At 50.3% G+C, this 70,381-nt stretch overlaps 2 protein-coding genes and 1 long non-coding RNA gene across 4 annotated transcripts; 2 read left to right on the top strand and 1 right to left on the bottom strand.

Moving 5' to 3' along the window:
* The first annotated feature begins 47,051 nt into the window (after window positions 1–47,051).
* Cimip5 (ciliary microtubule inner protein 5) lies at window positions 47,052–54,171 on the top strand. 2 transcript variants are annotated; one of them, XM_006976606.4, is made up of 3 exons: window positions 47,052–47,520; window positions 50,624–50,663; window positions 52,355–52,546. In XM_006976606.4, the coding sequence occupies exons 1-3, from the start codon at window positions 47,240–47,242 to the stop codon at window positions 52,544–52,546; spliced, it is 513 nt and encodes a 170-aa protein (XP_006976668.2). In that variant the 5' UTR covers window positions 47,052–47,239. The 2 variants fall into 2 exon arrangements, with proteins under 2 accessions (XP_006976668.2, XP_015851005.1); XM_015995519.3 differs by lacking the exon at window positions 50,624–50,663 and adding an exon at window positions 53,824–54,171 and having other exon boundaries at window positions 47,124–47,520; window positions 52,355–52,608.
* Window positions 52,603–58,197, bottom strand: LOC121825063 (uncharacterized). The gene is made up of 3 exons (XR_013046932.1): window positions 57,995–58,197; window positions 53,991–54,066; window positions 52,603–53,852 (listed from the first exon to the last, which is right to left on the bottom strand). It is a non-coding gene; the product is annotated as an uncharacterized LOC121825063 (long non-coding RNA).
* Window positions 58,198–59,000: 803 nt separating this feature from the next.
* On the top strand, window positions 59,001–70,127 carry Slc66a3 (solute carrier family 66 member 3). The gene is made up of 7 exons (XM_006976605.4): window positions 59,001–59,598; window positions 61,851–61,933; window positions 62,036–62,105; window positions 64,021–64,078; window positions 66,128–66,248; window positions 67,235–67,276; window positions 68,837–70,127. The coding sequence occupies exons 1-7, from the start codon at window positions 59,456–59,458 to the stop codon at window positions 68,926–68,928; spliced, it is 609 nt and encodes a 202-aa protein (XP_006976667.1). The 5' UTR covers window positions 59,001–59,455; the 3' UTR covers window positions 68,929–70,127.
* Window positions 70,128–70,381: the final 254 nt, after the last annotated feature.

The raw sequence follows: 70,381 nt of genomic DNA, 5'->3' as shown, positions 1-70,381 counted from the left end.
TAGTCTGGGCTACAATAGCGAGACCCTGTCCAGAAGCAAATCACAAAAAGCCAACTGTATTGTTACTTTAAGACATGACCGGGGCAACTTACGGAAGAGAGAGTTTATTTTGGTTTGTAGGGCCAAAGGGATAAGAGTCCACCATGGTGAGGAGGGCTGGCAGTTAGCACCGGACACGGCACCGGGAAACCGAAGCTGAGAGATCCCGTCTTCAATCACAAATACAACCAGAGAGAGCAAACTGAAAGTGACGTGAGATTTAAGGCTCAAAGCCTGTCCCCTAGTGATGGTGTCCCCTAGTGATGATGTCCCCTAGTGATGGTGTTTCCTAGTGATGGTGTTCCCTAGTGATGTCCCCTAGTGATGATGTCCCCTAGTGATGGTGTCCCCTAGTGATGGTGTCCCCTAGTGATGATGTCCCCTAGTGATGTTCCCTAGTGATGGTGTCCCCTAGTGATGGTGTTCCCTAGTGATGGTGTTCCCTAGTGATGGTGTCCCCTAGTGATGTTCCCTAGTGATGGTGTCCCCTAGTGATGATGTCCCCTAGTGATGTTCCCTAGTGATGGTGTCCCCTAGTGATGATGTCCCCTAGTGATGTTCCCTAGTGATGATGTCCCCTAGTGATGGTGTTTCCTAGTGATGGTGTTCCCTAGTGATGTCCCCTAGTGATGGTGTTCCCTAGTGATGGTGTCCCCTAGTGATGGTGTCCCCTAGTGATGGTGTTCCCTAGTGATGGTGTCCCCTAGTGATGGTGTCCCCTAGTGATGGTGTCCCCTAGTGATGGTGTCCCCTAGTGATGGTGTCCCCTAGTGATGGTGTCCCCTAGTGATGGTGTCCCCTCATGATGATGTCCCCTAGTGATGGTGTTCCCTAGTGAAGTCCCCTAGTGATGATGTTCCCCTAGTGATGGTGTCCCCTAGTGATGGTGTCCCCTAGTGATGGTGTCCCCTAGTGATGATGTCCCCTAGTGATGGTGTCCCCTAGTGATGGTGTCCCCTAGTGATGGTGTCCCCTAGTGATGGTGTCCCCTCATGATGATGTCCCCTAGTGATGGTGTCCCCTCGTGATGATGTCCCCTAGTGATGATGTCCTCCTCTGGCAAGGCTGCACTGCCTAAACCTCCCCAAACAGCATCACCAACTTGGGGCCAAGTGTTCAAATAGCTGAGCCTGTGGGAACATTTCCCACTCAAACCACCACACAAACAACAAGAATGCAATAGCTCAAAGTCCAGAAGCAACAGAGAAAATGAACGGAAGAGTAATTCAAGTGCATAAAAAAGTTAAAGCTTTTACACATGAAAAAAAAAAAACTAAAAAATCAGCTGGCTCAGGCCCGTGATCCTCGTACCCTGGAGGCAGAGGAAGGAGGAACAGGAGTTCAAAGTTAGCCTCATCTATAGAAAGTTCAAAGCCAGCCTGGGTTTCTTGAGACCGTGTCTAAAGTAAATAAGTAAACACACACAAACAAATAAATAAATCTGAGGGATAGGTTCTTCCACAAAGGCAAGAGAGACACCCAACATCATCATTATTGCGCTGTCACAGTAGGAGACTGGAAGAGACTCAAACCCTGATTGAATGAAATGGGTGGCCCATATGCATATCCCACAGACCGCTGCCCAGCTGCGACACGCAATAGCATGACCTCTGCACCCTACCTGTGGCCAATTGCAGGAGTTGCTGTTAATAAGCAAGGTAACGATTAAGAGAGGAAAGTGTGTGTGTGTTTAATCATGCATATGCGTGCACGTGTCTGTGACTCTGTGTGCATTGATGTGTGTGTGTGTGTGTGTGTTTGTGTGTGTGTGTGTGTGTGTGTGACCAAGCCCGATCCCTTGGAGCTTGAGTCACAGATGTTTGTAAGTCACGTGGTATGAGTGCTGGCATCCAAACTCCAGTCCACAGGGTTTAACAGCAAGCATTCGTGATCACAGCCATCCCTCCAGCCTCCTGTACTTACATTGTTTTTTCAAACTCAAGGATAAGTAATAAAATATTGACTATTGTTACTTACAGGAGAACTGTGGAGGCGAGAACAAGGTATATATTTGTATAAATATTTTACATACTTTAAAGTAACCGAAGACTTCAAAGAGCATTCCTCTCCAATCGAAAGCAAAATGAAACCCACAAATCTCACTGTGTCCCGGGGTGTGGCTTCTCCTGAGGCCAGGCAGTAATCCACCTGGCTTTAAAGAGCAGTCCTTGGGTCTTAGCCACCCACCTAGCGGGGTGGAACCTCTGAACAAAGGAGCCAGCTGCTCCTCTGAACAAAAAAGTCTGAACCTTTGGCTTTCCATACCGTTGGCGGTAAGTACACGGCGTTATTAGGGAACCACTGTGCGGGGTTCTGCAGGATAAGGGATGATTGTGATTAAGATGGAGTTGGTGAGACTGGAATTCTTCTGAACAGACTGAGGAGGGGCAGGTGTGAGATCCACGAGCTCAACAAAAACCGTGCGGGTCTGTAATTTGCCAGCTCTCCCCACTGAACGCCCCTGAAAATAATGACTAATCCTGAACTAATGATTATCCCAACACAAAACTGTGGTCCTAAGTACTAATTCCCATCTAAGTGAGTCAGGGCCCCTCAGAGAATGCTTCCCAGTCAGGAAGCAAAAGGGAGCCTGGAGCATCTCGCCATGCCAGAGGTCAGGAAGCTATCAGGGAAACTTGGGGCCAGGGGGCAGAAGAGCTGTGGAGCGAGCCTGAAGAGACGCCTATTGGCCAATGATGAGCTTGAACATCCACATGATTCCTAATTTCAAAGGCTTAAAGCACATCAGATAGGTTTGAGTCAGTAGATTATAATGGTGCTAAGAGGAAACAAAAACCAAAACATTAGAAGCTGTCCTCCACCTACACAGTGGTCAATCACTCCAGCAGTCTGTCCCCTAAAGCTGAGCTTTTAGGGGAAGGCTGGGAAGGTAAGTGTGGTGAATGATAATCAGTCTCAGTTCTTAGCTCAAAGCAGCCATCTGTCTACCACGCAGGTAAGTGAGGACATACCCCTGGAGTGCCTTGTACACCACCTGCAGAGCCGGGGTAGACAGAGGGACCTGGTCCTATGAAGAGAAGAATCTGATCCTTAGCATAGAGACAGAAAAGTAAAAGCAAGCCTGTGGGCAGCTAAGAGCACTGGCTGCTCTTTGAAGGGGACCCAAGTTCGATTCCCAGTACCCACAGAATGGCTTACAACCACCTGTCACCCCAGCTCCAGGGAACTTGTTATCTCCAGCCTCTGAGGGCACAAGCACTCATGTGTACACAACCCACATGTATGTACACTTTGGTTTTTATTTTTATTATTGATTGATTGGTTGGTTGATTGATTTTTCAAGACAAGTTTTCTCTGTGTAGCCCTGGCTGTCCTAGAACTCTCTTTGTAGACCAGGCTGGCCTGGAACTCAGAAATTCGCTTGCCTCTGCCTTCCAAGTGCTAGAATTAAAGGTGTGTGCTACCACCATCCATCTTGGTTTTTGATTTTTAACTAACCTCCTAGGAAGGAGAGAATATGACCTCTGGAATTGTCACCCATTATAAGACTCAAATAACCAGTCTATAACCAAAACCATCACAAGACATACAGAGAAATAAGAGTATGACATATTCAAAGGACACAGATAAATAGAAACGGCCTCTGAAAAAGACCTGATGGCCCCATGATGGGAGAGAGCATGGGAAGAGTGTAGGAGCTGGAGGGTGGGAGGAATGCTTGGGAAAGCTATGGACACCCATGACCACCACACTCACAAGCTCACAGCAGCTGCGGTTTCCTGTACAAGACCCACACAAGATCGAGCTCATCAAAACTCCAGTAGACAGGGGAGTGGCTCACGAGGCCCTCCTCCCCCAAGGAGCTAGTGGCTGTTGATGGCTGCTAGCGCCATTTTCCCTCAACTGGTAAGTTACCCAAACTCCAATAACTAGCCCTAAACGCATACACATAGACAAGCAGCCATCATTCAACTCAGTGGGTCAGTTAAAAAAAAAAAAGGCATGGAAAATAGCAGGGGGTGTGTGGAGAAGAGGAAGGATTAGAGAGTTGAAAATGAACAAGCACGTGACACATACGTATGGAATTGCCAAGGAATAAGTATTTTTTTTTATTTTATTACTAGGAGGCCATTTCTTGGACTGCAACACCAGAAGGTCTGGCTTTGGGACTCAGTTCTGCTATTTAAATTTCATTTATTTATTATTTACAGTGTTCTGTCTGCATGTATCCCTGCAGGCCAGAAGAGGGCGCCAGATCTCATTACAGATGGTCGTGAGCCACCATGAGGTTGCTGGGAATTGAACTCAGGACCTCTGGAAGAGCAGCCAGTGTTCTTAACTTCTGAGCCATCTCTCCAGCCCCGGAATAAGAATTTTTTAAGTTATTATTTCGCACAGGGAAAAATAGTTTAAAAATGTTTCCAGGGCTGGAGACGCGACTCTGAGGGTGAGGATGGCAGCTGCCACACATGATGGCCGGAGGAGGGGGCTCATGAGCCTTAGCCTTTCACCGTTCAGTGGGATTGTAAGATACTCCTCTGGAATGCCTTGTCCAGGGACATTTATCTACATATCTACAAGCACTCCATCAAACGCGTATTTAATCCTGTACATTCCTCTCCCTCATCTTTTGAGATCAGCTTCGTCTCCTTGAGTCTCTTAGCATGGTAAATTACACTAATTTATTCCAAATGTCCAGTCAGCTTTACATTCCTGGGATAAGTCTCATGTAACCATTATTCTATTAATGTATCACTGGATTCGATTTGCTAAAATCTTGTTGGTGGTTTTGTTATGTTGGTAATGGAGGGTGTTCATTGTCAGTGTTATATTATTTAATGACATTTAATGTTATATCATTTAAAGCTGGCTCCATAAAACAAGTGGAAGATGTTCCTTCCTTATACATGTCTGTAAGAGATAAATAGAATTGACTTCATGACACTTCAAATGTTGGCTAGAATTTGTCCATAAAACCATCTGATCTTTTAACTATAACTTTACCTATAAAATAAGTTTCTTTAATAAATGTAGGTTCTTAGAGTATATGAAAATAGCATATTTCTTCTCGATTTTTTTTCAAATTTATCTATTTTATGTGTATGGGGGTTTTGCCTGCATGTATGTCTTTGCATCGTGTGTGTGTGTGTGTGTGTGTATGTGTGTGTGTGTGTGTGTGTGTGTGTGTAGTGCCCACAGAGACCAGAAGAGGGCACTGGATCCCTTGGAGCTGGAGTTACAGATGTTATTCGACACCATATGGGTTCTGGAAATCCATCCCAGGTCCTCTGGAAGAGCAGCCAGTGTTCTTAGCCACTGAGTCATCTCTATGGACCTCTCGAGTGACTTTTGACAGACTTTGTCTTCCAGAAAACTGGTCAATGTTGTGTAAGTTGTCAAACCCACTGCATAGACTTGATATTGGAATCCCTGAATGTCTATAGGGTCTGTAGTTATGACCTTTTTCTCCATTACTGGTTTTAGAATTTTGCATATTTTAAAAGATTTCCTTAACTGACAAAAATAAAGCATTTATGGTATTCAGTGCTTTGCCGTGTGGAATTGTCTAAAACCACTAAAACCAGGCGAGTAACATATTTATTGCTCCATGTGCTTTTCCTCTTTCTCAAGGAACACATTGAGAACATATATCCTAAGCGAGCTCATTGACTCTAATTGCTACGTGGAACTGTACATCTCTTTTGTTTTCAGCTTGGTGGGCGTGGCTAGAGGCTTACCAGTCTTACCCATCCTTCCAACGTCAGGCGTCACTGGTTATGTGCCACCATTTTCCATCTTTGCTTTCATTGATTTGTCCTGGCTTGTCCTGGTGTCTTTACTTGTTCTATCCATCTGCTTGGATTTACTCTGCTCTTTCCCTAATCCCTGAGGCTTAGACTGTTGCTTCAAGCCAATTTCTCTTTTCTAATACAAGCCTACAATGCTGTAAAATGCTCTTTATGCCTTATGCCTCACTTTAACCTCAGCCCAGAAACTTAGTTTTAGCTTCCTTTCCCAACCTGCCTGTTAAGTTTTAACTTTTCAGGCTGTGGAGAATACGGGGTGAGGTGAAGATCAGCCTAGGAAGTTTAGTAAGATGATGTCTCACAATAAAAGGTATAAAGAGGAATGGACTGTAGGTCAGTGGTGGAAGGTCTCCTAGCATGTGCAACGTCTCAGTTCATCCCCAGCACTGCAGGAAAAAAATACCAATAGCAACTAAGAGGTGGCCATGTCACCAGAGGAAGGAACTCCATTATCAAGTATTATCCCCTCTGTCCTGTCCTTCCCGAGGGACCGGCAGCCATTCACACAGGTAACCGCACACCGCGCAAAGGACAATGAGCAGACATCCCCAGGGCTCTGGACGTGGGATCTGTGTTGGCTCTGGTCATCAGCAGTGCCTCTGCTGGAGCGGGGTGTGTTGTAGTTTGAATGTGAAATGTCCCTCACAGGCTCATATGTTTGGACATGTGGTCTCCAGCTGGTGGCGCTGTTTGAGAACGTGGTATGATGTATAGGACATGGAGCCGCTGGAGGAAGCTGGTCACTGTATGGGACTTGGGGTTTTTTCATCCCATGCCACATGCCACTGCCCACTTCTCTCTCTCTCTCTCTCTCTCTCTCTCTCTCTCTCTCTCTCTCTCTCTCTCTCTCTCTCTCCCCTCCTATGAGTACACTGTGACCACCTACGTCACCTCTCGCCACACCATCCCTGCTAAGACGGGCTGTGTCCCCTGAAACTTCAAGCCAAAGCAATCCCTTTGTTCTCTAAGTCACTCTTGGTCAGGCACTTTGGTCACAGCTAAGAGATGACACATCACTAACACAGGACCCCGAGTCCTGACAAGCCAGTGCTCAGTCCTCCCGGGGCCCCAAGTTCGCCCGCTGTTTCTCTGTGTGTACAGTTGGATCTGACAGCTGCTACCTCTGCCTTCCGAGCGCTGGGATTAAAGCGAGTGCCAGCACAGCCCCGGCCAGCAACATCCTAAGGTTTGGAAATGGATGGTAACAATGTGTATCAGTGAACAGTCATGTTTGTGTCCAGAAGGGGGGGGGGTAAGCTTTTTTTTTTTTTTTTTTTTTTTTGGTATTGCACCAAAAGCCTGGAGGCAGTTTTCAGGGATGAGTGTGACAGAAGACGGAGACCGTGGAGTCTGGTTCTGTGGCACTGCTGATGCCAAGTGCCACTCCGCTGTTCAGTCCCGCCCCCTCACTTCCCCCGAGCAGGAAGAACACAGGAGATGCAGAGCAGGAAAGGCGCTGGTCCCCCACGCGCGCGGATGTGGCAGGTCCCTTTGTGTTTCTTGGGCTCACGCGTATGGCTGTCCTGCCTGCTCTGATCAGGGCCAGCTCTCCCTCTCCCTCCACCAGGGGCAGTGCAGATAAAACCCCACGTGGCCCCTAAGAATGAATGGGTGTCGGTGGCCAGGGAGATGGTTCTGCTGGCTCGACCCAGCACCCAAGGGCAGGGTTTAGTTTGGGGGGGGGGGCAGGGAGTCCTGCCCTGTCTCTAAGTACCCCTGCCCAGTCTGACGTCTGCAGCCCAGAGCCACAGTGTGGCCACTCTGTCTACATCTCCTGAGACCCACAATTTGAGTCTTCTACTGGAGATATGGCAAGTGGTCTCGCTCCCTCCTGTGTCCTCCACCCAGGGACCCACCTGTGAGGCCACAAAAGGCTGCCTCCTTGCTTAGTGGGTACTGGGGCTTTCGGGGGAGGCAGGAACCTTGGTTTTGCTTTTATCTCTGGCCCCTAGTCTCCCCCCCCACCCACCTAAACACTCACAGATTCAGCCCATGCACCTCTCAAGAACCCTCAACTCATGTTCAACATCCACAGCCCAACCAAAGAACACCGTGGTATCCTGACATACACAGGACCCCCACGCCCCTCTGGATATAGCCACATGCAGACAGAAGATGCTTTGAAAGCCTGTAACATGAGTAGTGTCTCTAAGAAAACAAGAGCAGCTCTGGACTGGGGGCGACAGCTCAACTGATAAAATGTGCATCCAATGAACACAAAGGCCCGAGTTCAAGCCCCAGAACCCACTCAAAGAAGCCAGGCGTGGTGGCACACGCTTTTGGTCCCGGCACAGAGGAGGTAGAAATAGGGGCTCACTGGCCAGCTGGTCTAGCCTAATATGTGCACCCCAAGCCAGTGAGAGATCTGATCTCAGGGTAACAGTGCACAATATCTGAGGATTAATACCTAAAGTTGACCTCCAGCTTTTATATGCATGCACACACATGTGCGCATGTGCATGCACACACACACACACACACACACACATACACACCACGGTCTCACTATGCCCCCTCATCGTGGGGGCCCTTCCCACACCCACTCAGGGACTTGTCAATTCAGACATAGTCTCTGCCGTTCTTTGAGGGTGGAAGAACCCACCCAGGAGGCAGGGGGAAAGGATCAGTAACCAACAACCAAGCACATCCACTGCTCCCGGAACCTCAGTTCCCTCATTTGTCAAGACAAGGAGTCTTTGGTCCTTCTGAGGGTCAGTGTTGAGTGACAGCCCGGACCCGACTGAAGTGGCCAGCGCCAGGACCAGTCACCTGTCACTCAGCATGAAAAGCTGAAGTTCTCAGATGGAAGCGAGAACTCAGCGGTGATTCTCAGCCCTGCATGTCACTGGGGATCTTGATTAGCTGAGCCTTTGCCGGCCCCGCTGTCCCCATGGCAACAGACTTAGGTGCTCCTCTGTATGTATGTAGCAGCAGCCTTTGCCGAATCGCGTCAGCGTCGTCTTGTGTCTTGCCTGGCACGTCTCCAACACAGGGCCAGCTTGCTCTTGCTTCCCGCCCCTCGTCTTGCCCAGAGCCTTGTCCTGCCAGTCTCCCGGCATCCCCTGGGCTGGCAGAGATGGGGTCAAAGTGGACAGAGAGCAATGAAACCCTCCTGCCCAGAGACGCTCCTGTACCAGAGACCTCAGCTTCCACCAGCCCTGAGGTTACAGCCAACGGTGGCTGCCTGGTGTCTCTAAACCCAGCTTGGTAGAATGTACATGCCATGAAATACCACACCATTAGAAAAAAAAGAACACAATTTTAATAGATGATGGACCTTGGAACTACAACTGTTTGTGAAACAAGTACTTGACAGATGCCAAGGGCTTCCAAGGACGTGACATAGGGAAGTCAGTGGAGTCTGTAGAGGCAGAAGGAAAATGGCGGATCCCAGCCGGAGGAATTACTGTGGATTGAGCGTAGAGTTAATGTTGGAAATGGTGGAGAGTTCTCGCGTCCAGGCTGTTATGTGACACCGAGAATGTCCTTAGTGTCACTGAAGTTGATACTCATGAGGGATTACAATGATAAATATTACTATCTTTTCCTGGGGAGACATCACCCCAGTCACTGATAATGAGCAAAAAAAAATTATTCTACCCAGATCCAGCTGGGTAGGTGAATGGGTTTGTTGGGCTCACTTATAGGACTGTGGGTGTCTTAGTGCTCTGATGCTGTGAAGAGACATCATGACCATGGCAACTCTTGGTAAGGAAAACATTTAGTTGGGGACTGGCTTACAGTTTCAGAGGTTCAGTCCATGATCATCATGGCGGGGAGCATGGCGGCAAGCAGGCAGACATGGTGCTGGAGAAGGAGCTGAGAGTTTTACATCTGGATTGGCAGGCAGCAGGGAGGGAGAGTGACATTGGGCCTGGTTTGAGCTTCTGAAATCTCAAAGCCTGCCCCCAGTGACAGACTTCACTCAAGACCACCTCTACTCCAACAAGGCCACACCTCCTCATAGCGCCACTCCCTAGGAGCCTATAGAGGCCATTTTCATTCAAACCACCACCATGGGTGACCCTGAACAGGTTCATTACCGAAAACTTGCACCCCAGCACGAACAGTGACCTCCCTAAAGCTGCAGAAATGGAGCACCCCCACTTTACATAGCCTTCTACTTTCTATATAATCTAGCACCCTGCCAAACCCTGGGCAGCCTGGGCAGACATGGATGCAGGTGGGGTTGTGGGCAGGGAGAGCAAGTGACTGGAATCTCAGGCCACCTGATGACAGTCCCTTAGTCCTTCCACCAGGGACCATTAATGGGCCCGATCTTGCAAGGGTCTCCCACAGGCAATCATAGCTCCTCTAACGTCAAGACGGCCAGAACTGTGTCATACCTAAAGACAACATCCCACAACAATCACCTTATATTTTTATTGTAGTTTTGTGCGTGCCTATGTGTATGCATGTGTGGGGTGCACACATGCCACAACATGCACATGGAAGTCGGACGACAGCATGGGGCGTCAGTTCTCTCCTTCCAGCACGTGGGTCCCAGCGATCAGACTCGGGTTCTCAGGATGGGCAGCAACACCTTTATCTGCTGAGCCATCTCACCAGCCTGTAGTCTCTCTCTGTTTTAATCCCTAAATAAAACAACAGCCCATAGCCTAGGCGGCCACATAAGAAGCAACGACGGCTGATCACATTCCACCAGAAATGAAAAGATCTCGGGGGGGGGGGGGGGGGAGGCTTTGAGGACACTCGGAGAAGCCACCCCACTGGGATCTGCTGTCTACCAACCCTGACCTCAGGGGGTCCCCGGCTCCCCTGATGGAGCCGTCTTCAGCTGAGCAGGCAGATGAACGGCCCCAGCCTGCTCCTCCGCCACTAGTAGAGAAAGATGACTGTTATTAAGAAGGAAGGCATGGTCCATTTGTCATCTTGGACATCTGCGGTACAGTGTGTCTTGGTGACCACAGAGCTCCCTCCCCATAGGAGGTGACAGGCCACTTAGAAAGCCACCATGGGACCTCTCACTGTCATCCAGTTTACATGGAGCAAGCACAGCTTGGGGCAGTGAAGCCATGCCATTTTAACACTTAATGACTTGGCTTCCTCCTTGACAAGACAGCTGTGGCGGATGCAATCTGTCACCTCATTAGGCAATCAATACTGGCGGGGGGGGGGGGGGGGACACAGCTCAGCAGCTTCCTACGGACTGGCTGGCTGCACAGCAGGCAGAACACACAGCGGAACTCCTCCCTGTTCCCTGCAGTCACACAGAGCCATATGGCCCTGTTGCACTGGCCACTATACCATCTCTGACGCAGAGATACACCAGACATGCCCACGGACTGCCATCCCCAACTCCATCCTGTAGATGTGGAGATACCCAGTTGATGGAGTGTTTGCTCACCGTGTGTCTCAATCCGGGTTGCCATTATGATGAAACACCATGACCAAAAGCAACTGGCGGGTGTCATTGGGCTCACACTTCCACAGTACAGTCCATCATCAAAGGAAGTCAGGACAGGAACTCAAGCAGGGCAGGACCCTGGAGGCAGGAGCTGATGCAGAGGCCATGGAGGGGTGCTGCTTACTGGCTTGCTCCCCATGGCTTGCTCAGCCTGCTTTCTTATAGAATCCAGGACCACCAGCCCAGGGATGGCACCACCCACCATGTGAAGCAATACAGTTTTAACAATCTTTAATTAAGCAATCAATCTCTAATTAACAAAATGCCCTACCAGCTTTCCTACAGCTGGATCATATGGAGACATTTTCTCCATTGGGGTCCCCTCCTCTCAGATGACTCTGGCTTATGTCAAGTTGAGATAAAACTAACCAGCACACCTTATAAGCATGAGTTGCTGTGTTTGATCCTTCAAACCTCCATTTAAAAGAAAAAGAAAAAAAAAAAAGCCGGGCATAGTGGCATGTGCTTATAATCCCAGCACTAGGGAGGCAGGGTTAAGCAGATCTCGGAGGTTTACCTACTTGAACCCACTTGGCAGTCTCCAGGCCAGTGAAAGACCCTGTCTCAAAAAACAAAGTGAATGGCACCTGAGGAATGACATGCAAGACTGACCTCTGGCATACACACATCTGTAAACTTGCACACCTGAGCATACACACACATACACACACACACACACACACACACACACACACACACACACACACACACACGACCTTTAGCATCTTTCCTAAAGATAACTTATGAAATGCCTCTGACAGGTGCTCTAAAGGTCCGGCCTGCTCTGATTCCTGAAGACCTGCTGGGTCCTCTCCTCCCTCTGCCCCAGGATCCCTCCCTTCATCAGGGCACACCTCACCCTCGCCTCCTGTGCCCTTGCCTTGGCCTCTTCTCGCAGAGCTGGCCATCCACCTCTGCCCTCCCTGCAGCCCAGCAATGGTACCAAGCAGAGCAGTAAGCGTGGATTTCTCCAGCGGGCTCCATGGTATCCGGAGCCAGCTCTCCAACTCAATGAAACCCAAAGACGTGACCTAGACACTTCTACATCAAACCGACCACCAAAATCAGCCACTGCAGACAGACCCAAATGATGACACCTTCTGAGGAAACTCAGACATTGTCTAATCGAGAATCCTCTTGTTCCGTATAGTCTATGCCTGCCCATTTAATTGAAGCCATCCTGCAGATCTGAGGAGCATACACAATGCCGGCAGTACAAACAGACGTGGCCCACAGATGTGCAAACGAAACCTCCCAGGCAGAAGGACAGTTCATTCCCTTCCTCTTCCCCTGTGAAAAGATAAGCTTGATCTCCTTGTAACTTGTTTATTTATTCATTTATTTCTTGAGACAATGTCTCATCTAGCCCAAGCTGGCCTCAAACCCACTAGACAGACAGCTATGGATGAACTTTAAGTATCTGAACCCTTTGCCTCCATCTCCTGAGTTCTGTGCCACTCCGCCCAGTTTTATAAAGTACTGGGGAGCGAACCCAGGGCCTGGGGCATTCTGGCAATCACTCTGCCGGCTGAGCTACATCCCCAGCCGGTACCTTCTCTGGTTGCATTCTTTATTTCCCTGTGTGTGCATGGTTCTGGGTTCTCCCTCTCACTGTTCTTACCTCTCACCAGTTCCCTGATTGTTTGACGAGTTCAGTAAGATCTCTGACATATGTTCACTCTATATTTCCGTGACAGTTCCCATCACACACGCTTTAGAACACACACCAGGAAGTTTTGACTCGGTTGCTGAAAGCTCTGACTCAAACGGTTCCAGGGGGAGCAGGATGTATTACCCAGCATTATCAATCAGCTCAAAGGAGGCTGCTCTGGGCACCTAAGGCATGGAGAGCCAAGATTCTGCCTGTACCCTGTCCCTTGCTCGGCCTGGCTCTCAGTGTGGGCGTGGCCTGGGTCACAGTGTGGGCGTGGCTTCTCCCTGGAGATTAGGTGGCTGCTGCAGCCTGACAGTTTAAATAAGGATAAAGTCAAGGGCAAGAAAAGCCTGCCTTCTCAGGTGTCTCAGTTCCTTTTTATTGCCGTGATAAGACATCTCGGCCAAGGCAACATGTTTCATTTGGGGGCTTACAGTTTCACAGCGTTAGAGTTCATGACCATCATGGCGGGAAGCATGGTGACAGGCAGGCATGGTGCTGGTGCTTATGTCTTGATTTGTAAGCCCGAAGCAATGAGAACTAACTGGGAACAGCATGGGCTTTTGAAACCTCAAAACCCACCCCCTGGTGACACACTTCCTTCAACAAAGCCACACCTCTTAATCCTTCCCAAACAGTTCCATGAACTGAAGACCAAGCATTCCAATATATGAATGAGCCTATAGGGCTATCTCATGCAAACCCCCCCCCACACACACACACCAGGCATCTCTCTTTATGAACAACATCTCCCTCGCCCCTCCTTGACCATTGCCATGAGGGGTCTGACTCCAAACTCACTACTCTTAGGGGCTGACCCTGGAATAGCAGATTCAGTAAGGCACATGGCTGTGCCACAAAGGGGGTCAGCCTGCACAAACCCTGCATTGGTCGGAGAGTACAGTTAGTAATCACCCACAATGCGGAAATAGCTCTTCTTTGGCCCTTCACCTTCAAACACAGCCCCTGCACCAGGTCAGGAGCCCTCCTGTCTCAGATCTCTCCTCCCTTTGCCATGGGGCATAGGCCCTTCCTATGACCTGGTAACACACAGAGCCACCCTCTACACACACCAGTCTACGCATACAGCTTTAGAGGCTCCCGAGAGAGGCCTGTGGGTACTGAGGAGGAGGAGAAGGAGGCAAGAGTGGCGGTGCTGATTTTGGGGAACACCTGCTCTTTTGTACCCATCTCATGTCTGTGGGCCGGAACGTCCCTTCCCCTGCCCGACACCCGGTCCCAGGCAGGCTGCCTCCTGCATTCTCACACCTCTTTCATCTAGGCATCCCCACAGCAGGGGGAAGAGGTCTGGCAGATGTGGGACTTTCCAGATGGGAGGCTGGTGCGCAGCTACTGATAACAAGCAAGGCATCATCTCTCCCCTGCTTCGACACATACACAAACCAGCAGGGCATGGGCCAGCGTGGGAGCAGGATGGAGAGAGTAACTTCAAAGCACACATGGCAAAGCAGTGCAGCCAGTGACGTCTGGTGGGAGGCTCCTGGGTGGAGGACAGACTGGCATCTTACCGACTAAGGCAAACTTGATTCACAGAGCAGAGTCCAGGGGCTCCGGGTCAGGCAGCTCTCGGAAGAGCCCAGCTCCATGTTGAGTGAGTTGCAAACCCATCCACACACTTGAAGGCTGGTTTTCCACAGAAGCCGAGAGCCAGACATCAACCTCTGCCAACAGCTTTCCGGTCAAGCGTCTCTGGTCTGGACTGTGTCTCTTGTACTGACTCTGCGTCTACAGGAGCTCCAGGGACAGAAGGAAAGGCACAAGGGGAGAAGGACGACCCAGCCCATTCCTCCCGGGAGGAGGGAGAGCAGGAGGTGGAACTCTCCAGAAGCTGCATTCTCCTTTCCAGACTCTGCAAGGCCGGGAAGCTGCTTGTGTAGCATGCGTCAGTCAGTAACCTCTGACTTCAGCTCTCCCAAACCAATCATCTGCAGAAAGTTGGACACATTCAAGAACTCCTCCTCCCCCTCCCCCTCCCTCTCCCCCTCCTCCCTCTCCTCCCCTCCTCCTCATCATCACCACCATCATCAGCCTTCTTAAATAGCTCCAGCATGCATACATACTCTATATTGTCAATCTTCAACCGCTTTAAAACAATTATGCATGGGGGTTTGCCTACAATGTGTGTCTGGGTATCTCACGAGAGCCTGATGCCTACGGAGGACAGGAAAGGGCATCAGATCCTCTGCATCTTCCTGAAGTAATAACACACTTCGAAATGTGTGTATGTATGGATACATGTGTACACATGCACAGATATACATATGGAAGCCAGAGGTTAATCCCAGGGGTCATCCCCAATCGTCCTCCATCCTATTCCTTGAGACAGGGTCTCTCACTGATTCAACTACCTGGACAGCAGACCCCCGTGAGCTTCCTGTCTCTGCCCTGCTCCCAAGCACTGGCTGTTGCATCCATTTTGTTTGTTTGTTTGTTTTGGTTTTTCAAGACAGGGTTTCTCTGTGTAGTTTTGGTGCCTGTCCTGGATCTCACTCTGTAGACCAGGCTGGCCTTGAACTCACAGAGATCCACCTGGCTCTGCCTCCTGAGTGCTTGGGATTAAAGGCGTGCACCACCACTGCCTGGCATCTGTTTCCTTCTTAACCAAAATATTAGCTATATTACTTAGCAAGATGGCTCCATCAAGCCAGGAATGGTGGCACACATCATTAATCCCAGTACTTGTTAGGCAGAGTCAAGTGAATCTCTGGGTTCAAGGCCAGCCTGCTCTACAAAATGAGTTCCGGGACACCCAGGGCTACACAGAAAAACTCTATCTTGAAAAACCTAAGAGGAGGAGAAGGAGGAGGAGGAGGAGGAAACAGACTCAGAAGTCTGTAAAGTAATCGCCTGAGAGTCTACAGCTGGTGACTGGCAATGAGATCAGGCTCCTCCATCACCTCCAGGCTGCCATTCCCTCAAAATCTCCCATCACCAGGCCTTATAGTGCACCTGTGACTCAAGAGAATGGGCAAGAAGGTCAGTCGACACTGTAAATTTGAGGCCAGTCTAGGCCATGGGATAGACTCCCTTCCACCCTAGTTTCGCTTCTAATACTTCGATAAAAAAAATACCCTGATAAGAATTGCATCTCAGAGAAATGGTTTATTTTCATTTAAAATTCTAGGTTACAGTCCATCACCACAGTGACGTCATAGCAAGAGGAGCTTGAAGCAGCTGGTCACATCACACCCACTGTCAAGAACAGAGAGAAATGAATGGATGATGCTAATTCACTTGCATGTGCTCAGCCCAATGTCTCCACTCTTTGCACAGCTCTGGAACCCCCGTGGGCAGGGTCCATTCACCTCAACTAACTTAATTAAGTTCATCCCCTATGGACACGCCCGCAGGCCAATGCAAGGGGACAATCCCTCGCTGAGACTCTCTTCCCCACTCTAGGTTGTATCAAACTGACAAAGAAGATGAGCATCAGAGGCTAGAGCATTGGCTCCATGGGTAAAGGCATGCATTGCCTTTCCAGAAGACTTGAGTTCAGTTCCCAGCACCCATGTATGGAGTTCTGTACCTCCAGGGGATCGAACACCCTCTTCTGAGGGGACACACACAGAGACACACACATAGACACATGGACACATAAGTAAAAATAAAGCTGACTATCACACCTTCTCAAAAAACAAACGGAACTTCCCATCACCCTCCCTGGACTTTCTCTGACCCTGTCCACATTTCAAAGGACAAATCTGAGTATTTACAGAAGTGCAGAGCACCATCCAGAATAAAGCACTGCCCTGACTCACCCTCACTAGTTAGCAGTTCCCAGGATTCCTGAGACATCACATTTTCTGATGGAAAAGCACAAGCAGCCTTTGGATTATCATTCTTCTGCCTGACTCAAATTTCACTTAATTGGTCGCTGCTGCGACAAGCAGTGCTCTTGTGTACCTGCCTGGACACCGCCCACGTGCACATTCCTTGCTTCTCTCACTGCTGGGACCCAAATTCCCCACAAGAGGCAACTTAAGGAAGTGGGAGGGGCTTGTTTGGGCTCACAGTCTGAAGGGAGACAGTTCATCATGGTGCAGAAAGTATGGAGGCAGGGGCGTGGGGGGGCTGGTCACATGACATCTGTAGTCAGGAAGCAGAGAGCAGGCAGGACATGGGGCTAGGCTGAGAAACCTCGAGAGCCAGCCCCAGTGATCCACTCCTTCCAGCCAGGTCCCACTTCAAGTCACACTGTTCGCTGGAGATCAAGTAAGTGTCCCCTCCCCTTCTCTCCCCCTCCCCCTCTCCCCCTCTCCCACTCTCCTTTTTGTGCATGAAATGTGATCAGATGCTTTCTGACTTCCAGGCTGGAACCAAAGTAAAATTTATTTTCATAGGATCTTTTATTGCATCAGTGGAAAAGTAACTAATACAGGTGTCCATCAAAACATAATGGCCACATGTTAAGAAGGGAGAGAGGTACATTTTCGGAAGAGCTGTGAATCTGGGTTTTCTGTGGCTGACCATTGAGATGTCACAGGTGTAGCTGGAGACGGCTGTGTCTTGTCTGCTGGTGTCCACACTTACTATGATCAATGTCGGGGGGCTCTTGGATGGTCTTGGCTAAGCATGCACTCTCAGATGGAAGTTGGAGCATGCTTTAATCCCAAAGCATTTCCCCCAAGGAATCCCAGCTCTGCTGAGTCACGCCTAGCCTGAGAACATTGTCTAAATGCAATTTCAAACTCATTTTCTCAAGATACTCTTCAGCTCTCCTAGTGAAGCCACAAAAATCTTAACCTTGATTGCAGTTAGCCTGCTCAAAACGTGGAACTTCGTACAGAAGAAAGTGCTCAGTGACTAAGAGGAAGGGGAAGAATATTAAGTGTGAATTAAGGCTATGGCCTGCTCTGTGCAACTTACATAAAGTATTCAAAGGATGGGAAGCGTTGCATTGAAAGATTTCTATTTTTTCCCCAATTGCTCTAAAGAAGCTATAGATTCTGTGATCTTTGAGGATTACATTTATTTCGTTTACTTACTTGTATGTGTGTGTGTGTGTGTGTGTGTGTGTGTGTGTGTGTGTGTGTTCATACATGTGTGTGGCGGTGCAGGTGTGCCACACCACAGGTGTGCTGTTCACAGGATACCTCTATGGAGTCAGGTCTCTGCTTCCACATTCATGTGGATCCTGGGGGCTCAGTTCCGGCTGCCAGTCTTACAGGAGTCTTTACCTATTGGGCCATCTCACCAACCTTTTCTTAGCTGTTTCAAAGCTTCTCACACTGGTACCTCAGGCTAGCCTACAGCTTACTTGATGTAATCCAGGCTAGCCTCGAGCTCATTTGATTTCCCCCACAGCCTTAGACAGCCCAGGGCTGGAATTACAGGCATGAGTCACCATGCTAGGCTCCATAATCCTCAAGTCTGTACCTCTCCACATCATGTGCCCCCAAAATGGGATGCGTAGAAGCAGCTGCGAGGCCGATGCTCCCACCAGGGTTAATTTGTTTCTCTTGGGTTGTCTCTCCAGCTCTCCTCTGGATCATTAAAACCGACTGACCTCACCCAGCACATCTCTCATCATTACCCCAGCACAATCTCTTTTTAAACAAACTGTCCAGACAAGGAAGAAACCCTCAGACGGGTAATGAAGGAAATTAAAAACATGTATTTTTTTTTCAGTAATAGACTTCCACATCTGCGGGAGGATAAAGCAATCACTATAATATGTTCAACATTCCCAGGGCATCATTTCAACCATTAGCACAAAAATGAATCCAATTTTCAAACACTCTCCCCGGAGCTGGGCGGGAGGGGGGGGTGCTGCTGCCCAACCCCCCCACCACCACCACCACCAGCATCTCCGGCACAGCTGAGCATGCTGCAGAGAGTGAGATGCTGTTTTTAGGGAAGCAAGATAGAATTATTCTGCAATAACCGGTTTGAACGGACCATCCTCCATAACCTATGCCAGGACTTCTCGCTGAGGGAAAAAATGCAATGCTGTCCTTGACAACTAAGCCAGAGAGCATCTTCACATTAGAAATCACCAGAAAGCAAAATTTCAACATGACTCCTTTCCTACCTCTCCCCAGATAAAATTAGTAATTGTCTGGCCCAATTAAAACAAACTAGATAACCCTGTAAATTCCATCTCGTTCAATATCACAGACAAGGATTCGTCTTGCCTGGCTGGTAGATAGCCTGCTTTTTGACAGTCTTATGGTGTGTGTTTGTATGTCTGTCTGTGGAATACCCGTGTGTGTGTCCATGTGAGTGTGAGTATACATGCATGCATGAGTGTTTGTGTGTGTGCACACACATGTTCAAGTGTGGAGGTCAGAGGTTGATGCCTCAGATACATTTCTCTATCATTCTCCACCTTATTTTTTGGGACTGGGTCTTGCCCTGACCCCAGAGCTCACCAATTCACCTAGACTAGTTGGCCAGCAAACCTGAAACATCTTCCTGCCTCTGTCTCCCCAGTGTGGGGATTACGAGTTGCATCTCCATGCCCGGTATTTTATGTGGATGCTCAGATCTTCGTGTTGACCTGGGAAGCACTTTCCTGGCTGAACCCTTACCAGTCTTTTTGAATTTTAGTTCCCTGACCACAAAGGTCTACATCATGCTAATCCATGTTACATTTATTCATAAATTCATGTGTCCTGGTACATGTTTGTCTCTTAATATGTTGGAAAATTAAAATGTGAAATTCCTGCTAGGAAGATGTTATGCATAGCTTGGTGCATGCAAATTAAGCCTTATTAGTATGCCAATCAACTTTTCTGGTATCAGTGATGCTCAGTCTCAATTTTCAACTTGATGGGACTTAGAATCACCTAGGAGACACACCTCTGGATGTGTCTGTGAGCATGCTTCCAAAGAGACTCAACAGAGAAAGGATGGCCTGCCCTAAGCGTGGGTACCACCATCCCACAGGCTGAGGGCCCAGACTGAACAGCTGGTTAAAAGGTGGAGGGGGTTGGAGAGATGGCTCAGGGGGTATGAGCACTGGCTCCTCTTCCAGAGGCCCTGCGTTTGATTCCCAGCACCCACATGACAGCTCAGAACAGTTTGCAACTGCAACCTCCTGAGGCACGAGGCATGCATATGGCACACAGACATATGTGCAGGCAAAATACCCATACTCATAAAAAATAAGCGAATTTTTTAAATAGGAAGCCTTGGAAACACCACCTGTCTTCATTTCTGGCTGCTAGATGTTCAACCAAGATGGGAGAAAGTAGCCTCCCACTGCCATCCCTTCCCTGCGGTGATGGACTGTGGTCCTTTCCAGCTCCTCTCCAGTTCTTCCAGTTGAGTATCACATCCCAGCCATGAGGAAAGTAACTAACACAGGACACTGGTACCAAGAAGTGGGATCGTTGCCATGGGAAACCTGCCCATGTGAGTTTAAGCTTTTGAAACTAGTTTGCAGAAGGAATGGGGAAGAGTTTAGAGCTCCAGGCCAGAGAAACCCTAGACTCTCATAAACAGAGCTTGGCAAGTCACTCTCAAACCACAAACATTGCATCATCACAGGGCCAATGATTCTACCCTCCAAAATTAAACTTAGGTCTGAGAAGGGCAAGGTAGCACATGCCTGTCATCCCAAGACTTGGGAAGGGCAAGCAAGAGGATCAGAAGTTCAAGGTCATCCTCCACAGCACAATGAGTAATGACCGTTCATTAGCTGGGGCGGGGGTGGGGTGGGGGTGTCTTCTGCTCTGAAGTTAAACAGTGGTGCCAATCACGGTCTTTGTGAATCTCCCACCAGCCACTGAGTCAGACACTTCAAATGGGTAGGTCTGTGGCTCATATTATTATGGCTCCTTTTCCCCTGGAAGCCAGTGTTAGTGCCCTCCATCAGCTCCATGCCTATGTGCATAGACTGGGAATCTCCCACAGTGAGTGTAGCCCAGAAAAAAAAGGAGAATTCAGATGTGACGGACCACAAGCTGCAGGCAAACAAGGACCAGCATCTCCAAGCCCTGTCTGGGAGAAAGGATGAAGAGCAGGGAGGGGACAGCACCCGGTAGCAATCCCAGCAGGTGGCAATGTGTCTCAGGAGTCCCAGAGAGTAGGACAGAGAGAGCGCACAGCACCCACCCAGCAGCGCCCAGGGAAACTGCCAAGCATGTCCAGGTAGTGTACCATACACTGTGCAATGAGAAATCTCCTGCCCGCCCCCCCCCCAAAAAAAATCCACAGTTCAACTGCATCCTGCTTGGGATGAGCTCAGAAGAGCCCACTCCGAAAAGGAAGCCTGCAGTGGAGGACCGATCCACAACCAGTCATCCTGGGAATTTTTTTATCTTTTTCATTAGCCTAGGGTTTTTTAGTCCACTCACCGCTTCCTGGTTTAGTCATCTGAATCAATTAGCAGTTGGTAATGGTGTGCTGAGTGCCAGACACCACATTGCCTCATCCATCCACTCAATATTCCTCTCCCTAGGGTCCAATAAGGAGGCCCTTCCACGGGCTGGGGTACACAGGAATTCCAAGAAGGCAAATACAGGCCCCAAAGTATGTAGGTCACTGTCTAGGGTTTCCTCTTTCCCTCAGGAGTGATGTTTCAATTTCCCTCTCCCATCACAAATAAAGACGGGGGAAAAAAACAGGTATATTTTGTCCTTGTCATAGCCAATCTGGTCCCTGAGTGAGGACTGCCAGCCCCCTCCAGAATGCATGGGTGGGTTGGATTAGCTGTCAAATCAGGGATGAAGTCAACCCTTAGGGACTCCCACCGAGGACCAATTGGCCATGCTGGAGTCTGTGGCCAAGCTTCTCTGGCTTTGTGCTCTAAGCTATGGTTCCAAAAGCCCCCCAGATGGCACAGAGGGAGACTCAGTCCCCAGAGCACACGCACCTTACTTCCTGTACCAAGCAAACCTCTAGGCATGAGCACCAGCAGCCCAGAGTGGCAGCCTCTCGGCAGAGTCTCAGCCAAGGAACAGGATGCATGCAGGAAGCTTGATGGTGAGGACAGTTTGTTCCTGAGTGACAGGACATCAGGATGTGGGGCTGGGAACAGGTCCCGGCTCCAGGAGTCGGGACTTTAGATTTTTCCTAGCATGGCATCCATCAGCTGGTCATCTCTGGGTGTTACCCTGGCTTTGGCAGATCCTGGCACCATCTGGGACTCAGCCACAGCCACTTCATGAAGAGCACAAGCAGGGTGCTGCTGGCCTGTAATCCCAGCACTTGGGAGGTAGAGTCAGGAAGGGTTAAGTTCCAGGAAATCTTCAGCAACATGGAGAGTTCAAGGCCAGCCTGGGCTATGTGAGACTCGGTTTCAAACAAAAATTTTAAAGCCCATTTCTCTTTAAAGAGAAAAATGAAACTGACCTGGGAGTTCCAGGATGAATACCCAGGTCCAAGCCTCACACAAATACCCTGGCTCTCTCTGACGTAAGCATCTCTAACACTTCTGTGTCTCGGGGTTCTGTCCTGCAGAGAGTTCTTCTATCCTGGGTGGGGGAAGCTGTCTGTCTGCAGAACACAGGGCTGGTTGTTGAGGTTTTGGGGTACTCTGCATGCCTGCCTGTTGCACAGGGGTCTCAGGACCTCTCTTCCCATGTGGTTTCTGTTGAAGATGGTCTTGGATAGCAAAGATGGGATTCTTCAGATATTTCTAAGCTCTTACTGTGAGCAACCTTCTTAGCTGAAATGGGACAGACTACCTCATGCTTGTGTGTTCAACACTGCATCCCCCAGACGCTGACTGTGGCCACCCTGCCTGGGATGAGGCCATGGTAGTCCCTGTTTTAAGACTCTGGTGGCCACTGAGGGATGAGAACACTGGCCTTACTCCCTCACTCATGGGGTTCTGGAGCTGAACAAGCTGAATATGGCTCCATGTGGGGACTGCTCCCAATGTGACTATTACTACCAAGCACTTACTGATGTCTGGGAACACAGAAGTCAGGAGACAGGATGTGGCTCCATGTGGCTCCATGCTGGGGATCCTCCAGATTGCCTGTCCGCTCACCTCAAATCCCTCTGTTGGATTAGCCACAGAGATAGAGTCCCAAGGCCCCTTGAGTTGAGGAGTTTGGGACCATATGGCCTATTCTCTTTCGGCAATGCCAATTTCTCCCATTCAGTAATCAAGAAGGCACAAAATACACGGGCAGGCTAGCCATGGCTAGTCAGAGCAGGGCAGTGTTTGGGGATTGTTCCCAGCGTGGAGCTTAAGGAGACAGCAGATAAAACAGGCTTCTAAATGTGAATTTCAAAGACGGAGAGTGAAATGCACTTACTAACCTCTCTGGAAACAAGACTCATGCCTGCACTAATTATTTATTGAGTGGATAGGTTCACCCAGCCCATGGGTGCCAGGGGACGATGCCAGCCTCTCTTACAATTGGGAGAGATCATTTGGTTCTGGGAAGTAGGCAACGCCCTAGGCTATCATCCAATGGCACCGCAGCTCCCTTTGAACCCTACCTACACCAAGGATCTTAAGACTCTCTGCCTGTCCCTCGGTCCCTCACAGGTTAAAGCCTCGAGAACTGTTCCCTAGCAGCGACTTAACGTTGAGGCAGAGGTCTAGAATTAAAACGCCTCTCGCTTTCTTTAGCCACATGGGAACGCTAATTATAGCATTCAGCCTCCAATGCATATTTATTTTGTTCATCGCTAGCCTCGGCTTGTAATGAAGAGTTGTTACGTCCAAGTTATTCCAGTGTGTTCTGGGGCTGTCGCTGATGAGGGCAGGTGGCTGGGGAAATGAAAGGTATTCTCTGTTTCTATAATTATGTCATCATGTTACAGTTAATGTGCAGAGCCAGGAACCATGGAACTCACACAGAACATAGTCCAGACCCTAGGGGGAAGGTCCTTGTACAAAAGTATATGGTGTAGTATATAGCACAGAAGGGGAGCAGCCCTAGCCAGATGGTGACCCCAGGTAAGCCACTTCACTTGTGGCTGGGTGGGGGCGCGGTGACTCATGATACCTCTTTTTTTGGGGGGGGAGTGGGGTGTTGAGACAGGGTTTCTCCATGTAGTTTTGGTGCCTGTCCTGGATCTCGCTCTGTAGACCAGGCTGGCCTCGAACTCACAGTGATCCGCCTGGCTCTGCCTCCCGAGTGCTGGGATTCAAGGCGTGCGCCGGCGCCGGCGCTGCCGCCGCCGCCGCCGCCGCCACCACCACCACCACCTGGCTCATGGCACCTCATTTGTGAGCTGTTATCAGCCCTTCCAGCTTGGCAGTACTTGCCAAGTGAATGAAGTGTGCAGGGTAGATGAGTGAATGAAGACACCTGGGTCCACTTCTGAGTTGTCTTTCCTAACAGCCTGGGGCTTACGGTAATGACATACCGTACTAGCAGGGTGCTCACATCCCGGGTGGAGAGGCCAAGGACTTGAATCTCTCTGCCTTCATCGGAGGTCCAGCTGCAGGGCCTGAGGCAAGCCGGCCTCTGTCGGCCTCCCTGTCAAATGCCGTGTGATAAAGCCCGCTGTCGGCGGCCACCGTGGGATCAGAGATGTAACTGGCAAAGACCGTGTATTTGGGGTTTCTCCAACACCCTCCCCATTCCGCATCCATCCAATCAGACACAGGGTCTTCTCACAGCCGTGAACACCAGCACTGGCGTTGGCCCTTTCTGCTACTTCAAGGCACACAGAGACCGGCTTGCCACTGACTTGACATATCGGCTTTAGTTCTTCTCCAGAAATATCTACTGCTCCTCAACTGATACTTGGTCAGGAATGGCAATAGCTCCGTTGGTCCAGTGCCCCATAATGGCAACCTTGGACTGAGCCTTCTCTCATCCTGCCCCTTCTCTCCACATGCTCAGTGACAGCCCTCCTTTACCGGGCTCTGGGGGAAAATCCAGAAAACCCTCATTTAAGGTGAAGGAGAACCTCTCCAGGTACCAGGAAAGTCCAGAACGACTCAAAATCATGTGTCTCTCTTTTTGCAAGGGACAGATGTCCCCCTCCGTGATGGTCCTGAAGCCAGTGGTCCTCACAGGACACCATCCCACTTGCAGATACAGTGCTTGGCATTCACTGTTCTCTGCCGCCCTTGAGAAGAGTCCCCGGGGCTCAGGGGGATGGGATAGACCTTCCCACGTACCTCCTGGAAGCTCAAAGGACTTGAGTCTTTATCTTTCCACATCCTCCCTCTAACCGTAATCTCGCTCACACGTGGGGTTCTTCCAAAGGATGCCTCGTGCTGCTCTGACACCAGCATCTGTAGGCAAAAATGACTACAGGAATGAAGAATGTTCTGGCCTGATGCCCAGATTCCATCTCCACCTGAGTTTTACACCCAAATTATCTGGCTTGTCACACTCATGACAGTTAACAGCATCGGGGATGTGCTCGCCTGCCTGTCCATAGCCATGGCAAAACAACCAAGGGGAACAAATTAAAAGAGGAAGGGTTCAGAGTGGCTGCGGTTTCAGGGGTGTCGATCAGCGGTCACTTGGCTCTGTTGCTTCTATGGAGAGGTAGATGGTAGACCATCATGCCAGGAATGGGGGACGGAACGAAATCCCAGAAGGCAGGGGGAGGATGGGAAGGACTCGGGGACAAGACACACCCTCTAAGGGCATGTCCCCAAGGACCCACTTTCTCCAACCCTGCCCCAGGTCTCTCTGTAGCCCATGAAGTATGAACTCATGAATGGACTGATTGCAGGACTCAGAGCCCTCCTGATTCTATCACCTCTCAATAGCGCCATCTACTGGGTAGGAAGCCCTTCACAGAAGAGCTTTTGCGAGGGGAGACTTGAAGGCGGTAACTAAAGTCATTTGGTGTGTCACAAAAATATCTAGAACAGTGTTTCTCGATGTGCTTCCCAAGGCTAGAATTCTCTAGGAGAGCATCAAAATGTGCTTTCGTTTGAGGCTGGAAATACCAGCGCATACAGACAGCCTCTGGGTTACCCAGTGACCTAAGGCGGCTCTCATTTTCATACCTGTGCTTCCTAGATGAACTCCCTGGTACCAAGGGTAAATCAACAGACAGCAGGCTGTGTCCTCAAGGAATTCCTGGCCTTGGGGATACAGAAATAATGATGGAAGATCGTAAAGTCATCACTGGTGGTAGGCTGGGTGAAATCCAGCCTTAAAGGGGGGAGCTTAGGAGAGATACTCTCTACAGCAGAAGAAAGCCATGAACCTTCTGGTCATATGTGTGGTGAGGAAAGGGGAGGAGAGAGGCAGGTGGTGCATGCAGGGAGCTATGGCAACCACCTCCTTCCAAGTCCACAGAGCTTAGAAAGTTGGAAGCAGAGGCGAGAGCCTGTCCTGATTCTTATTTCAGACTCTTGGAAAGGCCCACATGCCCTTCCCACCTCTGGTTCCCGTACCCCATACCCTGGCTCTCCATCACCACTGGGACCCTGGCATTCAGGAAACATGGTGGGTTGGTGATTGCTCCTTGGAAGAAAATGATGGGCTCCTCAGGACATGGAGGTACCCCTAGGTAGAGCCAGGAGTGAGGACCAGTGGTGAGCTTAACATGGGTCCCATTAAAGAAAGACATTTTCAGCCATGTGTGGTGGTATATGCCTTTAATCCCAGCACTCGGGAGGCAGAGGCAGGCGGATCTCTGTGAGTTCGAGGCCAGCCTGGACTACCAAGTGAGTTCCAGGACAGGCACCAAAACTACACAGAGAAAACCCTGTCTCAAAAAACCATAAAAAAAAAAAAAGAAAGAAAGAAAGAAAGAAGAGAGAGAGAGAGAGAGAGAGAGAGAGAGAGAGAGAGAGAGAGAGAGAGACCATTTTCCAAGAACACTATCCACAAGGCCTTTGGAGTCAGGGACCAATAGAAGTACCATCTGGACCTCAGCGCATCTACATGGCAGCCAAGACACCAGGCAAAATGGATGGCTGAACTCACAAACTCCGGATACCTGAGACAAGAAAAACAGAACAGCCTCAACCGCTAGCATCTAGGACCGCCAAGGGCGTGGGGACTAGGGTCCTTCCCCTGTCACTCACCATTTATGCCAGAGAATGGGTGACACTGACTTTATACAAGTGTCGTCAAGAGACTGTGCCATCCAGGATAGGTGTGGCAATGGGCGCCTCTAATTCCAACACCCAAAAGGCAGAGTTAGGTGGGTGTCTATGAGTTTGAGGCCAGTCTTATTTTCCATAGAGAGTTCCAGAACAGCCGGGGTTACATAGGCCCTTTTGGTTGGGGGGAGATCCATCCAAAGAGACATCGGGAGGACCGAGACTCAATGAAGAAATTTAAGTGACATGCAGGAACAATGTGAAAGTTATGGCCTCAGACCATGCACAGATACTCAACTGGGATGAAGAATCCAAGAGATGGGCACCATAGGTCAGTTATGCCCTCTCCCTACATTAAAATTCATCTCTGACTCCAGAGTCTGTAGAAGAAAGGAACAAAAAAAAACATGCTCTCTGAGGTCCTTTGCATGGGTTAAAAAAAAAAAACCCTCTAGGGACCAAGGATGGGACATGTCTGTGAGCAGGAGATGCTGAGGAGGGCGGATCAGATGAAGGAGCGAGGGTGTGATTGGTTAATGTGGACTGTCAACTCGACAGGGTCTACAATGTCCTAGCAGCAAGCCTCTGGCTATCTCTGTCAAGGATTGTCTACACTGAGTTCACTGAAGTGGGAAGATCCAGACTAACTGGGGAGCATTCCATGCCACTGAGTCCAGATAAACACAAATATTCATATTTGTCTCCTTCCTGACTGCGGATGCAATGTGACCAGCCATTCCACACTCTTGGCCTCATGGCTTCCCCACCATGATGGACTGTAACTCTTCCAAAGGTGAACTAAATTAAACCCACCACCATTTCTTTCTTTCTTTCTTTCTTTCTTTCTTTCTTTTTTTCTTTCTTTCTTTCTTTCTTTCTTTCTTTCTTTCTTTCTTTCTTTCTTTCTTTCTTTCTTTCTTTCTGTCTCTCTCTCTCTCTCTCTCTCTCTCTCTCTCTCTCTCTCTCTCTCTCCCTCCCTCCCTCCCTTCCCCCCCTCCCTCCACATTGGTTTCCTCAGGTGTTCTGTTAGCACAACAAGAAAAGAAACTAGCCGGGTGGGCAGTGGTGGCACAGGTCTTTAATCCCAGCAGTCAGGAGGCAGAGCCAGGTGGATCTCTGTGAGTTCGAGGCCAGCCTGGGCTACCAAGTGAGTTCCAGGACAGGCGCAAAGCTACACAGAGAAACCCTGTCTCAAAAAAAAAAAAAAAAAGAAAAGAAAAAAAAAAGAAAAGAAAAGAAAAGAAAAGAAAAGAAAAGAAAAAAGAAAAGAAAAGAAACGAAACTAATGCATGAGCTAAGCTATGAGATACCTTGCTCGGCTCACTGAGAGAGAGGGCAAGCAATTTGCCTCTTCCCCAACCCCCCAGGTCTATGCTGAGCAAATGTGGAGCATACTGGGTGGCCATGGTTAGGACAGGCTGAGGCTGACTCGTCTCCTGCCATCTATACTAAGACCCGGCCCTTCATCTCTCCAGGGTATGTGAGAAGGACACCCTTGCCCACTAGGATGAACCCAGGCTGCATTGACTCAGGACAGTTGAAGGCAAGGTTATGGAAGCCCAGAGGTCAGGCCTGAGGGTGACCCACACAGCAGCTCGTGGGAAATTCACAACTTCAGTGGAGGATCTTGCCAAAGAGCGAAGGACGACCCAAGTGTCCGAGAGGATGTTTGGCTAAGAATGGAGAACCGTTAAACACAACTGAAATACAGGGTGAAAATAGTAACAGTCAGCCCCCCCACACACTACTCGGCACCCCGCTGAATATTCATTTTTCCTTCGACTCAGCCGAGATGTTAGGAGTCAGGTTAAGTACAGCTGCTGCTCTCCTAGGGGATCTGGGTTCAATTCCCAGCATCCACAACAAGCAGCTCACAATGATCAGCAACTCCAGCTCCAGGGAACCAGATGCCCTCTTCTGGCCTCCACAGGCACCTACACTCACATGCATAGACACCTGTGAAGACACACAGACAGACAGACAGACAGACAGACACACACACACACACACACACACACCTGCATATAATTAAAAATAATAAAAATAAAATGTTGAGGGAGAGGAGAGGGGGCAACCACAACCAAGATATCCACAGTCAACTGGGACATTCCCAGCCCTGGAGAGCACAGGCTGGGGCAGAGGCCACCTTGTGGTGATATTTTATTTGTACTGAAATGTGATTTTATTTGTATGTTAATAAATGAAGTTGCCTGGGGGTCAGAGCTAATAGCAAGCCATAGCAGAGGCCGGGCAGTGGTGGTGCACGCCTTTAATCCCAGCTCTTGGGAGGCAGAGCTAGGTGGATCTCTGTGTGTTCAAGGATACAGCCAGCATGGAGACACATGCCTTTAATCTCAATACCAACCATAGAAGACCTGGAGGTCTGTATAGATGGGCAGTGATGAGGAGGTCATGTGGTTGGGTTTACAACCAATGAGAAGGCAGAATAGAAAGTCTATAAAAAAAAGACAGATACACAGGAAGGAGGTCTCTTGCTGAGGAGGACAGCAGCAGCAGTGAAGGGTAAGGTTTTTAGCTCTTAGCTTTTGCTCTGACCTCTTGGGCTTTTTAACTTTGCAATTGGTTCTGTGTTTCTTATTTAACAAGATGGTTACATCTATACCACCTTGCCATGTCTAGGTCATCCTGTACCTGGCATGGGATACGGGGTCCCAGCAGACACCAGTGTGTGGTCCTACAATGACCCATTTTAATTCAGTGAATGCCTCACATCCCTTCTGACACAAACCATCTGACTCTCCAGTGTCATCTGATTGTATCTAAAGGACCCACAAGTAAGTGGCTATGTGTCAATGAGTTTTGACAGGAGATTTTCACTCAGATGACCTAGAGCCATATACTTCTTCCACGGTGTCTCTTCAAGCCCATGGGAAGCTGCACCTCTGGAAAGCAATAGCCACTCCTGCAGAAACAAGACCTAAGTGTTGGTGTCTGCTACAGCTTCTTTCACCTTCACAGATACCAGGTCAAGACTTGAACACAGAGGGCTGAAGAGATGGCTCAGTGGTTAAGAGCACCGGCTGCTCTTCCAGAGGACCTGGGTTCAATTCCCAGCACCCACATGTCAGATAACCATCCATAACCCCAATTCCAGGGGATCTTGCACCCTCTTCTGGTCTCTGTGGGCACTGCACACATGTGGTGCACATACATACACATACACAAATGCTCATACACATAAAAACTAAGCTAAAAGACTTGAATACATCTTTTTACAGGGATATAATCTAACCTCTAACTATCCCCTTTCCTGGGTGAGCCCCCATCCAATGACACTGTGTTAGTCTTCTCTTTCCTGTGACAAAGTCCTAAAGGAAATGAGGACTGGGCAAGTGAGACAGTTCTCCAGGTAAAGTGACTGCTGTGCAAACCTAGAGACCCAGGTTCAACCCCCAGAACCCTCACAGGTCAATGTGAGAGAGAGGACTGCCTCAAACCAAGGTGGTGGGCAGGAGAACGCTGCAGCATCAGCGAAGGAAGAAGCTTCCAGAAGAGCACACGGCAGCTGCTCTTGGTGACTTGCAATGGACAGGAAGTTCTGTGCAGCTGGGGCAAAGGGAAGACAGAGTGTGGCACGTTGGTCTCTTTTCTGAGAAACATTTAAACAATCACGTTTACTTGGCTGGTAGTTATGGAGGGCACGAAGGTCAGGGTGGGGAACGTAGCTTCTTGTCACCTCTATAATGTAGCGAGAGGCGAGAGAACACACAAGAGAACAGGACCGAGGCAGACTCACTCTATGACAAGTCCACTCTCAGAATAATGCTGCCAATCGATTCGTGAGGACACAGGCCTGCTGACTGAACCCCCTATTCCAGCTCCCGTCAGTCCTTCTCACCGGGGACGGTGCTGGGACATGAAGCATGGGGGATACCCAGCAGGTAGAGATGCACTAAAAAAGCCACACAAGAGGGTACCGACTCTCTGGTACAGCAGGAGAGCTGCACCCTTTGGGGAACGCGGGACAGAGGACACTGCTTGCCATCCTCAAAGTGGCATGGAGCGCACTCTCAGCCCTGGGAACCCAGAGACCAAGGAGATGGACATCCAAAGCAGGCTCATGGGTGCAGACAGCATCCAGGACCACCCGCCATCTGGGCACAGCAGGCACGGCACTGAGAGAGCCCCAGGAAGCTGCTATAAGAACCACAAGGCCTTCAAGAGACATTCCCAGGCCTGGCTTGACTTTCCAGTCTCTGTACAAACTCCACACCAAGGAGCTAGCCTAGGAAAAGTAAAGCCAATTTCCTACCCAACGCCAGCTACAGACAGTCAGTCACGTCACTCACACTTGGAATTCGGCACCAGAGCCTCTCACAGCTGTCTGCATTCCCAACCAAAACATGAGAAGAAATATTTGTGTGTTTTGGTGTCTGTAATGCCAGCACTTGTGACTGTCATCTGAGCTCCCTGGCAAACGAACCCAGGGGAGGGAAGGGACTGGATGGGTGTGGGGTGAGGCAGGGGGGTTGGGGGAACGTCTCTGCAACCTCCCCGGCCAGCAGTGACAATCCATGGGAGGCAAGAAGATGAGTTGGTTCAATATGACCAAGTAGCCGGTGTTGGTTCAAACTTGGGAAGTCTGACCCCGGAGTAGTTTATTTTCGGCATATTTAAGCACAGCGTGATTGGGTGAAAACTTATTCTGGTGATAATTACCTCAGTCCTGCGTGCACAATAAAGCATACATAAACCTCTTCCAGAGACAAAGTAAGCTAAATAAAGATTGGACGTGACTACAGCGAAACTCTTTGCAAAGTACATATGACACCTTCCACAAAAATGGGTCCTATATAGATTGACAAAAATAAGCTTATGATGACGGTCTGGGGGAGGGTCCAGTGTGGTCTCCAGCCACACAGACACCACACAGGTCACCAGGCTAGAACGCACATCCGCTCCCAGCCTTCTGGGGAGATAACAGGGGTCGCATTCCTTCCCTTGAGGAAATCACATGCTGTGTGCTAACATTCTAGGTTCCCCGAGTGCTGATCTGTGGGCACACGGACCTCCGTGCCCCCATAGCAAGGGCAGCCCTCCTGGTTTTCCATAGCAGCAGCCACTTCATTAGTCAGTCCAGCTGTCCCTGCCCTCAGCGCTCAGTGTCATAAAATCACTCTTAGGCTAAACCTGAAAAGTGGGGAAGAGCCTTAACTCTGAGACTGCAGTGGGGACCATCAGGAGCCATCCTTGGCTACCTCTAAGGAGACCTCACATGGAGACGAGTCAAATCTCTGGCTGACCTTGGCCCGTCATTGGTAGCCTTGAGTGTTTCCCGTTTTCATTGCAGGAATGATAATAACTCAGAATGATAAGGCCCCTGGGGTGCCATCTAGCCCATCCCTTTTCTTTATTTTATGGATGACAAAGTTAAACCACGTGGGACAGGTACTCTTCTGCATGAATCAACAAATAAATAAAATACTCTGGAAAGATGGATGCCTGAGGCTGGAGCGAGGGCTCAGTGGTTAAGACCGTGTACTGCTCTGGCAGAGGACCCGAGTTCTGCTCCCAGCACCCACAGCAGGTGGCCCACAACCACCTGTAACTCCAGGTCTAGAGAATCCAACGGCCTCTTCTGGACTCCAGGAGCAAACTGCATCCACATGTGTACATACACACAGACACATCATAGAAAAATAATCAAAAATAAACCTTTTTTTAGGGTCGGGAGAGGTGGCTCAGCAGTTAAGAGCACTGGCTGTTCTTTCAGAGGACCCAGGTTCAATTCCCAGCACCCACACGGCAGCTCACAATTGCCTGTAACTCCAGTTCCAGGGGACCTGACACCCTCACACAGATATACGTGCAGGTAAAACACCAATGTACATAAAATAAAAATAAATCATTTTAAAAAAAGTAAACCTTTTTTAAAAGTTTGATGTTGCATGCATGAATATCAAATAAATTATAATTAAAATCTACAAGTTACAAGACTATTTGGAGACTTCTGTCCCCTCCCTTATAGGCCATAGGCCAATGTTTGATTCTGTGGGTGGCTGAGGAGTTAAAACGCTTTCAGGACCCCCTACCCCCACCCTGGATACTCCGCCTGACTCTACATAACTCCACACAGAAGGCTTATTTTTGGAATTAGATCATTTCTTTACCTTCGGCAGCTGATCGGGGTGCGCTGCTGATATTGCTTCTGGGAGCTATAAATTGTCCAGTCAGGTCTCACATCCCAGGAACTGAAACCCCTTAACAAGAGAAGGGTGAGACCTTCCGGGATACTTCCTGTCATTTGACATTCTCAGAGCCACACAACTCCGGGTGTGAGGGAAACCACGCGGCCCTGCTGCAGGCCAAGGCAAGACCGCAGGAGAGCTGGAGAGGTGGCTGCCGGGTTGAGAGCCTGGAGAAGACCAGAGTTCAGTTCCCAGAACCCAGGCCAGGCAGCTCACAATCCCTGTAACCCCAGCCCAGGGAGAGACAACACCTCTGGTCCCCGAGGGCACCTACCGTTCCATGCACACACCCTCCCACACAAGCGCGTGCACGCACACACACTCCGCCCACACATATAATTAAAAATAAAAATAGGTCTTTAAAAAGAGGAACACAGAAGACGTGCAGCTATCTGGAAAGGCTAGTTAAATATGAAGACAGGGGATGTTGCTCTTATTCCCAAGAGGGGGGAAAAGGTAAATTCTAGAAACAAACTGCCCAGACTTGACCCATTTCGGGGGGGAAATGCCAGCATGGAACGTTTGTTTTTGTTGTTGTTTAAGACTGTTTTTTCTTATGTCTATGGATATTTTGCTTGCCTGTATGTCTGTGCATCCTGTGCATGGCTGGTGCCCCTGGAGGCCAGAGGAGGGTGTGGGATCCCCTGAGACTAAAGTTACAGATGCTGGTGAGCCACCATAGTTCCAGGCTAGCCAGAGCTACAAAGAGAGACTTTGTCTCGAAACAAAAGTACATTTAAAAAGCTTCTGTAAAGGTTAGGAGTTACACTAATTTTTCCTACATGATAAAAAAGATTTTAAAAAGTGATAATAATATGGATGGAGAGATGGCTCAGCCATTCCTTGGCCAGTATTTGCCTTGTTTTGGTTACTTCAAGGGTTGATAGCTGTTTTTCCTCAGACATGTTGGTTCTACAAACCGGTAGACAATCTGTCCATCAGGAGGGGTCCCTACATACTCCACCAATCAGCCTTGTTCGGAGAGCTGCTCTTGAAGAAGACCCACACTCCATTCCCAGCACACGTAACAGGCAACTCACAACCGACCACCTGTAACTCCACTTCCGGGACCCAACACCTTCTAGACTGTCAGCACCTGCACTCACACAGGATTTTTTTTTTTAATCTTCTTAAATAACAGTAAATGACGCCCCAGGCTTTGACAGCCATGGTGGTTTGAATGTAAAACGTCCCCCACCCCGCCACGGGCTCACGGGCTTAGACACTGGGACCCCAGTTGGCAGTGCTATTTGGGGAGGTCGTGGGACTTTTTGAGGTGGAGCCTGGGGACCGGCTGTGAGGTTTAGAGCCTAGCTTGCTTCCCATGCTTGTTGACCACGACCAAAACCACAGTGTGACCAGCTGCTTCATTCACCCACGCCTTCTCCATGCTGGACTGTGGCTCTCCGAACTGTAAGCCCAGAATACACCCTTTCTCCCTAAACTGCTTCTTGTCAGCCAAGAAAGTAACTAACACCACAGCTAAGATCCGTGGGGAGCTGAGAAAGTCGCCATTAGCCTCGCTGCCGGCCAACAGACAGCAAGGTTTCCCGTGGAACATGCAGAGGACAGTGTAACTGGTGAAGCAGACTCCCACAGAAGCCTACACTGGAACCACAGACGTGACGGAAACCCCTCTTGAGATTCGCTCGCTCCTGGCCACCTCTGGCCTGAAGGTCCTGGGGAGGTACCTTCTTCCCAGTAGCAGGGACCAAGTGTCCCCACTGCTAGGGGTTGCTGTGTGCCTGGGGCCATCTGTTAGGGGCTGCTGTGTGCCTGGGGCCATCTGCTAGGGCTGCTGTGTGCCTGGGACCATCTGCTGGGGGCTGCTGTGTGCCTGGGACCATCTGCTGGGGGCTGCTGTGTGCCTGGGGCCATCTGTTAGGGGCTGCTGTGTGCCTGGGGCCATCATCTGCTAGGGCCTGCTGTGTGCCTGGGGCCATCATCTGCTAGGGCCTGCTGTGTGCCTGGGACCACCTGCTAGGGGCTGCTGTGTGCCTGGGGCCATCATCTGCTAGGGCCTGCTGTGTGCCTGGGGCCATCATCTGCTAGGGCCTGCTGTGTGCCTGGGGCCATCTGTTAGGGGCTGCTGTGTGCCTGGGGCCATCTGTTAGGGGCTGCTGTGTGCCTGGGACCATCTGTTAGGGGCTGCTGTGTGCCTGGGGCCATCTGTTAGGGGCTGCTGTGTGCCTGGGGCCATCTGATAGGGGTCGTATTTCCATTCTCACCACAGACTGAGCGAGGGTTAGGGTCCTGTGAGATGCCACACACTGTACGAAGAATATCACACATAATCTAACATGGTTCATTTTGGCCACAAACCTTTTGGGGGTAACTGCTAGTGTCCACTTCTTCTTGAGGAACTAGGCTCTACAAGGACCAGATCCACTCCATGGTGACGCTGGGGCCCCCGGGGCTGCCCACACTCCTGCAGAACCTAGGAATAGTGCTTGTCTGGCCTGAAAAACTTCTGTGTTTTGGGTGTTCATGCCTGATCTCCCCGCCACCCCCACACTGCTTGTTCTTAGACACTGGACTTTTCTCTGTGGAGCTCATTACTAAGGGAATTCAAGCCCCCAACCACAGAATGCACAAAGAATATTCCCAGGAGAATGGCTGGGATTCCCCTAAATACAAACACGTGCTCGTTCATTCCCACTGAGCAAAACAACTGTCGGGGACTCATAATTAAAAGATGATTAGCAGAAAATTCTAGGGCAAAGCTCTTCCCTCCGCTGAGCACCTGCACCCTAAGAGCAGGGCTGGTTTTGTTTGTGGAGTCTCAGGGGATCCCATCCTGATTGACAAGATTCCCCACCAGTTTGTAGAACCAACAAATATCTGAAGAAGCCGCAATCAACGCCCCTCACAGTCATCAAAACAAGGCAAATGCCAGCAACGTAATGAGCATGACTGTGAGTGTTCCATCAGTAGGTGAAGGATTTCCTCATCCAACGCGGGCGTGCGGCCCCCAGACTCTCTTGTATCCCCGGCCATTTGTTCCCGAACCCACTTCCTCCTCCAAATCAGTGTCTTGGTTAGAGTTACCATTGCTGGGAGGAAACACCATGAGCAAACATTCTTATCTCCCGAGAAGCTCCTTACAGAACAGTCCACTGAGCTCTCAACACTCTGTGGCTTTTCTAGCTCAAATTTCCAAGGCTCTTCCCCCATCCTCACAAAAACAACATGGTCAAGTCTGTCACAGCAAAACCCCAGTAGCCTGGTACCAACTTGTCATAGTTAGCATTACTATTACTATTATCATGACCATAACTACTTGGGGAGGAAAGAGTTTATTTTACTCACAGTTTCATATCACAGCTCATCATCAAAAGCAGCGAGGGCAGGAACTCAAGCAGGGCAGGAACCTGGAGGCAGGAGCTGATGCAGAGGCCATGGAGGGGTGCTGCTTACTGGCTTGCTCCCCACAGCTTGCCCAGCCTGCTTTCTTATAGAACCCAGGACCACCAGCCCGGGGATGATCCTACCCACCATGGGCTGGGCCCTTCCCCATCAATCACTAATTAAGAAAATGGCCTACAGCTGGACTTGTGGAGACATTTTTCTCAACTGAGGTTCCCTCCTTTCAGATGACTCTAGCTTGTGTCAAGTTGACATAACACTAGCCAGCCCAGCAAGGCTTCCTGCCTCCTGTGGTTAGGAAAGAAGAGAAACTCCACCTTCTGAAAGAGAGCAAAGGGTGAGAGAAGAGACATCGGCCCTTGAACCCCAAGCAGCACAACTTTCTAGCCAAGGCTGTAGACTTGGTGCTTCTGCTGAGCCCTTTTTCTCCATCTATAAACTGGGGTGCGACAGCGTGTACCCCACAGGTTCACAGTGAAGTCCAGCTGAGCTGACACATAAAATCCCCCCGGCCTCAGCGTGCAGGCTGGAAAGGGCCTTGACCTGCACAGACCTTCGACTCCAGCCTCCCTGTCCCCTGAACCTTGAGAAAGTGAGCTTGTGTTCCCAAAACTACGGCAACTCTGAAAACCAAGTACGCCCCCTTTTCTGAGCTCCTCCCCCTCCAGTTCCCCGTCACCATCCTTGATGGTGACATCGTTCACGGTGGCTTTGGGGCACTGGCTCCTCTTGATTCTGGAAGAGCAGGGCTTAGCAGTTCACTGGGAGATGACCATGGCAGAGCGCTACCCCAGACCTGCCAGAGGACAGGATGTTTTCCCAGCACGGAGGATTCCCTGGGCTCAGGATGGTGGGGTGTGTGTGGGGGGGCGGGCAATAAGGAACTGGCTCAGGCGATCCTGGAGACTGAGAAACCCTCGCCCCAGATCCAAGGCCAGCAAAGCCTGAGAAGGTCGGTGTGCAGCTCTAGTCTGAGTCATGACAGGCTCAGTGTGGATGTGAACTGCACGTCAGAGTGGGACGGCCCCATCTCCTCCTGTCCTACGGGAGGACCCAGGCAGGACCCTTGAATTATGCCCCGCCCCCCTGGCTAGCTCTCCCAGGGGTTAGCTCATCTTAGGATGGGAGCAAACTGGAATGGCGCGGTCCTGAGAATTGGGCAGGGCCTCATTCATTCCCTTGGGCCTGGAGCCAAAGTCACACCTTCTCATCAGCAATCCCATGAGCCACCGGGAACCAGAATGTGAACTAGAAGGAATCCTGCCCGCACCCAATGCAGGCACCCACAGCCCTCACCCGGGCATTAGGCCTCTAAGTATCAATTCAGGTGTTAAAATCTTGACACCCCTCCATCTCAACCTGATGAAGAGCTGCCACCCAGCCCGGCCCCTCAAGCCCTCCTCACCCAGCACATGACGTTCTGACGTCCTTCCCTTCCGGGTAGTAGCTGGGCCTACCTGTTGGCAAATGTTTGGGATGCCTACGGATGCCCTGACAGCGAGGGCAATCTGTGACTCCCTCTTCCCCAAGGTTCACCGCTGGCTCCATGCCCCCAGTCCTTCCCAGACACCTTCTCTGAACATTAAACCTGTTTGTTGTCTTGGATCAGAAACGGCCACAGTGGAATGAGAGAAAACAGTTAATTGCTCAAGGCCCCGTGGAGGATACAAAGCCACCGGGCGCCCCCTGCTGCCCAAGGGATGAATTGCAACCACTGCCCACTCAGTCATTCCCACTACCGCTCTGATGGTCAGAACCGTAATTTTGGGGAAATTAAAGAATAAAGGAAATGATGATGACGATCATCATTTTGATGACGATCGAGGTTTTTTTCCAATGCTTGAAAAGCCCTCAGTTCTTACTAATAATCAAAGTAAAACTGCGGGTGCTCTTCCTTATCCGAGACAGGGACGAAGAGGTGTGGATCCTGGCGACATCTTCCTTGCCTGGGGTACCGAGATAGCGTGTGGTCTTCTGACTCCCAATGTCGACCCCCAAAGGCCTATGTAACCAGATGAACTTCACAAAGCAGTTAGCACAGTTTAGTGAGAAACACTAATGAACACTTCGAACCTAGAGTATACTAAAACTGTTTTTGTTTTGTTTGTTTTGGTTTTTTGAGACAGGGTTTCTCTGTGTAGCACTGGCTGTGCTGGAATTCGCTCTGTAGCCCAGGCTGGACTCTAACTCACAGAGATTCTCCTGCCTCTGCCTCCCGAGTGCTGGGATTAAAGGGGTGCGCCGCCACCGACCGACAACCCTGAACTTCCGATCCTCAGTCTCCACCTCCCACATGCTAAGTTTGCTGAATTGCGCAACCATACATAGTTTATACAATGAGGAAAGACCCTGGGCGTCATCCATGCTAGGCTTCATCCACAGCTCTACCAACCGAGCTATAGGCCCAGCCTGCACCTGTTATTTTAACGTCATAGCTGTCAGGAAATTTTTTTAACCCTCTCCCAGAGGTTTAATTGGAATAAAATTGTACAATGTCCACTTGCTAAATATGATCTGGGAGGCTCCTGGGGGACGTGAAGAGCAGGGGAGTGTCAGCCAGCCGTACCCCAACCCTGCAGCCTGAAAGAAGCGGAGGCCTTCTTGAGTCAGTGAGAGTGGGTAGGTGAGCTCTTCTTAGGCCCGTCACTCACCTGCACCTTGGACAAGTCACTCGCCATGATGGTTCTGCCTCCTCCTTGAAAGATGAAGCTGACCACGTGTCAAATGCCGGGGCACCGTGGGAGCTGGTGACTGGACGGTTTGGGTTTAGTTTGTTTTGATTTTGAGATGGTCTCCATCGATAGTCCAGGCTGGCTTAGAATCCATAATCCTCCTTCCTCAGCCTCCGAGGGCCTGGGATGAAATCTGGACCAAGGCAGACTAAGGGATGGTCAGATTTATAACGGATCTCAGAAGAAGTCTGACCCGGAAAGCAGGACAGCGCGTGGGATTCTATCCAGCAGGCGGGTGAATGGATTCATAATCCGGGAGAGGTTTGCAGGGGCTCTGTCTGCCATCTAGCAGTCCTTCACAACAGGCCTGACGGTTGTCGCCAAACCTAGGCTGACCCAGCTTTGTGGACTCACAATACCATGCTCTCTCTTCTGCCCATGAGGACCATTTTTCAGAGGTTAATTAAGATTCTCATAAAGAGTTTACCCTTAACTCACATAGAGAAAAAGACATCACAGTAGTTGGGTGAGAGGACTCATGCATGGGGGAGGGGTGTGCTGAGGCAGGGGGATCATGAATTGGGAGGCCACCCTGAGGAATATAGCAAAAGCCTATCTCCAAAAAAGAATAACATTAAAACTTGATTAAAATGTGTTGATCCAAATCAATTGCACTGGGAAGGAAAAACACAAGAGCATATTTTGAATTATTAAATAATGTATGTTTTGAAAAAATATTTGCATGCCTCACAGAAGCAATGAAGGAAGTGAGAGTCTTCCCACAATCCCAGTCCCCAGGGACACTCTCCAGATAAAGGCGGTCATAGATAAAGGCGGCCATCACTCCCTGTACGTTCAACACACATGTAACAGAAACAAACACACATGTAACACAGACAGAGACACGGGAGCTGAAGAGGACCATTTTAATAAGTGAATGGAGTGGGTGGGTTGATTTTCTTTTTTACAATGTTTTTATGTGCATGCGTGAGTGTCTAAATGAGTTTATGCATACCACATGTGTGTACAGGTACCCAAGAGGACCAAAAGAAGGTTCGGATACCCTGGAACTGGAGCTACAGGGTATGTGGGTTGCCTGATGTAAGTCTTGGGGACCAAACCTGAATCCTCTACAAGAACAGCAAATGTTCCTGACTGCTGAGCTGCCTCTCTGGCCCCTACTTCCTTTTCTGGGTTACTAATACAAATAATGTTGCATAGAATGGTCGAACTAGCTGCACATCTGAATGAGTTTTTCTACAGAATAAATGCTTGAAAATACTAACAGAGACGGCACCACTTGCCTGTGGTGGTTTTAAAGCATGTCTACAACTTACTTCACACTTGTCCCATCACAGGTAGATTATTATCAGTATTATCAACTCTTCCTTGAATATTACGGTAGTTTGAATGAAAATGATCCCCATACACACATAGGGAGTGGAACTATTAGGAGGTGTGGCCTTATTGGAGGATGTGTGTCACTGGGGGGTGGGCTTTGACATTTCAGAAGCTCAAGCCAGGCCCAGTGGCTCACAGTCTCTTCCTGCTGCCTACAGATGCAGATGCAGAACCTCTCAGCTCCTTCTCCAGCACCATGTCTGCCTGCACACTGCCATGTCCCACCATGATGATAAAGGATGGAACCTCTGAAACTGTAAGCCAGCTCAACTAAATGTCTTCCTTTATGAGAGTAGCCGTGGTCATGGCGTCTCTTCACAGAAACAGAAACCCTACCTGAGACAATTATGGTCAAGAGTACTGGCTTCCAAGGTATACAAGATGGTAGAAATGACCCAAGATGGCTTCTGTAGTTTAGTTAGAAAGGGTATATGTCTTCACCTTGGCTCTTTCCTCCTCAAGTGCTTGATGTCTTAATTATCAACTTGACAGGTTCTGGGGTCACCCGGGAGAGACTCTTCTGGCAGTGTTTGTGAGGGCATTTCCCGAGAGGTTCTAGAGGGCAATGAAGAAGACACTGGTGCACTGAGCACAGTTTCCAGCAGCATGCTTAGTGCTGGCCTCCTCAGAACTCCATGACTTCCCTTCAATCACTGCGCTTGGGAGGCACAGGCAGGGGATCCCTGTGAGTGCAAGGCCAGCCTGGTCTACAGAGGGAGCTCCAGGACAGCCAGGACTGTTACACAGAGAAAACCTGTCTCAAAACAAACAAACAACTCCCTGATTCATCATTTACGATGACATGGATGGAACTGGAAGACATCCTGCTCAATGAGAGACGCCAGGCACAAAAGACTAACACTACAGGAGTTCACTTGTTTGTGACATCTGAACTGATGAAGTTCAGAAAGGAGAGAGCAGCAGGCAAGAGTTGCCAGGGGCTCAGGATGGGGAAAGCTGGGTGACGTCAATCGAAGGTACCAAAGTTATTAGGCAAAAAGAATTATTGTTTATATGATCTATTACATAACGTGGGAAATAGCAAAATGTAGACTGTACATTTCAGAGTTGCAAACGGAGTAATTTCCAATGGTCTCACCACCAAAAAACAATGTGCTTGAAGCTCTGCTCTGATTCCTCATACCGACTGTGACATGTGTGTGCCTACACCCCAAATAAATAAATAATAAAGAAATGTAGACTTAACAAAGAGCACCATTTGAGAAGACAGACATGTTAATGTGTTCCCCATCCATGTAGAAGGCTCCAAGCCAGCTCTGGCCTGGCCCCAGCCCAGGCTCCCAGGAAGCTGTGGGTGTTTGCTCAGAGCTAATAAGTGTACATCTGGGAACTCTTCCAATAGACTTTAAAAACAGCTAGAACTCCCAAGCTGGGTTTGTTCTGTGTGTCTTAGAGGAGACCCTAGCGAGCCTTCTTCACCTGGCCTTTGACTCACTAACATGACCTCAGGATGAACTTTCCACAGCTGGCGCTGGGTGTCTCAGGGTAAGTGGCCTCCCGACTCTGCAGATCTCACCATGTCTAGAGCTAATCACAGAAGACACGGTGCCCTTGGGTTCCATGGAGCCACAGTCAGCCACCAGGAAGCCAGGAACACAGAGCAATTCCATTCAAAAAGCCATCATGTTGGGGGCTGGAGAGATGGCTCAGAGGTTAAGAGCACTGACTGCTCTTCCAGAGGTCCTGAGTTCAATTCCCAGCAACGACATGGTGGCTCACAACCATCTGTAATGAGATCTGGCGCCCTCTTCTGACCTGCAGACATACATGCTGTATACATAATAAATAAATAAATCTTTAAAAAAAAGCAATTATGTTGAAAGTAAAGGAATTTGGCAGTAAAATAGCTAGTGTCTCACTTCACACCTCAGTGATCAGCTCAGAGAAGAACCCATTAGCTGGCTGAAAAGTGTATTCCTTGCCAGGCGGTGGTGTGGCACACGCCTTTAATCCCAGCACCCGGGAGGCAGAGGCAGGTGGATCTCTGTGAGTTCGAGGCCAGCCTGGTCTACAAAGCGAGTTCCAGGAAAGGCACAAAGCTACACAAAGAAACCCTGTCTCAAAGGGGAAAAAAAGTGTATTCCTTGGCTTTAAACGTTAACTTTGAACAACAACTTCCATGAAAATATTCAGCCTCCACACTCACTAGCAACCTGGCCTGTCATGAGAGCTGGTGTAAATGTCTGACTTTAGTGTGAACTGTTGCACTTCCTGTGTCTAGAGAACATGGACCAGGGCTGCAGCATCTGAGCAAACTCACTGCCCTAACTGCTGAGTGCCATGGCCTACATCAGCCCGATAAGGACCTCCCTCATCACACAGAGAGGACCTTCTGAAGGGCAACAGCTTCCATTCTCTCCAAGAAAGAAAAAAAATCCTCTGCCTCTGAGTTAGAGGCCAGCCTGGACTACAGAAGGAGTTCCAGGATAGCCAGAGCTATGCAGAGAAACCTTGTCTCCAAAGAAGAGAGAGAGAAAGAGAGAGAGAGAGAGAGAGAGAGAGAGAGAGAGAGAGAGGGAGGGAGGGAGGGAGGGAGGGAGGGAGGGAGGGAGGGAGGGAGGGAGGAAGGAAGGAAGGAAGGAAGGAAGGAAGGAAGGAAGGAAGGAAGGAAGGAAGGAAGGAAGGAAGGAAGGAAGGAAGAAAGAAGCTCCCGGGCTGCAAGGAAGTCAAAGCTGCTGTGGGAACATGCGGTTCCCAGATGCACTCTGACATCTAACATGGTGAGGACCCATCCTCACAACACTACGTAAGGACACAGCTGCCACCCCAGACTCAAGAGCATCCACGAAAACCTGTGCAGTTACCGGAGGAAAGACAAACGGCAGGAGGAAGTGTCACAACTCATCACTCCACTTTTTTTTTTAAAGATCTATTTTTTTTTTTTTTTTTTTGGTTTTTCGAGACAGGGTTTCTCTTTGTAGCTTTGCGCCTTTCCTGGAGCTCACTTGGTAGCCCAGGCTGGCCTCGAACTCACAGAGATCCACCTGGCTCTGCCTCCCGAGTGCTGGGATTAAAGGCGTGCGCCACCACCGCCCGGCCTAAGATCTATTTATTTATTATTATGTATACAGTGTTCTGTTTGCGTGTATGCCTGCAGGCCAGAAGAGGGAATTGAACTCAGGGCCTCTGGAAAAAACAGCCAGTGATCTTAACCTCTGAGCCATCTCTCCAGCCCCCTCATCACTCCACTTAAACCCATGTGTAAGAGTCACAGCTCTGAGAGGAAAGGGACCCTGGTGGTCCAGAGCCAAGAAATACCACAAAGCCACACTGCACAACAAAACAAACCTCACACAAGGTTTATTGGGAAAACACAGGGTAGGGTGGGGGTGGGGGGGCTGCCTCTGCTCAGGAGAAAAGCAGCAGAGGACTGAGTGGGAGGCAGGTTTACACAGGGCTTCGTGGGGGCAGATTTTTTTCCAGGGTGGAGATTTCCAGGGTAGGAATTGGTGAGATTTCAAGTCGTGAGCTTGAGGTGAGCTCAGCGACTGGTTGGATTTTGAGCTCAGGGACTGGTGGGATTTCAAGCCCCAGAACCGAGCTCAGGCTTTGTACCCTACACCATGCTTTCCAGAACACCACATTCACCTCAACCTCTTCCTCATACCAACACCAAAAGACAATGTGTAAGATCCTTCCTGAAAGGAAAAGTATCAGCCCAGGCCCCCCAAGACCATGTTCTCAGCACAAAGGAGATTTATTTGCCCCAAAGGAACAGAGGGCAGGAATAAGGGACAGAGACAGGAGACAGAGGACGAGGGCAAACAGGAAGGGAACAAGGGACGGGGGAGGGATATTTGTCCTGGTGGGACAAAGGACTGCCTCTGGATAGAGAGGAGACAGACGTGGCTCGTAGGGAAATGGCAGTTTATAAGGGGAAATCCAGTGTTAGGATGAGGTGTCTAATTTTAATTGAGCGTGTTAATTAGGTGAGCCAAAGGAGAGCTTTTGATTGCTGGACTTCAATAGTCTGATAGCTGATGTTGGTAGTCAGCCCCAGGAGGAAGTAGCCAAATAGAGAATCTAAGAGATTTTAGCAAGGCAGAAGGTATCGGGGAGAAGGACAAGGCCTGCCAGAGCCATGCGTGCCTGGCCCCGGCTGGAGTCCTTCACTTCCTGCCCTGGCCCACTGGGTCTTCTCTACATTTATCTCAGCCAGAGCCCACCCTGGCTTCAGCACCACCCCTCCTAGGGGTCACAGCGATGACAGCCTCACTGGTCTCTTGTCCCTGTCCTGACGGTTCTAACTCCGCATTCACTTTGATGCTTATAATTCACCAGCACCCCCTCTGTGCAGAATAAACTCCAAAACAATCCCTATATCTGGCAGCATCCGCATCCGACCTCCAGGTCCGGGCTGTGCCTCCTCCCATCTCTTCCCCAGTCTGGTCATGGGCAAAATTCTTCTCATCTGTGAAGACCAAACCTTTGCTGCCTCCTCCATAATGAACTTTTCCTGGGGAGATGCAACACACTCGTCTTAGGGTTTCCAGTGCTGTGAAGAGACACCATGACCACGGCTACTCTCCTAAAGGAAAACGTTTAATTGGGGTGGCTTACAGTTTCAGAGGTTCAGTCCTTTATCATCATGGCGGGACATGGCAGCGTGCAGGCAGACGTGGTGCTGGAGAAGGAGCTGAGAGTCCTACATCTTACAGGCAACAGGAAGTGGATTGTGACACTGGGCACAGCTTGAGCATAGGAGATCTCAAAGCTCACCCCCACCACCACAAACTTCCTCCAACAAAGCCACACTTAATCCAACAAGACCACACCTGCTAATAGTGCCACTCCCTACGAGTTTATGGGGGCCGATGACGTTCAAACGACCACAACACATCTATTCACCCCAGACTGGGAGCCCAGAACAGACCAAAGTATGGATACCATTAAAAGCCTAACTAGGTGAACCACTGAGTTTTATTGGGGTTACTTAAGGGACTATGGGTGACAGGTCACTTACAGAGAGAGTGACTTAAAGACAGCTGCATCACCAAAGCCCACCCTGGCACAGATGACAGCTCGCAAACTCTGGGAACCTGCAGCCGACCGCACAGCCTGCAGTCAGCTCAACAGGTTGGAGAGTGTGTTTTCCAGGTGGCTCGGTTGGTCTGAGCCTCCTTCAGGCGGCTCTGGTGGCCTCTGGGTCCTTCCAGGCCACTTGACTGGTCTCAGGGGTCTCCTCTGCAGCTTGGCTCCTCTGAGAACAGATCCTCTCAGCACCCGCTACTGTTTACTGTTGGGAAAGGTGGAGCCTAGTGAATCTGGTCGGTTTCAGGGACTTCCTGAAGCTATTTTGAGTTGTTTACTTTCTGTCTGAAGGAGCTTGCCTACCTGGAAGGAAGCTGCTACACTACATGAGAGCTGAAGCTAGGAGGGTCATCCAGGCTCAGCCACCTCTTAGCTGGGCCCCAGGCACCAAAGCATCCCTCCCCTTCGGCACCTCTGTCTACACTTGGTCGTTTCTGTTCTCTCCAGGCGGTACAAGAAAGGAGCACCTTGCCTAGCAGGAGTCAGGCACGGAGTATCAGGGAAGGAATGAGGGGGTCTATCAACAAACCCTTCCAGGAAGCACCACGGCGGTGTGGAAGAAGTGCACCATGCCTGGACCAGAAGTGATGGGAGTGTCTGAGTGTGGCTGAGTTGGAAAAAAGGCTACTGGTGCCACTGAGGGAGCTGGGGTAAGAGGAAAAATTGGAAGTGGGATCCACACCAGGACTCCTACCCTTAAGTCCTCAGTGTTCCTTTTATGACAAGCTCAACTCAAGGCCACCTGGACCATCGCTGTTGGATTCTTACCTGCAGGCTGGGCTTTGGAAAGCCTTCCTTCTGGACTGGAGTGTGACTCGGTGGTAGAGCATATGCCTACAAATGCTGCCCCGGGGTGGTTGGCCAGATCAATGACAGGGATCCGTGGGCTCTCTGGGCTTTCAGAAGGATCATACACTGCTGTCCTGGCTAGTTTTATGTCAATTTGACACAAGCTAGAGTCATCCGAAAGGAGGGAACCTCTACTGAGAAAAATGCCTCCATAAGATGCAGCTGTAAGGCATTTTCTAATTAGTGATTGATGGGGAGGGTCCAGCCCATTGTGGGTGGTGCCAGCCCTGTGCTTGCTGGTCCTGGGTTCTATAAGAAAGCAGGCTGAGCAAGCCGCTCTCCATGGCCTCTGCATCAGCTCCTGTCTACAAGTTTTGCGTTCCTGTCCTGACTTCCTTCAGTGATAGACTATGATGTGGAAGTGTAAGCCAAATAGACCCTTTCCTCCTCAAGTTACTCTGGATATGGTGTTTAATCGCTGCAACAGAAATCCTAACTAAGACAATCGATAAAAATGTCTGTCTTCACTTCCTGCCCCTCGCCTCACCTCCCTTTGTCTGTCAGTCAAGGGGCCGCCTCCCCGGGAGCCTGCGGTGTCCACCAGGAGGCAGCACGGGATCGTGCTCCGGCTCACCTGCCCACGCAGCTCTCCGGAGCACTGGGGACCCAGCGACACGGTCCCGCCCTCCGGCCCAGGGGAGGAGCTGGGCAAAGCACAGGACAGTCAACACCCCACCGAGGGGCTCAGATGTCTTCAGCAAGCACTCAGCGGGGTCCGCCCCTTCCCGTGTGCATTCGCCTGTTCCCTGGGCGACAGTCAACAACAGGCAGGACCGGAAAACACAGCTGAGCGCAGATGCTGCCCCAGCCTGGAGAGTCACTCTGAGCTCGGGATCCGGTCGGGGACCTTATGCAGGCTTTCCTGGGTCTCCATCAGTCTCTCTCTTTTCTCCCTTTCGCTCTCTCCAGTGCCCCCATGGACAGCCAACACGCTGGGTTCCCCAAAACCACATCATCCGGGTACCGATTGCCCCCTACCAGGCCTCTTGCCTCAGTTTCCAGGGCCGGAGATGGCCCCACAGCAAGCAGAGGTCTTGCTGGTGGCTGCCAGGGTCCCGCAGCCCTGGGTGTGCAGCAGGACCAGCTGTGGAGGGAGCTGGTGGAAGCCGAGGAGCGAGGCCAGCGGCGTTGGTGAGTGTCCTGCCCCTGCCTCCCTTCTCCCCTAGGCTTCCCACACACCCCATCTGCCTTGGAGTCTGGGAAGGTGCTGGGCAAAGGGAGAATCAGGCCCAGACTGGGTCTGAAGCAGCCATATGACCCCAGGGCCTCAGTCCCAGCAGGGGGCTGGGACTATAGACAGAGAGAGGGCTCTGGTCCCACCTCCCACCTCACAGCAATCTCTCCAGCTGGACATGGCAGGCTAAATGGGAGGGGATGCTGGCCTGGGGGTCGGGGTGGGGGGCCTCCTTCATGCCTTCATTCAAGGAAGGATACCCAGGAGCCTTTGTGGGCTGCCAGGGGAAGCTGGGTAGGTTTGGCCAGGGTTCGAGGGGGCCTCGCTTCCAGGACTCCAAGAGAAGCAGGTAAGCTACGCAAGGACAGTCCCTGAGCTGTATGCCCAGTGTGAGTTTGGAGTTTGGAAGACAAAACGGAAGTGTGCGGACTGGCTGGAGCACAGAGGGAAGATGGGCCGAGAACGACCGCCCGGGCAGCTGTGCAAGTCTAGACGGGGGTTTTCCAGAGGCGCGCGCTGTCCTGAGCTTGGCACATGGTCGCTCTCCGGTTTCTCTTCTCCCCTCTTTTAGTCTGGCCGGCAAACTCAAGGCCTTGTATGGGCCGCAGGCACTCTGCCACAGAATTCGTCCACATAAGCAAATGTCAGAATTGCCTTCTTCTTCGGGGCAGAGCAATATTCTGTTGCGTGGATATACCACATTTCTTTAAAATCCATTTCACCTCTCATGGTTTCCACATTTTGACTGTTGTTACGTGCGTCCCAGCGAACACGGGAGAGCAGATTTCTCTTCAAGATCTGACTTCCCACCTTTCAGATAAATATTCAGAAGTGGAATCAGAAAGCAGCTCTGTTTTTGTCTATAGGGACTACCACACTGTTTTTCAGTGTGCCAGGAATCCGGTTTCTCCACAGCCTGCTGATGCTCATTGGTTGTTTTTGGTGCCTCCCCGCACCCCCCATTGGGTGGTCAGAAGTACAAGCCTGGGCTGGCAACTGGCAGTAGTATTGGAGGTAGCACGCCCAAACTGTACAATCTGCCGCTGTCTCTAGGGAGATAGAAACGGGGTTGGAATGTGTTCAACTGTGCCTGACGTTATAGAGTTAGAGAATTGCTTCTAGGCTACCCCGGGTTTCCCTGACATCACCTGTCTTCTGCATTGGTTGTGGGGTGAGAACAGAGGAGAAGCACAGATACAGGCCGTTCACCTCCCCCAAACCCTCAACATGGCCCCCAAACAGGAAGTGGGGTAAAAAAAAAAAAAAAGTCTGCATGGAACAGGCAACTTGGAAAAAAAAAAACACTCCCCACCCCTCTGAACCCCAAAATGGCTTCATTAAAATATATGTAGACTTAGCTGGGCAGTGCGATGCACACCTTTAATCCCAGAACTCGGGGGGCAGAGGCAGGCAGATCTCTGAGTTCAAAGACAGCCTGGTCTACAGAGCACATTCCAGGACAGCCAGGGCCACACAGAGAAACCCTGTCTTGAAAAACCAAAAATGAATAAAAAAAAAAAAGAAAAGAAAAACAAAAATAAATAAATAAAAGACAAAAGTAAACTTGATACTACAGAGATGCCTCAATGGTTAGGATCACTTGTTCTTTTTTTTTTCTTTTTTTTTTCACTTGTTCTTCTTGCAGAAGACCCAGGTTCAGTTCCGAGCACCCCTACCTAGCGTCTCGGAACTGCCTGTAACTCCAGTTCTAAGGAATCTGGCGCCCTCCTCTGGCCTCTGTAGGTACTACACACACGTTGCACATACAGACAGGTGAACACATTACACATAAATTCTTTACAAACTTTTAATGTGTAAAATTGAGGCCTAACATAGTGTTTTAGTTACCTCTCTATTGTGTGATAAAACACCATGACTGGGGCTGGAGAGATGGCTCAGAGGTGAAGAGCACTGACTGCTCTTCCAGAGGACCTGAGTTCATTTCCCAGCACCCACATGGTGACTCACAACCACCTGTAGTGAGATCTGGCGCCCTCTTCTGGCCTGCAAGGACATGTGCGGGCAAAACATTGTATACACATTAAATCAATCTTTAAAAACAAAACAAAACGCCATGACTAAGGCAGCTTATAAAATAGTGTTTGATTTGGGGCTCTTGGTTCCAGAGGGCTAGAGTCTATGGCCATCATGACAGAGAGCATGGCAACAGGCAGGCAGACATGGCATTGGAGCGGTAACTGAGAGATCACATCCGTTTTCAAAAGCCAACTGGGAATGGCATGGGCTTTTTAAGCCTCAAAGCCTGACCCACCAACACACCTCCTCCAAACAGTTCTACCAACTAGGAATCAGGTATTCAAATACATAAACCTGTAGGGCCATCCTCATTCAGACCATCACAAATGGTGATGGCTCAAGGCTCTAATCCCAGCGTTGGCAAGGTAGAGACAGCAGGATCAGAAGTTCAAGGTTGCCAAGGGTGGCAGTGTACAGCTTGAATCCCAGCACTCAGAGGCAAAGGCAGGCAGATATCGGTGAGTTCAAAGCCAGCCTGGTCTACATAGAAAGTTCACTGGGTGGTGGTGGCACATGCCTTTATCCCAGCAATTGGGGGGCAGAGGCAGGCAGATCTCTGTGAGTTCGAGGCCAGCCTGGTCTACAGACGAGATCCAGGAAAGGCGTAAAGCTACACAGAGAAACCCTGTCTCGAAAAACCAAAAAAGAAAAGAAAAAAAAAAAAAAAAGACAGTTCCAGGCCAAGGCAAGGTCATCCTCAGCTACATAATGAGTTCTAAACTAACCTGGACTAAAACAGACAAGTGAATAAATAAAGAAACTGTAAACTTGAAGTGTTAAACATGTTTGCAGGAAGAATAATTTGTGGGAATTACAAAAACAAGAGAGAAAAAAGCTACCGGTCACTCTGTGGGCTGCTCCATAAATACAATGTGGGCACTTGGCATTTATCATGGTTTCATAGCATTTGCACTCCTCCAGGGCGATATAAAGACTTAAAGATAATGTGAAAGTCAATCTTCAGAATATTCCAGAAAAAAAAAAAAAAACAACTCACTCACATTCCTGTGTTTTCCTTTCCAGGGCTGAGAACTGGGGTTTCCTGAAAGACTACGACCCTTTGGTAAGGCAGCACCCGCCCTCCAGCAGACTGCTTGCAGCATAATTATCTAGTCTTTCTTCATTTAACTGAATTTATTGAGTACCTGCTCTTTGCTCTGTGCCGGAGTGAGGAATAGAACAAGTACGGTTTAAGTAACTCAAGGTCTAATGGAAAAGAAAATATTTATATAGAACATTAAGAAAATATTTACTCAGCTATATTCATAGCAGCACTATTTGTAATAGCCAGAACCTGGAAACAACCTAGATGCCTGTCAATGGAAGAATGGATGAAAAAAATGTGGTACATATACACAATGGAGTACTACTCAGCAGAGAAAAACAATTTGCAGGCAAATGGAACTAGAAAAAAATCATCCTGAGTGAGGTAACCCAAACCCAGAAAGACAGTTATGGTATGTACTCACTCATAAGTGGATTCTAGATATAAAATAAAGAACAATCAGACCACAACCCATAGAACCATGGAGGCTATATATATAGCATGGAGGTCCCTAGACGACTGTGGCTTATAATAAATTTCGGTTTTACTCAATTATTGAAAAAAAATAGCCAAATGAATGGAAACACATGAACTGTGAACCAAAGGCTAAGGGGCCCCCAGCTGGATCAGGCCCTCTGAATAGGTGAGACAGTTGATTGGCTTGATCTGTTTGGGAGGCAACTAGGCAGTGGGACCAAGTCCTGTGCTCATTCCATGAGTTGGCTGTTTGAAACCTGGAGCTTATGCAGGGACGCTTGGCTCAATCTGGGAGGAGGGGACTGGACCTGCCTGGACTGAGTCTACCAGGTTGATCGCAGTCCTCCGGGGAGGCTTTGCCCTGGAGGAGGTGGGAATGGGGGGTAGGCTGAGGGTAAGGGGAGGGGATGGGAGGGGGGAGAACAGGGGAACCCATGGCTGATATGTAGAACTGAATGGTATTGTAAAATAAAATAAAAGGGAAAAAAAAGAGGTAAAATTAAAAAAAAAAAGAATATTTATATAGAACATTTAGAAAACAATTACCCAGTTTGTTGATTTTATTAAAGATATCACACACACACACACACACACACTCACACACTTTTTTGGTATGTCTGTGTGAGCGTATTTCTATGTGTATGTTTGTATATGCAGTTATAGGAGAGAAAGGGGAAGCTGGAGGGATGATTGTTCATGATGTGGGTGCTGAGAACTGGACGCTTGATGTTCAGAGGCTAAACCACCTCTCCAGCCCTCCGAGTTTCACTAAAAATAAACCAGGAGCCGGTACCCGTACACATTTACTCCCAGCACTCTGGGAGAGGCAGAGGCAGGCGCATCTCTGTATTGTCCGGACCAGCCTGTTCCTTACAGCAAGTAGTAAGCCAGCCAAGGCTGCCGAGTGAGGCCTTGTGTCAAAAACAAAACAACAAAACCAAGTGGCTCATTTGCCGCTGAGACTTCTTGCCTAGTTGAGGAGTCTGCTCATCTCGGAGGAATGTGTGCCCCAAGTGCCCTGAGGAGAAGGGACTTGAGTAAACGCTCTGAGTCTGCATCTCCAGTCGACACTCCACCCTGCCCGAAGTGGATGTTGTCAAGACCCTTTCTAGCTCCCATTCTGGTTTCCAGCTCCAAACCAGGATGTGAGCATCCAAAGAACGCCTCAAACACAGTGCACAGGTTCTTCGTTTCCCACGGCGCCCGTGACCTGAGATGTCTCCTCTCCTCAGGGAAATAAGAAGGAGCCAGAGGAGCTGCCTGCAGATGTCCCCTTCTTCTCAGACACACTCCCCAGCTCCACGAGCCAGGAGGTGGGCAGCAGGGTGGACACGCCCCTGGGGAGAGCCCTCACGCACATGGACTTCTTCTTCGTGGAAGGCACTCGGAAGAAGAAGCCGGAGGATGAGCTGCAGCCGGTGTAGAGATCTCAGGGTGGACCGCAGCAGGTGGGTATGGACTGGACCAAGCCCAGGCAGCCCTCAGAGTGTGGGTGGGTACTCTTGGCTCAATCCCACATGGGACAGGAGGAGGATTTCAGAAACATTCCAGGACCACAGAACCTCAACCCTTCCAGCTCAGGACCCAGGGATGCTGGAAAGAGAACCCAGTATTAAGGCCAGAGCATGTCTGACGGGTTCAGTCTAACCTTATAACCACGAGGCTGCTCACAGCTCCTGCCTTTGTTGTCTGTCGTCTGTCTGTCTGTCTGTCTGGGGCATCTTGGCCTGACTTCATGCATTGGGAGGAAGCAAGGTGAGCTGGTAGCGCACAGCCTTGGGATCTGACCAGAAGGCTGCAGCCTTCTTTCTGGGAGTCTAAGGTCAAAGTGGGGTGTCCTGACCAATCCGAGATCACAGAGCTAGGTGGCGCAAAAGTCACCAGTGAGTGCAGTCAGGCGTCAAGGTCATACTGTGGCCGCATCGCATGACCTTGAGTTGGACGGGTAGAGAAGGAATGATTAGGGGCTCGGTACAGGTGCAGCCTGGGTTTCTGGTGTGAGCATGCTGTATGTCACTCTACCCATCACCGCCGCCGTCACCACCTCCCCGAGAGCTATTTCTGTCCGAGTGAGAAAGAGAAGTCAAGACTGGGGCTGGAGAGATGGCTCAGCCGCTAAAAGCACGCGCAGAGGATGCATATACACATACACATAATTAGAACAAAACTAAGACCAAGTCGAGCTGCAGGTGGCTTGTGCACACTGGAGAGACTCATAAAGACTTCTCTAACCTGTCTCCTGGGACATGGTCCCCAAGCCTACAAGCACAGCCACTTACGGACGGTGCAGCACCAAAGCCCATCTCACCCTCTTTGTGGGTATTTTCCTCGCTATCCAAGAAGCTTGGATGCCAAGGCAAACAGTTGGGGTAGCCTGGTCAATTCCCTGTGATGTCTGGCTCAGGGCAGTGATATCTCTCCAGGCCTCCATCTCCACAGTTAGAGGATGGGCAGGAAAGGGGAGGAGACAGATCACAAGGCTATCATGGGGGGGGGGGGCTGTTCTCCAGAGCGCATTGATCAGCAGGGACCATAAAGTACCAGAGTGCATTGGTCAGCAGGGACCGTACAATGCTTCTCACCAACTCCTTTCCCATCCACAGACCTTGGCTGGAACACCACGCTGGGAAAAGATCTTGTCTACATATCTCTCAGTTGTTTTGGACCAACAGGTTCCTGGGGCACAGGGTTCCCTCTCCAGAGTGCCAAGGCCAGCTGAACCAAGAAAGCCTGAAGGAGAGTATGGCATGCCGCGTCTGCATGAATCTGCAGATCACAGCCAGCCCCTCGTACCCTCCACCCCACATACCACCCCCCACCCTCCACCCCCGCCTCCCAGTCACATCTTCAGGCTCTTCAGGAAGGTACCTGCTGTGGACCAACACCGTCTCCCCCACGGGCTGAGGAAATGGAGATGGAGGATCCAGCCACCAGCGTCTTCTCTCTTTGGGACCAGAACAAAGAAGGCTGGATGAGCCAGGCAGCCTCCAGACCTAGGCACGGAGAAGTGGCACCACTCCACGGCATCACGGGAACCCCCTAGGGAGCTTTGTCTAGACAGTCAACCCGGGCAGCTCAGAGCCCACAGTCTGTCTGGTCAGCACCAGGGAGGGGTCCAGAAGGGGCGAGGCTGGGCAGCTGAGGACCACAGCAGGGCAGAAGGAGCCCTTCACCCCCGACCGCTGGCATCTCTGAGCATCTCTGCCTCCATCTGCTCCGTGGTAGAAGCTGCCTCTACTTCCAGTGACAAGAATGACCGCCAGCCCTGGAGGCACGGAGTGACTGTTGGGCATCTTCCTGTAGTAGACGTGATGAGGTCATGTACAGGGACACATGAGCCAGCCTGAGAGGTACCAATCCACCAAACAATGTGGACACCAAAATGAAGGAGAGTAGAAGGCCAACCCCAGCTACACCCGACTCACTTGTACACACACACACACACACACACATTATTAAAAATAATTACATTTTTTAAAGTACTGAACTCTTGAGGATTGTAGAATAAAGAACCGAAATATCGCCATTTTAGGCCTGACACTCATAGCTAATTTAGGTGTGAATCAGTAAAGGCCATAGAAACCTTTAGTTAGAGATTCCTAGTGAACCCCGTCAATAGAAGGGCAGCTGACATGATGCACCTCCCAAAATGACAGTCTGGAGACACGAGCTGTGTCACCAAAGACAGAGACACATCCTTGTCACTCTGTGAAAGACAAAGGGAGCTGAGGCCGGGGCCCAGGTTAAAAGGCAGTACAGTCCAAAACCTCGGTCCATTCCTGGGTCCGTAGGGAACACTATGGGGGTAAATGCAGATGACAGACGGACAGGGAGCTGCATCAGTGTCATACCTGTCAATCACACTGTGGTGGCGTAGGACCCAGCTTCTGAAACTGAACTGGGGTCAGGTAACTGTGGGGGGGGGGGGTCTGCAAAAACTTGGTCACGGTAAGTGTTTTGGACATGCAGTGACCAAAAATTAATTCAAAGTCCAACGCATAATGGACTCCAGATGTTCCTGGCAGTGCTGGCCAGTTGTTGTATCATGTGACTTCACCATAGCTGTGGCTCTGAACATACAGTGTGTGTGATTTGTACTGAGCAGGCTGTCACACCACATGACTTTAAGAGACTCACGGGCCCATGCACACGTGTGTGTGTGTGTGTGTGTGTGTGTGTGTGTGTGTGTGTGTGTGTTCTACTTGACTCAAGTTTCATTTTTTGAAAAAAGGTATTTGGCTTGCGGCTAGAACAGTGTCCAACAATTTCTAAAATAGCCTTAAACAGACTGTGCCGTTTGGTGTTAGTTATTTCTGTAAGGGCAGTCTCTGTTTTGGCAGTTATAAAATCAAAATAGCTGAGAGCTGCAGAGATGGCTGAGAGGTAAGGAGTACTGAGAGGTAAGGAGTACTGAGAGGTAAAGAGTACTGAGAGGTAAGGAGTACTGAGAGGTAAGGAGTACTGAGAGGTAAGGAGTACTGAGAGGTAAGGAGTACTGAGAGGTAAGGAGTACTGAGAGGTAAGGAGTACTGAGAGGTAAGGAGTACTGAGAGGTAAGGAGTACTGAGAGGTAAGGAGTACTGAGAGGTAAAGAGTACTGAGATGTAAAGAGTACTGAGAGGTAAAGTACTGGTTGCTCTCCCGAAGGACCGGGGTTAGGTCCCCGGCACTCACATGGCAGCTCCTGATTGTAACCCCAGTTCCAGGGGATCCAACGTCCTCTTCTGGCCTCCCCGGGCATCAGGTATGTTCGTGGTACACAGACATCCATGCAGGCAAAATACCCACACACATAAAATAAAAGTGGAATTTTTTACAAATTTAAAAATTCAATAAAAATATCAGTCAACTCTGAAAAATGTTGAAAATGTTCTACTTTCTGTCTTATCAAATATTCGGCCAAGATTTAATTCTTTATGTAAACATAAACACAACCACTTCAGTATGCGAATTGACTTTCATTTTTAATAAATTCTAAAATTATGTGTAAACCAAAGAATTGTTTAAAAATAAATTTATTTGATTTGCAATCAGCTGGTGTTTGATTTATACAGTTTTTTTTTAAGTTCAAGGATTTTTTTTATTAGAGTTTGAGAAAATCAGAGAGCAGGCAAACTGTAAATCTTGGAAAAAGGAACCATGTCCTTTATTTAGTAAGTAGCCACATGGCTGCCAAGCAGCCAGTGTGGTGTAAAAAGTGGGGGAGGGGAGTGTCTGGGGAAGCATGCTTCAGAAGGAGACAGAGGTGGAGAACCCAGTGTCTGGGGAAGGGAGGGACCCCATGTCTAGGGAAGCTGCTTCAGAAGGAGACAGAGGTGGAGAACCCAGTGTCTGGGGAAGCGTGCTTCAGAAGGAGACAGAGGTGGAGAACCCAGTGTCTGGGGAACGGAGGGACCCCATGTCTGGGGAAGCTGCTTCCGAAGGAGACAGAGGTGGAGAACCCAGTGTCTGGGGAAGCTGCTTCCGAAGGAGACAGAGAAGGAGAAGACAAAGGGAAGACTCCCAGGCTGGCTCTGAACGTGGCTGCCTGATCACACCCTGTATGTACATCCTCATCCAGAGTCACATAGAACTGTCTCAGGTGAGAGGGGCCGTGAGGGGAAGGAGTTTAAGAAGCCCGGATGTAGACACCTCTGCTCCCAGGATCCACGCTGACCGGCTTAGTCACGTGGGTGATGTCTACAGCACGGTGATCAGTAGCGTATGTGTAGGACATAAATAAGCCACATGCAGGTGGAAAGGTCAGCTATTGCTTAGACTACGTGACATCCCTGCAGGCTTAGGCGGTTGTTTACGTGTGTGGGATTTGCAGTCCTTTTGCCTTAGAGTTCACCCTCAAAATGGAACTCACTGCTACTTTGTAAACTGGAGTTACTCAGGGTAAGGCTAGGAGGCTGGTAAAGCTAGGAGGCTGTTTGCTTTCACAATGTGGAGTAACTCAGAGAAGAGCTGGCTGGATCGGATCTCCATCCTCCACCACGTTTCTTAGGAGCAGAGTTATCTACTGATGAGCAACCTAGTGTCCACACACGTGCACGCGCACGCACGAGCGCACACACACACACACACACACACACACACAGAGAGAGAGAGAGAGAGAGAGAGAGAGAGAGAGAGAGAGAGAGAGAGAGAGAGAGAGAGAAGAGACCCTTCAAAGATCTCTCTCTTGGGAGAGAAGCCTTTTTCCACCGGAAGGGTGAGGGTTTTGGTGAGGACTGAGGCAAGGCCGAAGGTGTGCTGGTGTGTGGCTTACAGCACAGAATTACCACGGACTGGACTGGCTGTGTGTGTGTGTGTGTGTGTGTGTGTGTGTGTGTGTGTGTGTGTGCGCACACGCATGTGTTCAGTCTTATAGCCTAGCAATCTCCAGAGGAGGGAAAATGACCCCCTCTTCTAATCTTGTACCCAAAGGGGGGTGTCCAGATTTCCTCCCGTTAAGTTCTTTCTCCTGGAGAGATACAGGGAGGCACCAACTCACCTCTGGCAGGGCTCTGACAGAGTAGGAATCTACCCGATCCAGGTCCACCCTGGTCACCCAGGGAGTTTACTGGGATTACTTACAGGAACATAACTGAGGCGGGCACCTGCCACACGTAACGTGGATCCACCACATAACACAAGACAATGGCATCACTCACTGGACTCAGGTTGTCCCTGCTCCCCCAACCCCCATGAAACTTAGAGACAGCTACTGTTGAACAGTTTGTAAACACTAGAGAGGAGGGGGTCCTTGTAACACCACCCACCCACCCACCCCCACCTCCCAAGGGACCGTCTCCAGCAGGTGATCTCGGTAGCCCTCACTCCAGAGAGCAGGGATCCAATCTGGAGGAAACAGCATGCACCACAACACCCCACTTCTCAATAGTTACCTATTAACTCTTTGGAGGACCCGAGTTAGATCCCAGGACCCACCTAAAAAAGTGGGCCGTGTGCGTTTGTATTCTCAGCGGTGGGGAGGTTGGGAAAAAAAGAGGATTCCCTGGGGTCTCCTGGCCAGTTAGCCTAGCCTGTTTGGTGAGTTCCAAGCCGGTGAGGGCGGACAGTGACAGGGGAGGGTGTCCATTGGTCTTGCGCAAGCGCAGATTCGAGCGCGTGCTCACGCGCACACAACAACAAAGCCCTAAGAATAAAAATAAAAAAGAGGGGGGAAGGAAGGAAGGAAAGAGCGGGTTCTCAGATGGTACGATGGAACAAGCTTGTCATCCCAGCGTTCGCCAAAAGGCGGAGGAATAAAAAAAAAGAGAGAGAAAGTTCAAAGCCAGTCTGGGTCACGTGGGACCCCGCCTCAACCCACACACTAGTCAGTCCTGGTACAGCGGCTCACACTTGCAATCCTAGCCCTTGGAAAGCGGAAGCCGGAGGATCCGAAGTTGAAAGCTGGCTTAGGCTACACACTGAGTTCAAGGCCAGTCAGTTAGCATTGTATAAGACCTTGTTTCAACAAAACAAAACAGGAAAACCAGCCTCCGGGTTTAGGGAGCAAGCTCACTAGAGAGATTCGCCTCCCGCTGTGGACGTCTTTCCCCAACAGAAGGCTGGCTTCCTGTGGCTGGGTCTCAGGGGCCTCGGCGTCCTCTGGCTTCTTCAGGCCTGTAAGACGGGGCGGATGCTGACGGGGTTGGACCAAAGACTTTAAAAGTTTTCATCGCTGAGAGGTTTAGAGCAAAAAGATAACTTGTAGAGAGTGGAAAACACACAGAATGGCCTATGGCCTGAGAAGTAGGCTCTGTGCCCACCCAACCCCTGGGGAGGCTGGTTTGTTCGGGCGTTTCCATTCCGCTAGGAAGAGCATCGGTGGGTGGAACCCGGAAAGTGAATCAGCAGCTGGCAGAACCCAGCAGGGGAGGGCAGAGCCACCAACTCGGGGACGGGAGCAGACACAGGGCAGGGTGCACCCAGAGTGGAGCAAACACCGGGCAGGGCGCACCCAAAGTGGAGCAGACACAGGGCAGGGTGCACCCAGAGTGGAGCAGACACCGGGCGGGGAACATCCTGAGCCGGAGCGGGCTCCCGGCGGAGTGCACCCAAAGTGGAGCAGACTCAGGGCAGGGTGCACCAGGATCAGAGCAGACCCAGGGCGGGAGTGTTCCCAGAGAGTAGCAAACCCAGGGCGGGGCTGGGCACACCCAGAGCAGAGCGGACTCTGGGCGGGGAGCATCCTGAGTCCAGCCGACATGGGGCGGGGCGCCCTGGGAGCGCAGCAGCTCGGGGCGTGGTCGAGGCGTGGCCCAGCCGGCGGGAAGGCGGAAGGACTCTTTGGACCGTGAGCTCCTGGTTCTCAACTACAAGATCCCGCAGCCCCCTGACCCCCGTACACCCGGGACTGCAGCATGGAGGCCGGGCTGCTGTGGTTCTGCAACTGGAGCACGCTGGCCGTGTGCGCCGCACTCAAGCTGCCGCAGATCTACGCGCAGCTGGCGGCGCGCAGCGCGCGGGGCATCAGCCTCCCTAGTTTACTTTTGGAGCTGGCGGGGTAAGGCCCCGGGAGGCCTGCGAGTCCGGGAGGCCAAGGGTTAACTCGGGGGACGCGGGGCTGGGAGGCGCTTTCCCGGGCGCTCCCACACACCTCCCTTGCTTCTTCTCCCCAAATCCCGGGAGATACGAATTGCCTGTGCACGCCCATCTTAGAGATTCAGCGGAGTCACCCTCCACCCCTTCTTTATAGACAACCTTCAGGCCGCGGGCGAAGCCATTTATTTGCACCTGCATCCCCTTAACGTCCCTAACATCACCCGGCACCACCCACGTTTTTTTTTTTTCCAGCCCCGAGACCCCTGCCAGTAAACCAGTGGTTGGGCTGAGATCTGAGTTACAAGATTTGATGATTCCATGTGGGGGAGGAGGAGGGGGAACTTGGGTCCGCGCTTGAAAGTTGGGCTGGGGTCCAACACGCAGGATTGGGTCGCGACTGTTGCAGGAGCCAAGTTCTCGGTGCCCTTGGCTAAGTAGAGTAAGAGGTAAAGTTGTGAAACTTCGGTTGGGAAAAACAAATTAAATGGGGAACACGTCCCTGAGTCGCGCGATCTTGCGCCAGGCAGAGCCCTCTCGGTTTGTCACCAGCCCCACCCCGATGGCACGCACCCGGAGGAGCGCGCCCATCTGATGGGGTGGGCTTCAAGGTGCACCTTTCCAGAGAGGCTCGGCGGGCGGGCGGGCGGGAGGACCCCTGGTCCGATGGCCGCATAGGAACTAGAGTATGGGTATTTCAGGGAGGGAGAGAGAGGCTGGCAGGGTGAGGGGTGAGGCACGAGACGGAAGGATGCAGAAATGACAACCTGGCTGGGGCCGAGGATGCGGGTGTTTGAAGTCAGGAGAGCAATTGTGGCCTCTCTGGCTTGCGAAGTCCTTCCCGAGCATGCGGCGGAGGCTTCAGGGTGCAGACTGAAGAGAAAGCTCACGGACGCCTACAGAGCGCCAAGCCCACATTTCCTAACCTGCCGGTAGCCCGGCTTTAAACAAGCAAACCCAATCAGAAATCTTCTCAACCCCAACAGCTGACTCCAGCCGAACACAGCTCTCTGGCCATGGAATGTTCCCTGGGACCCGGATGGGTCTTGCAGTCTTATCGCAATACAGATGAAGTAGGCTCTTTCTGGAAGTCTCAACCGCCTCTCTCCCTTCGGGGCAGTGGGCGGGCAGCCACGGCAGGTTTCTGGAATTAGATTTGGCGGGGTTAAGACCAGCTCTGAGGCCAGAAAAGGCGCAGGTATGCTCCACCACTGAAATCTAATCGTTATTTATCCCCACTTCCGCCAGCCAGCAGCTGATTACAATAGCTCCCAGTTCGTGAGAACTTTCCGAAGGTCCTCCTGGGGCCCTACACGCATTCCCCCTTTAATCCTCACTGCAGCTTTAGGTGGGAGTTGTTTTAATCCTGAGGTAGAAACAATAGGAATAGGAGAGCAACCGTGCCTGATCCCCGCTGTTTACATTCTGGCTCCTCCCCCTCCCTTCCCCTCTTTCTCCCGGCATGGATAGGGTGGTCACTTCAACTCTGCTTCCCTCTGGGCCTTGCCTGGCTGCCTGCTTGACCCTCACCAGTCAGATAAGCTCTGAGGTATCAGGAAGACCCTAAAGGCAGCCACCATCAGACAGCCTGCATGCTCCAGGGACTGGACTCCTGCCTTGGACGCATGGACCCTCCTTGGATTTCGATCTGAGAGCTCAAACTAAAATTCTGACGTGAGGGAATTGGATCTTGGCCAGAGCCCTTTTTAATGACACCAGAGATTCCATGCCTGGTTGATGACTGCTGTATACAGAATCCTGAGGCAAAGCCAGGTGGATCTCTGTGAGTTTGAGGCCAGCCTGGTCTACAGAGCGAGATCCAAGACAGGCACCAAAATTACACAGTAAAACCCTGTCTCGAAAAACAGAAAAAGAAAAGAAAGAAAAGCACTCACACATCATCCCCAGCCCACAGGATGTGTGGGATGTTTGGGTCCCCCTAAAATCATAGAAGCCAGAGCTAGGGCAACACCTCAGGGTGAGACCCTCCCTCTTATCCTTGAGTTCCCACATGGTTTTATCTTCTTTGGATCTTAGTTCCCCCGAGTGACAGGCAGTGTAGGTGACCTTGCCATACGGGTCTCTGACAACATTCCTGAAGGTCTGCCCTCAGGTCGGTCACCAGTGTGGTGAGGACCACATGCTCTAGTGTTGGGTAAATGTGTCTGGGGTCTGGCGGGTCGCAGGGTGGGCTGTGAATACACGTCCTGTCTCCAGGTTCCTGGTCTTCTTTCGCTACCAGTGTTACTATGGGAACCCGCTGCTCACGTACCTGGAATACCCCATTCTCATCGCACAAGGTAACATCCCCTCCCTCCATCCCTCCCCCGCCCCCCCCTTCCCCACCCGGTCCCCAGCCTGCCCTCCTACTGCCCTGCCCATCTCATGGTCTCTCCTTTCAGACATCCTCCTCCTGTTATTCGTCTTTCACTTCAATGGGAACGTGAAGCAGGCCTTGCCCTACGCCGCGGTGTATCCTTCCTGCATCTGAGCTGGAGATGATGGAGGTAGAGGGGCCAAGGAAGGGGCCTCAGTGGTGGCATGCAAGATGCTCTGGACTCTGTCCTCAGCACCAAAAAGGGGGGATCTGGGGTGTTATTTGACAATATTATGCCTTGTGAAGCAGGGTCATTTTTTAAAAAATTTTTACCTAAGCAAGGATCATAAAATACATAAGTACATAAAATACACAATAGTGGTGGCAGCCAGTGGCATCCCTGTAATAGGGTGTCCCACTGACCTCCAAGGCCACGCGGGGTATAGATTTGCTGTGTCCCTGCTGAATGTGTGAGGTGTGCAGTCACCCTGCTAAGAACACCACGCTCCACCTGTGCTTATCTCAGGCACGCCTTCCTTCCTTCCTTCCTTCCTTCCTTCCTTCCTTCCTTCCTTCCTTCCTTCCGTGAGCACGTCCCCAGGGGATTAATAACATGAGAGTGGCTGGCACCAAGTCCCACACAGGATGCACCTGGCAGGTGCCTGGCAGTAGGCATGGCCCAGATGGGGGCAGTTTCCCCGCTAACCACACCACTATGCAAAACTGTAGTTTAGAGGCTGAGCCTTGTCTGGGTGGCCGGGTGGTTTGGAGGCTTACACAGTGGTATTTGCTCCTCCGCTCATGACCTTGGGCTGTATGGCCCAAAGGAGGTGCTGCTTCCCGCCATTCTGTGTGACCTCTTTTATAAGGAAGGGGAGAAGGGTCACAGGCCCCTTCTCCCTGCTCCTGCCTTCAAGGTGGATTCGCTCCCGGTCAGATCAGAGGATGACTTCAGCTGTCTACTCTGTTCTGTAATCGCGAGTGTATTTCCTTAGTTTATATCTTAATAAACCCTGTTACCCATTTAATAGACTCACGTGGATTGATCGTAATAACGGTCAGCCATCAGACTGCTCCATTCGGTGGCATCTTCTATGCAGAGGGTGAGGTTCCGTGGCAGCCTTTTCCCTGCGTTCCCGGTGTCCCTTTTCTTAAACTTCATGCGTCTTTAGAACGCTTTAGTAACAGTTTAGTGCAGCTGGATGCCAGCCATGGCTGTGGCCCACACTGTGTTCGGCTCTGCTGCCTCCTGGCACGGGCCATCTCTAGTTTAATCCCTAGTTCACCTAGTTAACGTTAACCATTGTTTTCGGCCTCTGTCGGGGGTCTTCTGTATGCTGATAGCATGTGGGAGGTAGACAGAGCAGGGAAATGGCGCCCAAGGCAGAGCAGTGGGGAGTTGACGTGTTCCTGCCAGCCACTCCTGCCCTGACTATGGCTCCCCTTGGCCCTCGTGGCTCGATCTTTCTGCCCTGGTTGGGGGCTCTTTCGTTTCAAGTAGTCAGTCACTGAGCCCGAGTCCTGCACCAGACAGATGGGAAATGGTTCCTCCTTGCCTACCATCGCATACACACCCCAACTACGCACATGTGCTTTGACAACAGAATTAGGGGGGAGGGGTGTGGACTCTAAAAAGTTCACACACAGCCCCCCAGTCTTGCAGAGCATCTCTCCTTGAACCTTTCTTGTAAGTGCTTAATTTTGGTGCATTAGAGATGGCTGCATGGGTCAGGAAAGCAGCATGTAGTTACAGCTGTAATGACTAGCCCCAGCCTCAGGTTACAGTCCGTGAGCATGGATCTGTACTCTTTCTTCCACAATTTGCTTCCGTTCTGCTGAGCTCAGAGCAGATATTCATTCACACGCGACCCCTAGCCTCTTTTCCAAGCCGGACGTTGTCCAGAACAGTCCCCCGTACCCCCCCCCCGTAACACCCCCCCCCACACTTCCACTTTGGCTTCTGTGTCACCCTCTGAGGTCTGGCTTGGTTTGCACAGAACAAGGGAAGGGGTGGGTGGGGTGGGTGGGGCTGCCAGTGACTCACAGCCGAGTCCCTTAGCACACGTCCAGATTTGTGTCTTCTTGGTTCGTCCTCAGCCTGCAGAAATGGATCATCGACCTGGCCATGGTGAGTGGGGCCCCTAAGGGAGAGAGACTGAAAAAATGGATACCTTCCTTTTGTGCCTACATCGCTTTAGAGCAGTGATTTTTTTTTTTTACAACCTTCCTAACGCTGCTGCGACCCTTTAACAGGTCCTCACTGTGGTGGTGACCTTCCATCATAAAATTATTTTCATTGCTACTTCGTAACTGTCACTTTGCTACCGTTACTCACGAATTGTGAACATCTGTGTTTTCGGATGGTCTTAGGCGACCCCTGTGGAAGGGTCACTGGACACACACCCCCCAAAGGGGTCGAGACCCATAGGCTGAGAACCACTGCTCTAGAGCATGGGGTTTCATCCACCCCTTTGCAGCTCTGCTGAGGATGAAAAGGCAATGCAGGCCAAATGTTAAGACATTAGTCTTGAGAGGTTTGGGGCACAAAGGGAACACTAAGATAGACCGCCCCGCCTCTTCTGTGTATGGGGGCGGGGATGCACCCAGAGACTTGTGATGGTTATCTCCTTCCACCTTGTGGGTTTCAGGGATTGAACTCGGGTCTTCAGGCCCACACAGCAATCTTCCCCACCCCCCCACCCCCCATCCCTTGCCATCCCCCATCTTGCCATCCCCCCACAGCGTAACTTTTCAAATGTTAACTTTCCCGTTTTCCTCCCACTCGGGGCGACTCCTCCTCAGTCTCCCCACAAGCGTTCATTGTGCACCTGCTCTCTGGCAGACTTGGGGACCGGTGCTTTGCATACCCACGTTCAGCTCACTCGCATCTCTGCTTGCCAGCCCCCTGCCTGCACTGGCCTGTTCTGGGAGATAACATGACGCTCTCCCTTGAGTGTGTGTTGACGCTCCTGGAGTTCTCTTAGGGCCTGGTCCCAGACTACCCCTTGATCTCAAAGTTGGCTTTTTTCTGGAAAAGGAAACATGCTAGTAACTTGTCCGCCTGGGCTATGCCGTAACCCACTTTTGGTGTCCCCCCCTTTTTGGCCCCTCCCCACCACACTAAGCTGACCCTGCCACCTTCCTTTGCTTTATCCAGCACCCCAATTTCTCAAGAGCTGCTTTTCCCACCGGTTTCCTTGCTTGGGTTCAGCCTTCCTGCAGGCCGTCTGTGCCCAGCTCCCACTGTGACTTTTGTCTGTTTAAGCCATGGCACTGCTCCGTCCTCTGCCCAGACACACTCTCCAACACCCCTCTCTCCAGGACCCTTCCCTGTGGAGCCCCATCTCTCCCCCACAAGGACTTCCGGTGGCCAGCCAGGTGCCCATGCCATTCACGTCCTGTTGCTGCAGCAGGAAGCAGAGCTTGTCAAGGGCCCTGTGACTGTCACTCACTGGAGAGCCAGCTGTCAGTCCCCATGCCACTCACCTCTGAAGTTTCACTACAGATCAGGATCTCGGTACCACACGCTTGCTTCCCTCGCCTGACTCCCAAACACACCACTCTGTGTGGTCCTTTCTGACTTCATCTCCCTGACCATGCCCTCCTGCTCAGCCTAGCCGACTGCAGTAGTCTCCCTCTGGCCTGAGCTTAGCAGCCGCTGTGGACATAGAGCCTGACCGGCTGAGAGCCGATTTGCAAGGCTTTCTTGTCTGAGAGGTAACAGAGGACCGTGCTCAGGATGAGGAACAGTTTGGAAGTTGATCGATTTAGTGACAGGCCAGGATACACCATCCCTATTCTGGGGAGAGAGCAGAAGACAGGGTGGGTCTGCAGCCAGGCCCTGGACGAGGTCTGTCTGGCCAGTTCACTCTCCACCACAGAGGCAGCCGAGGGTCATTCTTCACCGAACTGAAGTTTCAAACCTTGGCAGGTTGGAGACGGTTAGACTTGAATGTCTGGCTTAAAAAGCACCGAATCTGGGCTGACGCAATGACTCAGCGGTTAACGGTGCTGGCTGCCCGGCCTGATGGCCTGAGTTCAATCCCGGAACCACACCGTGGAAGAACTGGCTCTCACAGTTGTGCCAGCGCTCCAGAGAATAAAACGTAAAAGAAAGAAAAAAGCTCGATCTCCAGCCCTCTATCTTTTCCGACTGACTCTCTTTTTCCTACACCAGAACTTATGCACAGTCATCAGTGCGGCCAGTAAGTTCGCCCAGCTCCAGCATCTGTGGAAGCTAAAGGACTCGGAAGCCGTGAGCGCGCTGACCTGGGGCCTCTCTGCCTACACCTGTGCCAGTAAGGCCACCTCGCTCCAGGGACCGGGTTCCATCAATGTCGGGGTCTTCTCTTGCATACTACTACTGTTGTGATGAACTACTCAACAGACCTGCTAAGGGAGGGTACCCCTGTGTAGAAGGGGTTGTTCTGCAGACTGTGGCTTCAGCTGTTCCCCGGGGTTCTTGCACTACAGAGGGCTGTTAACTGAGAAAGGGGCTAAACCACAGAACTAACGCTAGTTAGACAGGAAGAGCGTGTCTTCTCCTTGCCATGTGTGGTGGCGCACGCCTTTGATCCCAGTACTCAGTAAACAGAGGCAGGTGGATCTCTGGGATTTCAAGGTCAGCTAGTGATACCATAGTAAGACCCTGTCTCATGTAATTTTTAAAACATGATTTTTGTTTAATTTTATGTATATGGGTGTTTTTACCTAAATTTATGTATGTGCACTGCATGCATGCCTGGTGCCCTCAGAGGCCAAAAGAGGGGGTCAGATTCTCTGGGACCAGAGTTACGTGCTCCCATACGGGTGCTGGGAAGTGATCCCAGGTCCTTGGAAGAGCAGTCAGGGCTCTTATCCACTGAACCATCTCTCTAGTCTGTCTATTCCCCCCCCCCCCACGCACACACACACTTTTTAATTAGTGGGAGCCATTCTTCAACTAAAATATCTGGAAGCTCAATATGCAAATGAGACTTACGATTTTGGGGATTTTTTATTTTTGAGGGTGAGCACAGGGAGGGATGGAAGGCCTCCCTGGGGGTGCTGAGCTACTGTTGGAAATCACTTTTGCTTTCTCCAGCAGCTCCTGCATGGCTGGGCCAGGGTCAGGGTGCATGCCTGCTCATTCGACAGTTACACACTACAGTATTAACAAAGGTCCCCTGTCAAGGCCATTCAGGAAGTTAGCATATATTACTACAGTAACATGGAAAGGCACGAGCTAAATCGAAGTGTCAAGAATGTCTGAGAAGTTAGTTATTCTATGAATTTTCTTTTCCAGCAAGGATAATAACAACTCTAATGACCACCAATGATCTGACAAGTAAGTAAAACCATTTTGACTTCCTGTGTGTGGGTTTGTTTTCTGTTTCTTTGTTTTTGTGGGACTTGGGTCTAACATGGAACCCATCATAAGGCTTAACAGACTCATTCAGTTCAACTGGGCTCTGGAGTCACGGGGCAAAAGAATGTAATTTAGTCTTCAACAGTGACAATCTCTATTTAGCATCCACTCCCTGCAGTCCGTGGGGAGAAATATGCCCAAGGGGGCCCATTCTCACCCTGGAAGCTGAGAGAAGAAAATACTCTGGTTAACTGAACGAGAATTCATCCCTTACGCTGCTTTCAACTTCCAACACAGCATCTTTGGAAAGTGAAAAAACAGAAACCTATCCAATGATGATTAGCACACGTCCTCAACACTAGACCTTTCACTGAGAAAGCAAGCTACAGGAGAGTCAAGTCCCTTTCGGGAGGCTGTATTTTTGTCAGCTCTGACTTTAGGATGGAAAAGAAGACAGACCCAGCTCTCCTCTGTGGGACTTGGGTTCACAGGAGGGAAAGGAATGTAATTAAACAGCAAAGAGCCCACATACAAAAAGCTTGTATTTAAAAGATCAAAAATGTCCCCACTGCAGTGTTTATCTGTCACCACTGTTGTGAGTGACTGACTGGCTTTTAAAAACAGTGTGACCAGCCGGGTGTGGCGGCACACACCTTTAATCCCAGCACTCAAGAGGCAGAGGCAGGCGGATCTCTGTGAGTTTGAGGCCAGCCTGATTACATAAAAACTTCCAGGACAGCCAGGGCTACACAAAGAGGAGAACCTGTCCAAAAGAAAGTGTGGCTAGTGTGCTGTAGGTGTTTTACCACCACAAAGACATCTCAGAAGTCAGGTGGGACGGCAGTTCATTTGGAAAAGTGGCTTAGCATGCATGTGAGGAGAGCTGGCTTCAGTCAACACTTCCTGAAACTGTAATCCCAGCACTTGGGAGGCAGAAGCAGGGGCATCAGGAGTTTAAAGTCACCCTCGGCTACACCGAGTGGGCCAGCGAGACCCTGTCACGAAACAAGCCTTCATGTCTTAAAGGGCAAGTTAGGCTGCTGTTCTGGTCTATCGGTCACATCTTCTCACGGTCACTTTATGATACAACATGTACTGACACAGGGCTGACTGCTCAGAAATACTTTGGTGTGATGTGGAGTCTCTGCTGTGCCGCCCAGGTTGGCTTTTCCCTTGGGCCTCAAGCAGTCCTGCCTCAGCCTTTCTCATGGGTCCACAGGCAGAGTCCACCACACTTGACCACAAGTCTTCGTAGACAGCAGCACTCTGAGACACCCAGGTTCTGAGACGTAAGCAGAAGGGTCTTAGCTCCACCTCTTGGCCAGAGCCACATCACTTCAGCGATGCTTGAGGATGCTTGAGGATGCATGGCCAAGCTTCTACAGGGAAGTCCTTCCCCAGGAAATGTCTGAAAGCAAGGCTGTTCTGAGTTCCGTGATCTTGTTTTGTTTGGGGCTGGAGGTGAAGTCTCATGCAGGCTTCTACTAAAAGCAGCACAGTGTCCGGCTTTTTAATGTTGGAACTTTCTGTTTATTTCAGTTCTTACCCGTTTTGTGATCATGCTGGCTTTAAATATATGGGTGACAGCAACAGTCCTGCACTACCGGAAGCCTGCCACCAAAGCGGAATGATGGATGTGTTCTTTCTACACACAGTGGACTTCAAATGACGGAACCAGGGGATGCACCATTGCTTCCCATTGCTACATTTAAAGTCATTTCCTAGTCAATCATTTCAGAAACCGCAAATTAGGTTTGTTAGACTTGAAAAGCCTCTTAGCTGGATATGGAGGTGCAAACCTACAACTCCAGCACTTGGGAGTCTGAGGTAGCCTGGGCTACACAGCGGACTCAGAGCAGGAAAAAGCCACTTGTTTAAAATTGCCCACTTCCTGTCCCCACTCCCATAGGTTGTGGTAGGGCCTTATACACTAGGGGGTTTTTGGTGTGTGTGTGTGGTGTGTGTGTGTGTGTGTGTGTGTGTGTGTGTGGTGTGTGTGTGTGTGTGTGTGTGTGTGTGTGTGTGTGTGAGAGAGAGAGAGAGAGAGAGAGAGAGAGAGAGAGAGAGAGAGAGAGAGAGAGAGAGAGTCAGAGTCTCAGTATGTAGCCCAAGCTATCCTTCCGCTTGTGATCCTCCTTCCTCGGCCTTCTGAACACTGGGAGTGCTGGACTAGAACACACCACCACACCTGCCTTGACTCCTGCAACCATGGGAATTGCCCAAGGAACCAAGCTGTGGTATATCTGCAGCTTTCAGAGCCTTAAGCAGTCTCCCCACCAGGAGTGGGGTCTGCTCAGTCACAACCGGGCAGGTTAACCCTTCCATGACCAGGGGCTTGTATGTGACAGTGCAGCGCAGCATCTGCTCAGGGCTGTCAGAGTGCACACAGACGCTGCTGGGTCTACCCACTAAGCAGTGCTCCAACCCTTCACAGTACGCCTTACGGAGTTCCCAACTGAAGCCTCCTCTGTTTAGATGAGGGCATCCCAACAGCCTTCCCAACTGAAGCACAACACAGACTTTTTAAAAAAGGGCTGTACCTCCGTTACGCTGCTGGGACTCAGTGTAGGTTTTAGCCGCTGGAAGGTGTGCAGTCAAGAGTATTGCTAAGTCCCACCCGACTCCTGGGGGTTTTAGTCTTAACTAACGTAACACAGCCTAAGCACTGTCCACAGTACCTCCTCTGATGTGTTACAACCCGAACACTTCAAAGCGCACTTGCTTCTTCTAGGTGCATGCTATTATTCTGGCATAGTGTAAGGAATAAATGATGTTTATTGGAAAATGTTTAGTTTCCTATATAAAATAAACTGTCGTTTGTTGAACTCCACTGAGTCTTAACTGTCATGGATTTTCAGTTATGTAAGTACAGCTCCTTAGCAAGCTAGCTAATCTTGTCAGGACTGCCCTGGACCCAGAGGAGAGAAATGCTCCGTCTAAACATAACCCATTCGATGGTTATTTCAACCAGTGCCAGAAAACAAAACCCAAGTTCATTTTTCCTCACATACATTGACAATCAGACCACTAGTTTAATATAAATTATGCTCTTTATCCCAACAAGCGTTTTAGATGTATTCTATC

The sequence above is a fragment of the Peromyscus maniculatus genome, chromosome 22, assembly GCF_049852395.1.
Source record: "Peromyscus maniculatus bairdii isolate BWxNUB_F1_BW_parent chromosome 22, HU_Pman_BW_mat_3.1, whole genome shotgun sequence".
NCBI lineage: Eukaryota > Metazoa > Chordata > Mammalia > Rodentia > Cricetidae > Peromyscus > Peromyscus maniculatus.
Note: the sequence above shows the minus strand (reverse complement) of the source record. Positions and strands in the feature narration are given on the sequence as shown.

What these genes read in the sequence shown, in the direction of transcription:
- Cimip5 (XM_015995519.3), top strand. Translation starts at nt 47,240, where the DNA reads ATGCAGGCTTTCCTGGGTCTCCATCAGTCTCTCTCTTTTCTCCCTTTC. An exon ending in GAGCGAGGCCAGCGGCGTTG is followed by an intron (nt 47,521 to 52,354) that starts GTGAGTGTCCTG and finishes TCCTCTCCTCAG; the next exon opens with GGAAATAAGAAGGAGCCAGA. An exon ending in AAGCCCAGGCAGCCCTCAGA is followed by an intron (nt 52,609 to 53,823) that starts GTGTGGGTGGGT and finishes TTCCCTCTCCAG; the next exon opens with AGTGCCAAGGCCAGCTGAAC.
- Slc66a3 (XM_006976605.4), top strand. Translation starts at nt 59,456, where the DNA reads ATGGAGGCCGGGCTGCTGTGGTTCTGCAACTGGAGCACGCTGGCCGTG. An exon ending in CCCCATTCTCATCGCACAAG is followed by an intron (nt 61,934 to 62,035) that starts GTAACATCCCCT and finishes CTCTCCTTTCAG; the next exon opens with ACATCCTCCTCCTGTTATTC. An exon ending in GCCTTGCCCTACGCCGCGGT is followed by an intron (nt 62,106 to 64,020) that starts GTATCCTTCCTG and finishes GCACACGTCCAG; the next exon opens with ATTTGTGTCTTCTTGGTTCG.